The sequence below is a fragment of the Zea mays genome, chromosome 9 (assembly GCF_902167145.1).
Source record: "Zea mays cultivar B73 chromosome 9, Zm-B73-REFERENCE-NAM-5.0, whole genome shotgun sequence".
In the NCBI taxonomy this organism is placed as follows: domain Eukaryota; kingdom Viridiplantae; phylum Streptophyta; class Magnoliopsida; order Poales; family Poaceae; genus Zea; species Zea mays.
The window spans coordinates 110531826-110603914 of record NC_050104.1 but is presented as its reverse complement, the minus strand read 5'-3'; the positions used below and the strand labels follow the sequence as shown (position 1 = coordinate 110603914).

The 72089-nt window shown below is 46.5% G+C and overlaps 3 protein-coding genes and 1 long non-coding RNA gene across 6 annotated transcripts; all 4 read right to left on the bottom strand.

Annotated features, from left to right (window-relative positions):
• Positions 1-32419: 32419 nt before the first annotated feature.
• LOC100502267 (uncharacterized) lies at positions 32420-36038 on the bottom strand. Its single transcript, NR_160009.1, has 3 exons — positions 35109-36038; positions 33789-33947; positions 32420-32679 (listed from the first exon to the last, which is right to left on the bottom strand). It is a non-coding gene; the product is annotated as an uncharacterized lncRNA (long non-coding RNA).
• A 4538-nt stretch (positions 36039-40576) lies between these two features.
• Positions 40577-47886, bottom strand: LOC109942309 (proline-rich protein 36-like). 2 transcript variants are annotated; one of them, XM_020544212.3, is made up of 3 exons: positions 43264-47886; positions 41944-42118; positions 40610-40834 (listed from the first exon to the last, which is right to left on the bottom strand). In XM_020544212.3, exon 1 carries the CDS (start codon positions 44098-44100, stop codon positions 43321-43323), a length of 780 nt encoding a protein of 259 aa, XP_020399801.1. In that variant the 5' UTR covers positions 44101-47886; the 3' UTR covers positions 40610-40834; positions 41944-42118; positions 43264-43320. The 2 variants fall into 2 exon arrangements, with proteins under 2 accessions (XP_020399800.1, XP_020399801.1); XM_020544211.3 differs by having other exon boundaries at positions 40577-42102.
• An 845-nt stretch (positions 47887-48731) lies between these two features.
• Positions 48732-52537, bottom strand: LOC109942311 (proline-rich protein 36-like). 2 transcript variants are annotated; one of them, XM_020544215.3, is made up of 3 exons: positions 51419-52537; positions 50099-50257; positions 48732-48989 (listed from the first exon to the last, which is right to left on the bottom strand). In XM_020544215.3, the coding sequence occupies exon 1, from the start codon at positions 52253-52255 to the stop codon at positions 51476-51478; it is 780 nt and encodes a 259-aa protein (XP_020399804.1). In that variant the 5' UTR covers positions 52256-52537; the 3' UTR covers positions 48732-48989; positions 50099-50257; positions 51419-51475. The 2 variants fall into 2 exon arrangements, with proteins under 2 accessions (XP_020399804.1, XP_020399805.1); XM_020544216.3 differs by having other exon boundaries at positions 48765-48989; positions 50099-50273; positions 51419-52397.
• A 3351-nt stretch (positions 52538-55888) lies between these two features.
• On the bottom strand, positions 55889-59762 carry LOC103638848 (probable RNA-dependent RNA polymerase SHL2). The gene is made up of 2 exons (XM_008661647.3): positions 56768-59762; positions 55889-56671 (listed from the first exon to the last, which is right to left on the bottom strand). The coding sequence occupies exons 1-2, from the start codon at positions 59708-59710 to the stop codon at positions 55889-55891; spliced, it is 3726 nt and encodes a 1241-aa protein (XP_008659869.1). The 5' UTR covers positions 59711-59762.
• Positions 59763-72089: the final 12327 nt, after the last annotated feature.

Genomic DNA, 72089 nt, shown 5'->3' with positions numbered 1-72089 from the left:
TTGATTGGTCCTTTCAGTCTGGCCATCTGTCTGCGGGTGATAAGCTGAACTGAAATTCAGATGTGTGCCCAAGGCTTCATGCAACTGCTGCCAGAAATGAGAGGTGAACTGCGTTCCTCTGTCTGACACTATCTTCTTTGGCACACCATGAAGACAAACGATCCGAGACATATACAACTCTGCCAATACTGCACTGTTGTAGCTGGTCTTGACAGGTATGAAGTGGGCTGACTTGGTCAAACGGTCCACCACTACCCAAATAGAATCGTAGCCGGCTCGAGTGCGAGGCAATCCGACTATGAAATCCATACCAATTTCATCCCATTTCCACTGAGGGATCTGCAACGGTTGCAACAATCCAGCAGGTCTCTGGTGCTCTGCCTTAATTCTTCGACAACTATCACACATAGCCACATGCTCTGTGATCTCCCTTTTCATTCCGTACCACCAGAATTTCTTCTTTAGATCCTGATACATCTTCTCGCTGCCAGGGTGAATCGAATAAGCTGTCTCATGAGCTTCCTTAAGGATCAACTCCCGAATAGACTGGACATTGGGAACACACAAGCGGTCTTTGAACCATATCACGCCTTCAGCATCTTCTCGAAAATCTTTGCCTCTGCCATCTAGAATCAATCGCCGAATCTCACTGATCTTTTCATCATTCTTCTGCGCTTCTTTGATTTCGCGCTCCAAGGTAGGTTCCAATTCAACTGTGACTCCTCGCGAATTGTTCAGAAACTCGAGACTCAACCTGTCGAACTCCTTGGCCAACTCATAAGGCATCGGGCGAGCGACCATCAGATTGACTTGACTCTTTCTGCTCAAAGCATCTGCCACTACGTTTGCTTTGCCTGGATGGTAATGAATCTCCAACTCATAGTCTTTGATCAGCTCTAACCATCTTCGTTGCCTCATGTTCAGCTCTGTCTGAGTGAATATGTACTTCAGACTCTTGTGATCTGTGTAAACATCGCATTTCTGTCCATACAGATAGTGCCTCCATGTCTTCAGTGCGTGAACCACTGCTGCCAACTCTAGATCATGGATTGGGTAGTTCTTCTCATGAACCTTCAACTGTCGGGACGAGTAAGCCACAACTCTTCCCTCTTGCATCAATACGCATCCCAAACCTGTGTAACAAGCATCACAATACACCGAGAAGGGCTTGTGCACATCAGGCAAGACTAGGACAGGCGCTGTAGTCAACTTCTCTTTCAGCGCTTCAAAGGCCTCTTGACATTTCTGGGTCCATTTGAACTCAACCTTGTTGCCTAGCAACGCTGTCATTGGCTTCGCAATCTTCGAAAACCCTTCAATGAATCGCCGATAGTATCCGGCCATTCCAATGAAGCTCTTGATTCCTCGAGCATCCGTTGGCGCTTTCCAGTTCAGAATGTCTGCCACTTTCTTCGGATCCACAGCCAATCCTTCCTTGTTGATTATGTGACCCAAGAACAGGACTTCGCTGATCCAGAACTCACACTTGCTCAACTTTGCGTACAAATGGTGCTCTCGCAATCTCTGCAATACCATCCTCAAATGATCTGCATGCTCTTCTTCGCTTTGGGAATAAATCAGAATATCATCAATGAATACCACCACAAACTTATCAAGGTAATCCATGAATACACTGTTCATCAGATTCATGAAGAACGCTGGTGCATTGGTCAAACCAAAAGACATCACTGTGAACTCATACAAACCATACTTGGTAATGAATGCCGTCTTCGGAATGTCCGAAGGTCGGATCCTGAGCTGATGATAACCTGACCTCAGATCAATCTTGGAGAACACACTGGCTCCTCTCAACTGGTCGAACAGATCTTCTATTCTGGGCAAGGGATACTTGTTCTTGATCGTGACCTCATTCAAAGCTCGATAATCGATGCACATCCTCTTGGTGCCATCTTTCTTCTCCACAAATAGGACAGGGGCGGCCCAAGGCGAGGTGCTTGGCCGAATGTAACCTTTCTCTGACAGCTCATCAATCTGCTTCTTAAGCTCAACCAACTCTGGTCCGGATATTCTGTAGGCTCTCTTAAAGATAGGGGTGGTTCCAGGAAGAAGCTCTATAGCAAACTCAACTTTCCGCTCTGGTGGCATACCCGGTAAATCCTTTGGAAACACATCTGGGAATTCAGACACAACTTTGATACTCTCAACTGGATCTGCTTCACTGCTATCGACAGCCATCTGATAACAACTTCCTTTCTTCGACTCAGGTGGGACTAACTCGGTCACCACTTCCTTTCCTAGTGGGGACACCAACTTGATTGTCCTTTTATCACAACTGATAACTGCCTGATACTTATCTAACCAATTCATCCCTAGGATGACATCTATTCCCTGAGTACCCATTACTATAAGGTTGGCGGGAAACGCTATCCCCCTTATTTCCACACTTATATTTAAACAAATGCTATCAGCTCGAATTCTACCACCAGCTGAGTCAATTTGAATGGGGGTTGACATGGTAGTAGTTGGAAGATTATGTGCTTCTACCCATGATGCAGTAATGAAAGAATGCGTTGCTCCAGTATCAAATAACACTTCTGCAATATGGGAGTCGACTGGGAACATACCTACTATCATGCCGGGGGTCTCCTGAACTGCTTCAGCCTCCAAGTGATTCAATCTTCCATGATTATAGCGCTGTTGAGGGCGGTTGCCTGCTCCAGGCTGAGACACATTCTGCTTTGCTGGGGCATTGGGGCCTGACTGCTGCTGGGTTGCCTTCTTCAGACATTGCATCACCCAATGGCCCTGCTCTCCACAGTGGAAACATGCCCTGTTTCCAACCTGAGCTGGTGCTGCCTGACTGTTCTGCTGGTTTGCTGGGGCAGGAAGACGGGGTGCTTGCTGATTCTGCCTTTGAAACTGACCTCCTGACTGATTGTTCTGACGGTTCTGGTACTGATGCTGAGGATACTGCCTTTGGAACTGCTGATGCTGCTGACGCTGCTGAGGTTGATGCTGGTTCTGCCTGAACTGCTGAGGTTGATTGCCTGAAAAACGAGGGCGGCTGCTGCTTCCAGGCTGGGGTCCACTGATCTTGCGCTTATGATCTTCCATCTCCTTACGCTTCCTTTCTGTCATGATCGCTCTATCAATCAGGTGCTGGAATGTCGGGAAGGTGTGATTCATCAGTTGATACTGCAGGGGGTCGACCAAGCCTCTCAGAAAACGGTATTGTCGCTTGGCGTCAGTGTTGACATCCTCAGGAGCATAGCGAGACAATTGCAGAAACCTGTCTCGATACTCACTGACAGATGATGGCCCTTGCTTAAGGGCCAGGAACTCCTCCTTCTTCACTGTCATCAGACCTGCAGGCACGTGGTACTGACGAAAGCTACCTCTGAATTCTTCCCAGGTGATGGTGTCGGGGTTGGCATGGGTGGCGAGGTAAGACTCCCACCATGATTGGGCTGCTCCTCTCAACAGACGGGGACCATACAAGACTTTCTCCCTGTCATCACACTGAGCGGTATGCAACTCCCGCTCCACAGTGCGCAGCCAATCTTCAGCATCCATGGGGTCAGAAGAGTGAGCGAACGTTGGGGGATGACCTCTCATGAATTCAGCACGCTTGTCTCTGGGCATCTGAGGCATCTGAGGCTGGGGTGGTGCTTGCTGCTGTTGCTGCTGCTGCTGCTGCTGCTGAATGGCGGCCAGAGTCTAACCGATGGCCTGAACTGCCTGAGTCTGCATCAGAAACATCTGCTCGATCGACATCGGGGGCGGGGGTGGCAGCTGCTGCTGCTGGGGCGCCTCTTCTTGTTGACCGGCTTGCTCCTGCTGAGCACGCCTTCCTCCTCTGCGCCTGTTCTCTGACATCTGCAGAATGCAACCACACATCAGAACTGATCTGGCAGATCTTGCAGCATAAGAAAAGAGAATAGAATTCTTCAACAGCACTGAGCAGGTGAGCATCTTCACTGATCTCCAACACAGACCACACAGCTTCTCAGATCAAGAGGAAAGTGGAATAAAAGGTTTCCCAACTATATAACTAACTCCATTAACATAATATGTAAACCAAAATGCAGGGGATACCCACACTCTGATAACAGTCATTACAAAGATCCAAACCAAACATAGTTCATCATGACAAACATAGATGCACAGGATATAGCAAACTACCCTGTCTAACTAAGACTAACTAAGACCGAGATTAACGCTAAGACTGAAGCTTCTATGCATATATTTCGTATTAATTACAAGATCCAACTCTAACGATCTATGGTTCTAGAGTTATCTTGGTCTTGCAGTCGGGATTGCCATAAGGCTGGTGTCCACGCTGAGGTGAGCGGTACGGGTGCTGAGTCCCGACGGGAGCGGGGGAACCACCATCCAGATGACGACGTTCCGCGCGCTCAGCCCGCAGCAGGGCGATCTCAGCACGAGCCCTACTCAGCTCGTCTAATGCATGGTCCAGCTCCGTGTTTAGCACGGCGGCTAGGTTGACTGTGCTGCTCAACCTAGGATTGCCCTCACCGACAGGTGAGACAATCACGCCTCCTGTGCTGCCAGATGGACGGCGGGGGTAATACTTCAGGTCAAGACCGTCAGCTGCCCCACCGAAAACCGAGCAGTAGTGCGAAAGCGCACGCCGTGCAGCATCTTGCATGGCTGCCTCAGCTGAGTCCCGTTCAGAGATAGAATAGTGCTCTGAGCAGGCCTCTGCACCCTGGAGACTGTTCTCCGGGCAGCGCACCAAGCAAGTTGCCTCCCAGCGGTCCGGGTAGACCCCGCGACTATGCTGGTAGACCACACAGCGATACTCGACGGACCAAGTATGCCGGTCAAATGCCCGACGTAGCAGGGTGTCGAGCGCATCGTGGAAGTGACACCCGCGAGCAGCGTCGCGAGTGATGGGTCGAGCAACCCATCCTTCCGGCTCAGGGTTAGCAGAGAAGTCGGTGTCGTGGCTCGAGCTGTCGTCGCCATCTCCGTCGTCTGGGTCTCCTCCAGCAGCTACTCCAGAAGCTGGGGCGCCCAGTGGTGGTGCAGGGGGCGGCTCCAGAGGAAGCACAGGGGAGCAGCTCCTCACAGACTCTATCTCCTGGTGGAGCGAGAAAGAAGAGCCCTGCTGCTCCTGTCGTCGACGTTCCTGCTCCTCACGCAGGCGGTGGTGTAGTCTCTCCAAGTGGCTGGACTGTCCGGCCACGGGACGGCGAAGCGGACGCTCAGCAAGGCGGGAGGGTAAGAAGGGGATGACGGACTTTCGTGCAGTGTGTCTAAGTCGAGCCATCTACAAAAGACATCGCAAGCAAAAGGGTGAGAACAGAATTAATATGACCAGCAAGTAATAAGTAAATGAAGGATCAGAATGAAACACAATTTTTTAGCAAGGTATAATATACAGTAGAACATAGGTTTGGTCGGTAGGACCAACTTTTGAAGGGATATCAAAGTCAAGGCAGAGACAGAGGTCTATAGTCCTTAGAACGACCATTCTATTCTAGGTTAGCGGTCCTACAGTCAGCACGGCTTTGATACCACTTATGTCACACCCGGTTTTAGAAGGCAAACCGAATGCGAACCATGTACGTGCCAGGATCAGTTATTCACGTACACAGCAGTTACATAATATGGACATCATCACACAGTGCTCAAAATAGTATTAATAAGGGAAATAGTCGATTACATCATACGTCTGAGACGTCCATATAGTTCTTACAATAAACCAAAGTGCGGAAAAGAAACGTAGATAACGCGGCCTTCACAGGCAGCCGACTGGGGGTTGCCGCTAACCCACACCTAGAACTCGTCGTAGTCTTGGAACTCCTGGAAGTCTCCTTCCACAGCTTCATCTTCGCCTGAGCAGTGGTTGCAATGCTGACAACCTGGGGGGGGTTTGGTGTGTAGAGCAAGGGTGAGTACACATCAACATACTCAGCAAGTATCCTGTTTGGCTGTAGTGGACTAGCTTTATGTGGGGATAAGTCAAGCAGTTGCTTTTAGTTGGTCAGGTTATTACTTACTAATAGAAAGCCAGGTTTTAACATTAACCCAAGTTATTAGCCCAATGTATCCTTTCCAAACGGAAAGAATACCACTTACCAATACCATAATCGTAATCAGAACCATCAATCTCATTGTCACCTGTACCAAAGTATCTCTGATCAAGTATCACTAATCTCTGGAGCTCCCTTGGCCGCTCATAACCGCGAGCACGGCTGATATATCAGTTTCATAACACTCTGCAGAGGTTGTGCACTTTACCCACAAGCCGTGATTCCCTCTCTGGCCTGGGCTTGCAAGACCCTTATTCACTCCCGAGGTGAATGGCCAAGGATTCACTACGAAGCCTTTACAAAGATTCCCCGGGGCTGTAGCCACCCATTAGGTTTCCTAAATGTACCGCACTCCTCCCCAAGGGACAAATCAACCTTGGCAGAGCGAGCCGCATACACCGAGCCCCATTGACGGCACGACGGCGAAGCGAACTACACCCCGGATCCTCTAATTATTCAGCTAAGGGCACCCCATTCCACCCTCATGGTTGCACTGTTTTCCCGGGCGGTCATCCATTGAACAGGTCCTTACGGAGAGGCACTCGAGAAACCGCTCGAGTCCCCTTAAATGCCACAAGTATAATCATAAATAAGAACGGGAAAACAGCGTATCATAGATAACCACATCATGTTCATTGATTAAAGTTGAGCAATAGCATCAAACTAAGCAGTAATAATCCGACCCAAATAGGTAAACAAGGACATGGATAACAAAAAGCTAGTCAATCCTTAGGTATAAATGTGTGATGCGGGAGGTGAATTAAAGAATGATTAGGACAGAGATAGGTCAAAGGACACTTGCCTCCACCAACCGACTGCTGCTCAGGGGCTTCTCCTGCGAATTCCTCGGGCTCTTCGACCGGATCGTTCTCTATGCGAGCGCAAACATACATACATCCATCCACATATTTAATACAAAAGAACAGTACACCATACAAGGGAACAAATAAAGCGAATATGCATCAAGTATGACATGTGACATTGCATTTGTTATGGTTAGAAAGAAACGGGAAAAGGGTCTCGCAGGGGGGGGGTTAAAGTTTATGCACTAATGATTAGTTAAATTATGCACTCTAGTTTCAATAGGTTCCTAACAAAAGAATTCTGTTATATGCACTAGTGGGAACCTAATCATTTTGAGTTGATTAACATTGCACGGGATAAACAATTAACTAAATGAATCAACTAGCGCAACGAAATTCTAAATTAAACTTCTCATTTCCATAGCATGAACCATGATTAGTCTACCCAAAATAAGGTAATTATGATCACAGAAAGTAAATAAAAAAAATAAAAAAAATAAAAAAAACAGGGGGGGCGGTTGAACCGGCCCTAGGGCGGTTGAACCGGCCCTAGGCTGGGCGGCCGAGCTGGGGGCTGGCGCGGGCGCGGGCAGCCGAGCTGGGGGCCGGGGCGGCCGAGCTAGCCCGGTTGAACCGGCCGGCCAGGCGGGCGCGTGGGGGGGGGGGGTCGGGCTGGCAGGCGGCCGAGTCGGCCAGGCGCGCGGCCAGGCGCGCGGCCGGGGCGCGGGCCGGGGGGCGGCCGGGGTTGGCCAAGGGGCGGGCCGGGGCCGGCTGGGGCTGGCCGGGGGCCAGGGCGGTGCGGCAGCGGCCGGCTGGGGGCGCGGCCAGGGCGGCCAGCGGCCACGGCGCGGCCGGGCGCGGGCTGCCGAGGAGAGAGGAGGGGAGAGGGGAGAGGGAGGGAGGAGGGAGAGAGGGAGGAGGGGGGGCTCACCGGCGGGGAGCGGCGGCCGAGCGCTAGGGCAGGGCGGCGGTTGGGCAGAGGGGTAGGGGCGGCGGCGGCTTAGGGTGGGGGAGAGAAAATGAGAGAAAATGAGAGGGAGGGAGAGAGAATTGGGGAAAAAGGGGAGGTGGGGGGGCGGTTGGGTCTTTTTGGGCCCAAAAGGGGGCGCAAGGGCGGCTGGGCCGGCCGGGGTCGGCCCACGGCGCGGGAGAGAGAGAAAAAGAGGAGAGAGAAAAAGAGAGAGAAAAAGAAAGAAAAGATCTTCTCCTCATTTTCGAAATCCGATCTTTCTACATGAATGCATTTGCACTTTCAAACAATCAAAGAATGCATAGTTCGGCATGGTGCATCAAACAACATAAAACAGTTTTATGGTTTTCTTACACGGGAATTCCAAACCGAATCCCGCTAACTTTGGAAAAGGTCAAGGTCTAGCGAGGGCAAAAAGAAAAAGAAAAGGTAACGCCCGAATTTGGCGAGTAAAGAAAAGAAAAAATTCAACTGCAAAATTCGGGGCGTTACAGCCGTCAGCGGCCGTCCAAAAGTTGACGACCGTCAGTCTTTGCCGAGAGGCAACGGTTGACACTCGGCAAAGAGCTTCTTTGCCGAGTGCCAAATGGTAGGCACTCGGCAAAGGAGGCTTTGCCGAGTGTCATCCCTAAACACTCGGCAAAGTATATTTTTTTTTGTTTTGGCCACCAAACTTTTTGTGGTATGTTCCTAAACTATGTAGACCTACATGTATCATTTTGGGACAATTATAACAGTGTTTGCAATAGCTAGTAGATTTAGTTCATTTATTTGAATTTTTTCGGAAAATTCAAATTTGAACTGCAGGTCACTCGAAACTTGGAAAACAGTGCATGAAAAAATGATATTCATGCTACTTAGCACAAGTTATGACCGATTTCAGGAGCGGACCGGAAACTTAGAGCACCTTGCTCACTTAACATGGTCGTGAGCTTGCCATCCAGGTGTTTATAAATTGTATAATACACAAACAAAGTCAAAAAATCATGAAACCTGTCCACGTGTCATGATATCATATGTAGAGGCTATGATAAAAATTTGAAAAAATTTCGAGAAAGCTGTGATGCACTATGTGTACAAACCTAACAAATCCACATTGAAACTCCATGATTTCATGTGTAGTTCTCTTAGGTTTCTACACATAATGTCTCACAACTTTCTCGAAACTGTCTCAAATTTTTATCACAACATTTATATATGATATCATGACACGTGGACAAGTTTTATGATTTTCTGACTTTGTTTGTGTTTTATACAATTTTTAAACATGTGGATGGCAAGTTCACGGCCATGTTTAGTGAGCATGTTGCTCGAAGTTTCCGGTCCGCTCCTGGAATCGGTCGTAACTTGTGCTAAGTAGCATGAATATCATTTTTTCATGCACTGTTTTCCAAGTTTCGAGTGACCTCCAGTTCAAATCTTAATTTTCCGAAAAAATTCAAATAAACGAACTAAATCTACTAGCTATTGCAAACACTGTTATAATTGTCCCAAAATGATACATGTAGGTCTACATAGTTTAGAAACATACCACAAAAAGTTTGGTGCCCAAAACAAAAAAAAGTACAAATGTACTTTGCCGAGTGTCAGCTGGTTGACACTCGGCAAAGTATGCTTTGCCGAGTGCCCCTGGGTGGCACTCGGCAAAGAAGTGTAAATTAGTCTTTGTCGAGTGCCCCTGAGTGGCACTCGGCAAAGAAGGCGCCTTTGCCGAGTGTCGCCGATCTGGCACTCGGCAAAGCATATTTTAAAAATAAAAAAATCTTTGCTGAGTGCCGCATCGTGGGCACTCGGCAAAGAAGGTGAACTTAACCAAACCGACGGCTTCTCATTCTTCTCTCTCTCACTCACGCTCACTCGCTCACGCCGCCGCCCGCGCTCGCCGCCGACCCCGCGCCCGCCCTCGCCGCCGGCCACGTGCGCGCCCCCGGCCCTGCGCCCGCGCGTCCGCGCTCGCCGCGCTCGCCGCGCGCTTGCCGCGCGCGCCGTCGCCGTAACACGCCCGCCACCACGCGCCCGGCAAGCCGCCATCGGCCGCGCCCAAGCCGCCATCGGCCGCGCCCAAGCCGCCGCCCGCCCCACGCGCCCAGAACGCCGCCGCCGTTGCCCGCGCCCTCCACCGTCGGTATTATTGTCATATGTTATTTAATTTATTAAATTTATGTGTGTTTATTGTCATATTATGTGTTAAATTTATACTACATGTTTATTTAATTTATTGTGTGTATACTACGTGTTTATATTATGTTTTTATAATGAATTATGTGTGTTTATTGAATTTAGTATATGTGTTGTATTAAATTTATACTACATGATTATTGAATTTAGGGAGTTTATACTATGTGTATCAATTAGATATATTTGTGGATGTCAGCCATCGTGCTGCTAGTTTTATTTACAGGTTTTGTAAACATCCCCGTAGAGGGGAGGTGCTGCCGAATTTTTTGTTGATAGGCTTGAGTTATTTTTTGCATATGTCTTACATGTTATATTAAACTATAGTCGGTTATATATGTTATAGGATGGAGGACCGTGAGTGGATGTACACGGGCCGTAGAGGAAGGAACGATGTCACCACAGAATGGATTAGAAAGACCGATGATTTCGTGGAACGGGCATATGGCAAAGCTGCTAAAGGAGCGAGTCTAGTCCCATGCCCGTGCAGCAAATGTGACAACCGGAAAAGAAAACCAAAGAAGGCCATGGTAGAACATATTTGGAAGAATGGATTTACGCCGGGCTATACTCGGTGAATATTTCATGGTGAAGCGCATCGTACGAGAGAGGAGGTGTTGAGACAACGTGTCGAGGATTATGACGCGGATGCGGGGGTAGCGGATATGTTGAACGACTATCAGGAGGCACAGTACACGGGAGGATGTATGGATGACGAGCCAGAGCCGACTGCAAAGGCGTTCTACGACATGTTCGACGTGGCACAGAAGCCCCTTCACGGCCAGACAAAGGTTTCTCAACTGGATGCCATTGGGCGTGTAATGGCGTTCAAGTCGCAGTACAGCATGAGTAGAGACGCATTCGATGGCTTGTTGACGGTTATTGGGAGTCTGCTTCCGGATGATCACGTTCCGCCAAAGAGCATGTACGAGGCACAGAAACTACTTCGTGCACTCAAGATGACGTATGAGCATATTCATGCTTGTCCGAAGGGCTGCGTGCTATTTAGGAAAGAATACGCGGAGGCAAAGTACTGTCCCAAGTGTAATTCGTCTAGGTTTATGGAGGTAGACTCTGGTGATGGACAGAAGAGGCAGCTCGACATCCCCTTGACAATCCTACGACACCTTCCGTTCATACTGAGGATCCAGCGTCTTTACATGACAGAGGAATCCGCGAAACAGATGACATGACACAAAAATGGAAAACGATACAATCCTGACAAGATGGTGCACGCATCAGATGGTGAAGCATGAAAACACTTTGATGACATTCACCGTGAGAAAGCCGAAGAGGCTCGTAATGTACGTGTTGCGTTGGCCACAGATGGGTTCAATCCCTATGGAATGAGCGCTGCCCCGTACACATGTTGGCCCGTGTTTGTTATCCCAATCAATCTCCCCCCTGGTGTGTGCTTTCAAAGGCAGAATATATTCGTGTCGTTGATAATTCCCGGACACCCGGGGAACAAAATGGGCGTGTACATGGAGCCTTTGATCGATGAATTGGTACGTGCCTGGGAGGAAGGGGTATGGACGTATGACCGAGCTACGAAGACAAACTTCAGAATGCATGTTTGGTACCAGTACTCCATGCATGACTTACCGGTGTATGGGCTATTCTGTGCCTGGTGTGTTCACGGTAAGTTCCCATGCCCAGTTTGCAAGGAAGCTCTCAGGTTCATTTGGTTGAAAAAGGGTGGCAAATATTCGTCCTTCGATAAACATCGACAATTTTTTCCTGCTGACCATCCATTCCGCCTAGACATCAAGAACTTTACGAAAGGTGTCGTAGTGACAGACCGCCCACCTGCAACGATGACTGATGCCGAAATTCGTCAACAGATAGATGGGCTCGTGGCCAATACAGAAGGTGGTTTTGTGGGATATGGTGAGTAGCATATGTGGACACATAAGTCTGGCTTGACTCGTCTCCCCTATTATGACGACCTGCTCCTTCCACACAACATTGACGTGATGCACACTGAAAAGAATGTTGCCGAGGCACTGTGGGCAACAATTATGGACATTCCTGATAAGTCAAAGGATAATGAGAAGGCAAGAGTGGATCTGGCACCGTTATGTGATAGACCAAAACTAGAGATGAAGCCGCCAAGTGGCGGAAAGACGTGGAGAAGGCCTAAGGCCGATTTCGTCCTAAGCAGGGCCCAGAGGAAGGAAGTACTTCAGTGGATCAAGATGTTGATGTTCCCTGATGGGTATGCATCTAACCTGAGTAGGGGGGTGAACTTATCTACTATGCGAGTCTTAGGGATGAAGAGTCATGACTTCCGGGAACGGCGTTCGGCTGAGTGGGACGAGGCGCACACAGCTAGCCGGGAATGACGTTTGATGATGAAAGGCCCCTCCCACCACCAAGGCAGCCGGAGCCTGGGCCAATATGCCGAAGCATGGGTACGCCACCTTTTTTATTTAGATATATAGCACTAAGTTAGATATTATTTCTAACTATCTCATTGGTTTTCGTTGCAGTCGGCGTCACATGGTGGCAGGCCTTGCTCCACCTTCTCGGACTATGCTATGGCCCATAAGGGTAAGACGACGTCCGACGTCACCTACAACCCGGATGACGGGCCCGAGGCCTACACCAACCCCGCCGTCTACAGCCGCCTCCATGACTACACCGCCATGGCGCAGGAGATCCATGGCCCAGACTATGATCCGAGCACCGAGCCGATCGACCCCGATGTGCTCATGAGGGTCGGAGGAGGCAAGAGACATGGGCGGTACTGGATTGCCGACGAGGCAATCGACTCGTCCTCCACTCCCACTCTATCTCAGGTGAGAGCAAGGAGCACGGGCTTGAGTCCAGCCATACGACCTCGGCACGACAGCTCATAGCATCACATACAGCAACTCGAGGTTAGTGCTTCTGTAACTCGTCCTTCCTTGAGTTATATACCTACTCTTTGAGTTACTATAACGTTGTCTTGTAATATTACAGACCCAACTAGAAGAAGAGAGGAGGGAACGTCACAAGATGGAGGCGAGGATGATGGCGGAGCGGGAGGCGGAGCGCCGGGCAGATCATCAGAGGATGGCGGAGATGTTCCAGTACATGCAGAGCCTTGGCGCCGCACAAGGCATCGCTCCACCACCTCCATTGTTCCCTCCAGTTGACCCTGCTCTCTTCCACACTCCTGTGAGTATCAAAATTGTAGTTAGATGTTTGTAATGCATCTGGTATAACACATGCAATCTCTTCTCTGTGCAGGGCCAATCTGGAGCGGCATCCAACAACCCTCCGGAAGGGTTCAGCCCAACGCAGCCCCGGTCAAACCGCCCACCTCCATGAGTGTTGTGTTTTCATTGTTTTAGACTTCAGAACTTATGTATAATACTTATGTCTGTGTTTGATACTTATGTGAGACCTTACGACGTTTGAGACTTATTTTTGTGTTTGATACTTGTGTTGAACACTTATGTTTGTGATGGATATTTATGTTTGTGGTGACGGTTTTATGTTTGTGTTGGCTATTTATGTCTGTGATGATATCTGTGATGTATATATGTGATATATATGTGATATCTTCTGTTTGTGTGGATGGAATACAAAAAACAAATTAAAAAGGTATATACTGGTCACTTTGCCGAGTGTAACACTCGGCAAAGAGGCGCTTTGCCGAGTGTCAGGGTCATAACACTCGGCAAAGAGCACAGACCTGGGCACCAACTTAGGTTCTTTGCCGAGTGTTATGTCGCTGGCACTCGGCAAAGAGGTCGGCTTTGCCGAGTGCCGCACAAAACACTCGGCAAAGAGCCTGACATGGGGACCCTCTCTGGCGGGCTCTTTGCCGAGTGTCCCAAGTGGCACTCGGCAAAGATGGATTCTTTGTCGAGTGCTGCCTGGAAGACACTCGGCAAAGATAACTTCTTTGCCGAGTGTCACCAGGGACACTCGGCAAAGCCGCCGTCTCCGTCACCCGGCGCCGTAACGGCCGCTTTTCTTTGCCGAGTGCCCGAGAAAAAGCACTCGGCAAAGAAGGCTTTGCCGATGTACTGTTTGTCGAGCCTTCTTTGCCGAGTGTCACACTCGGCAAAGCCTTTGCCGAGTGTTTTTAAGGCTTCGCCGAGTGCTTCAGGCACTCGACAAAGCGATTGATTCCGGTAGTGCATTTCCCCATTTTTGGCACCCGGCAGGGGTACTCTTTTCGAATGATGAACCCATCCGGAGCCCTGATGGACTCATAATCATAAGTTTGCTTTCACTTTTGAATCAAAAGCCCATAACTAATGTTACACATCATTCTTTTGAAAAACAAATGATTTTTGAATTTCTAAGCATGACTAAGTAGTAATAATTCTTTTGATAAAATAGGGATTTAGGAATTTCCAAGAAATGGTAATGCATCAATTGTTTATCACACAACTCCTATCAACATAATGCATCATATCAGGTGATAAAGCATTTAAAACACAAAGAATGGGTAAATACATCGAGGTTTGCCTTATTACAGGAGGAGATCTGAGATCTTCTATCACGATACACAGTTAGATAAAATCCACCACTGAACCAATAGAACTGAAGCAGACTCTTTCTTCACAAATCACTTCTTCTTGATACTCGAAACTTTGAAAGGCAAGGGTGGAGAATGACGAGGCGAGGCAAAACTCGACGGTGTGGCACTTGACGAGGACAAAGATGGCGCAAGACGGCGATAGAGCGAGACGATGTGTGAACTCGTAGGGATTTTCTGCTGCACGCCTACTATCAACAGAGCGTCACAGTGAATTGCAAGACGGCACAGGGAGAAGTTTGCAGGGATCCACGACTGGACCCGGACCTGCTTGCCGGCGTGAGGGCAGATGACGACGGTCGGTGCGGGGCCACTGGACAACTTGGCGAGCGACCTTAGGCTAGGTCCAGCGCCAGGAGCTCTTGACTACAGTGCCGAGGTGAGGGCGAGCCATGAGGCGTGCACGACAAATTTCATTAGAGGTCGAGAGATAGATGGGAAGTTCACTGAGCCGAAGAACACGGCAACACGAAGAAGAAATGAGAAGGTTTGCAACACTTTGGTTTTTTTTTAAACTAGGAAGGAGAGCAGTGTATATGCGCGCAGCATCAACTATGGCTGAACAACATCAAATATCTACGTGGCCTGCACACAGAAGGCTGCTGCCCTCCCCTCACAAAGGCTGAGATCCAGAAGGTGCAGGGGGTGCATTCGGCACCAAGCTATCTGTGCCACGCCACCTACTACTTGTCCATCCAAGGATCGATAGCAGCTGATAAGAACGACGCACGATGGCAGGTAAGCACTGGAAAAAAATCGCCGACTAAGAATAACCATCGAGTCACTTGACTCAGATATTTGAGACGATCTGAGGTTTTCCTCATTTACCACCTTTCAACCATCTACCTACACTACAGCTCTAATTGACACAAGTAAAACACCACAGGCGTGGAGATCCTCTCTTCAGTCCAAAACTGAACCAGCTTTAGTCATCTGAACAATGTTCAGTTCACCACATGCCTGATAGATCGATTTAGAGCAAGGTTTTCTCCCAATCCAAAATAAGAACAGGGAGATCCTTTCTAAAATAAATTGTTCCCCAACAATAGATCTTCAAGCTTGATACAATTATCGACCATCAAAAGTTCAAGAGAAAGAGTTAGAAGGGTCCAAAAGTTGAAAGGAATTCAGCAAAACTGAATCACATTTCATATTCCCAAAACTGAACTCTGCACTAAACTGAAACCCCACCTTTAACCCCATTAATCCTTACGATTCCAAACAATAACATGCCAACCTTGATTAATAAAACTTGCTTACCAAACATACCTGTACAAGTTTTCTGCAACAGCCTTAGGTCAAAGATTCATGGATCAAGAGTTATAGTGCTCCAAAAATGGGTTGAGAACACATAAAATTCTGTTTCAGCTGACTGAAACCATATACCTGTCAGTGAAAGTTTTGATACATTTTACCCAATTTCTACACAGCAGCAAATCCAACTCTTCTCAAGGAACTTGTTCCCCTTTATATGATATTTTACTTTCCTAAAGGTACTTGAGTCCAAAACCCCATGAATTGGTCACAAAAGGGCTTCAAAGTTACACCAAAAATACTGAAATTCAGATTCATTTAGCTGCATTAAATCTGAAATCCAAAATCTGGTAGCTCACTTTGGACCACTTTTTATCCTAGTTCCATATGGTTTTGTGACTACAACACTTAATAAAAGTTGTTCTCCTATTGTTACTCTACATGTTTGCTACATCAACCTTTCTCAAAACACTCATGGATTAAAAACTACAGGGGTCCAAAAACAGGTAAACAAAACTGGTTTTGGGCTGACCAAATCTGAATTTTTGCAAATAACTCCGAATGTTTCCACACAACATGGAAATATTCAAATATGAAAAATTTTCACTTTTTCAAGCTCCACAACTTCGATATATGTAATTTTAGCAAAACATAGCTAGATCTTAAAATCCACTTTTGGGCTAGTTTAGAGTTGAAATTGGACTTGATCTGCTTCAAGCGTTTCATCAATTTGTTGCATCCTACTAAAAACAAGGTTAACCTTAAGCTCAAACCCAACTTTGGTGTATATAGATCATGTTCAAGTTTCTATTGGTTTAAAACTTGTTTGCTTGTACTAGATTTCAAACAAGGTCTCTAAACTTCTCTTGCTCTCTTCGAAACGACACAACCTCACCCTTTTGCAAATTTGTTACCCTAGTGAATGCATTCTAGGTGTATCAAGCAAGTTAATGCAAGTGCATATGATGAAATGTCAAATTTTTAGTTCTCGTAACACCAGGGGTGTTATAGAAAACGTATATTATCATTGGATGTTGCTCTACTTATGGCTGGTGTAAAAGAAAGGGGTGAACTGGAAGACATAATTCAAAATCCGTGTGCGTCAGGTGAACCGGAAGCTCTCGTCCTTTTCGAGTCTAATGGAACTCTGAAGAAGAGGAAGGGTTAGAGGAATTTATTAATTTTGAATGTTATCGGGATTTAATTAAGCATTGTCGCAAAGGATGTCAGTGCCTTTTTGGTTTCTCTGTTCTATTGCCCACACTGGTTAATTTATCTCATCAACCTTGTGAGAAGGCTTCTCTTTTGAAGAATAATGAACAACCACGAGGTGGGCAATTGAACCTGTCGGAGAGCAAATCTCCGGCCGGGTGGCGGAGTGCACCTGCCCTAAATCCTAAGATGAGGAGGGGAAGCGTTTTGCTTGTTAGATGGAAAAGTGGGAAGAACACAAGAACACACAAGGATTTAGAGTGGTTCGGGTCGTCGGAGCGTAACACCCTACTCCACTGTGTGATATATTGCTTGAGAGCTTGTATGAACTTGTGAGTGTCTGAGTGAGCCTAAGATTGTATGTCCTGACCTGAGCCTGTCCGATCCTGCCTGTGTGTAACGTCGCATGCCTCCCCTTTTATAGTTGAAGGGGGGCATGCACAATGGTGCTGGGCCCCAACATGTGGGCCTAGGGACATAAAGGATATAGCGCTTGGAGCCACCAATGTTTGCTGCTGGGGTAATCTTCTTGTGCCCTGGCGCCCGAGATCTCCATATCCTCGGCGTGCAGGGGAAGCTTCTTGTAGAATGGGTGATGGGTACTGTGCGCCGCTCGGCACGGGCGCATTGTCTGCCAACAGACTGGTCAGGCACGCCGTCTGCTGGGTGACCCTGACGCCGCCTGTCGGCGGATTGGATAGGATGCATTAAATGCCGAGAGGGCGCGTCGCCTGTCAGCGTGGTGGCAGGTGGCGCGTCCTCTCCACAATAAATGCAAAGACTGCACAGCCGCATGGGCCTTACGTCAGGCTCAGCCTGTTGGCTTACGTTATGGGCCACAAGCCACGTGGCCGTGGCGGGTTTCTGCCTGAGCGGGGAGCGTAGGGCAAGGCCTGGACACGTGTCGGCACCGGACCCTTGCTTGTGCCGGGGTCCTCTCCGTCCCGGGACCCTGCCAAGGCTCGAACCTCACTCAGGGGGACCCAGCATGTCTCCACGGGAGCTCCGGGCTCATACTTACAGGGGTCCGGTGTTCCGCTGCGGAGGTCCGGACCCAACGGTGCTTCCTGGGACGTATCATCCTTCCTCGCCACGTGGTTCCCTTAGGCCTACCCATGTGGTGGGGTCGAGTGCCGCTCTCCGTGTGACCAGGAGGAGTCGTACGGGTGCAGCGCCTTCATACTGTAGGAGAGGGTACCCCTAATTCAGGGTACCGACAGTGGCCCCCGGGCCTGCCTCAGAGGAGGATGTGAGTCTGCAGGTGGGGCCAAAGTCCGATTGGTGGTTGGCTTGCTGCACCTGTGCGCCTGTTGATGTAATTACTGCCGGCCCGCCTATGGTCATGTCGTCTGCCTCGCCTATTCCCACGACTGACTAGCCCGTGACCATCGTACTTAATGTCACTGTTGGGCCATGCGCGGGGCGCCTCGAGTCGCTGCACTGGTTCTAAAAAACTTAACTTTTCAGACTTCCGCTACAGCCCCGAGAAGACGTGGCATTAGCGCAAGCAGCGGCGTGGTTTTTCTGCACCCAGTAACCGGCGCGCTGGTTGCATGACATGTGGGCCTGGGCCCCCGTGTTGGAGAGCCGGTTGTAGCGAAGCTGAGGGGAGCGCAGTGGGGCGGTTGTACGCTTCTTGCGCGGCGGTTCGCCTTTTTGACCACTGGTTACAGCGAAGATGAAGGGGCGCTTAACGACGGGGCGGTTGCATGTCCCTTGTGTGGCGGTTCGCCTTCCTATCCGTCGGTTGCCCCGAAAATGGAGGGGCGCATAACTGCGGGGGAGTTGCACGCTCCTTCTTCGGGTCAGTCTGTATGACATGTGGGGCCTGGCCCCCGTGTCAAAAGGTGGGAACCTTGGTGTACGTCAGGGGAGACTTCGCCCATGACGCTTCGGGGGCGCGAGTGGGGAGATCTGCCTTTAAAAAGGGGTTGATCTCTCGGGTAGTAGCCATGCCTCGCTCCCCTTGCATCCATTGCGCCCTTCCACCTTCTGGGCCTCTAGATGGGCTACGCCGGTGTTCTCTAGAGGGATCCGCGTTAGGGCCGTCTCCTCCGGCGACCTCGTCGCCGAAGAGCTCACGCGCGCTAGGGCGGCCGCGCGTTCGCCGGTACGGCACTGGTGCGTAGGTGGCCGCTGTCGTCGGTGCTGAGGTGGTTGCCGCCGCTGGTGAGGCTCCCCACTGCAGGAGGTGGTTGCCTCCGCTGGCGAGACCGTCAGTGCCACCTGCCACCGGACCTCCGGCTCTTTGGCTTTAATGGCCTCGTTGTCGCCCCCCGTAGGAAGACGGGGGAGAGGACCCTTTTGCAGCGGCGTACATGCTGAGATGATCGCCGCTGCTTGGTGAGTTGTCGATGTAGAGGTGGCCGCCACCGTTGGTGCTGATGTGGTCGCCCCCGCTGGCGAGCCGCTCGGAGCCAGCTATCACGCGGCCCTTACTGGTGTGGAGGTAGTTCATACCTGCAGAGTAGAAATGGAACTAGGGTTCCACTTGAAAACAGATGTAATACTTTCGCTTTTTGTAAGGTACTCAAGAGTACTATTTGTTAAGCAGTATTAGCACTTATCTATTTTCAACTTGTTCCTGCTGTGTGCGATATTGTTGACTCCTCCTTGGTGCCTGGCCCCCCCCCCCCCCGCCTGGGATGCAGGCTTGATGTGTTGAGGTTGGATACCAGCGTTTCTGAAAAGGTTGTCAACAATCCTCGGGAGGTAAACTCGCCGGGATCTGGATCTGTACACAACTTTTAGCTAGGAAGCATTAGTAGTACACCTCATAGGGTTCTCCGTCCGACATTAGTCGTCCTTTGATACATGCTCGGGACTCGCAGGTTTTAGTCCGGGTGGCCAAGTTGCGTGTCCGGACCCCCTTGGGTCGCGGTTTTAGATACTATGACACTTGTCGCAGGGCGGTGGAGCGTGCAGGCCCACGGTACGGGACCAGGCTGAGCGGCTGCACGGGCTCCGGACCACCCTAGGAGACTAATGTCCATTCTCTAGCTCCGGTCCCGAGGTTGTCGGACCCGCAGGACTTATAACTCCAGATACTAAGTTCCCGTCACGGGGTGGCGGAGCATGCAGGCCCACAGTACGGGACCAGGCTGAGCGGCTACACGGGCTCTGGACCACCCCATGGAACGGGGTCCCGTTCTCTAGAGCCGACCCCAGGCTGTCAGACCTCCCTACTTTCGTATCAGGGGCCCTAAACTGCAAGCTTGGCTGCTCAATTCAGATGTCGTCATGTCAGACAGATGGAAACCGTATGGGTGGGTTAGCTAAAAAGTACTATCTGAAAGACTGCAAGGTAGGACCATGGAGCAGCAAGATGGAACTATCACAAGAGCACAACTTAGGGGGTAGTTTCTCTTTATAACACGTCGTGCATGTGTGCAGACCAATAGGCCGGGTTTACGGGGACAGACCCCACCTGGTTGTCGTACACGTATGCGTTACCTAGTTACAAAAAACAGATTTGACCCCTCAGACTTGCTTTATGGATAGAACTTACAGAGATGTTTCAGCATCGGGGTAAGGCACTCCTCCGGTCATAGCTAGATAGCTGCCCCTGGGTCAGTGTATTCCCGTTACCTTGAAGGGTCCTTCCCAGCTGGGGGAGAGTTACGGAGCCCTTCTTGGTTTGGTACTTGTCATAGGGCTAGGTCCCGACCCTGGGTCCCCACCTGCATTTGACACGGGAGCCCTTGTCTTTGGTTGTGGTCACTTCTACGTGTACATGTTGGCTGCCTGGATCTGCGGGGGATCCAGAAGGGTTTCCGAAGGAAGGCATCCTTCAGCTCCATAGACTGGGGAGCACGAGGACCCCTGGGGTCCGCCTAGTTGTCTTCACCGGAGTAGGAGCCTCCGGCGAAAACATCCTTCAGGTCCCCTTCGGGCGACTGATACCCGAGATCCCGCTCAGCCGCGGCCACCTTGCCATCATCCACCTTTTCTTTGCCAGGTCGGCGGCGAGGTGGGGAGCCGTCTTTGGAAAACTGCTCGTGCCGCTCACTGATGCGTTTCGCGAGGTCAATGATCTCGCGACACTCTGCGGCGCTATGGCGACCGTTGGGGTGCACTGGGCATGAGCCACTATTACCCCTTTGCGGCCGTAGGCGTTTGTTGCGGTCGCCCTGGCCCCCGGTCGCGGCTGCGACCACTAGAGCGGTGGACCGCGACTCCTGGTAGTCGCGCTCCTTCTTCTTTTTCTTCTTTCCGTCTCGGGGACGGCGCCCGAGCCACCCGACTGGGCAGCTTCAGTTTGTGGGGCCGAGTGCCATGCATGGCCCTCGGCGGCTCTGACGCATTTATCGGCCAGGGCGAAGAGTGTGAGGACAGTTTCCACGTCATATGTGGCCAACTTCTCTAGCATCTTCTCATCACGTACTCCCTGTCGGAAGGCTGTGATGATGGAAGCATCAGAAATATGAGGTATAGTACCTCGCACCTTGGTGAAGCGGGAGATGAACTTCCGGAGGGTCTTCCTGGGCTCTTGTCTCACCGCATGGAGGTGGGCCTCCACGCCGTGTTGTTGGTAAGCACTGGCGAAGTTCGCAACGAACCGTGCGCAGAGCTCCTCCTAGGAGTAGACTGACCCCGGGGTGAGGTTCATGAGCGAGGTCTGGGCAGGTCCAGACAAGGCCACATGAAAGTATGTTGCCATCACAGCGGTGTTTCCACCTGCTGCCGTGATGGCGGTAACGTACACCTGCAGGAACTCCGATGGGTTCGACGTTCCGTCGTATTTTTCCGGCAGGTGCGGCCAGAACTTGGATGGCCATGACGCCACACGGAGATGATCCGCAAGAGCGGCACAGCCCACCCCGGCCAAGGGGACACCCGTTTGAGACTGGGTGCCCATTGGCATTTGTGGTGCAACCGTAGCGAAGTCTTGATCGAGGTTGCGACCATCAATGTTTTGGCGGCGCTCGCGCGCCCTTTCCAAAGAGACCCGAGCATCCTCTCCCGCACGCCTGCGGTTGAGTTCTGCCCGGAGGTCGTTGGTCTACGCACCCCTTACTAAGGGCGAGCGCACAGATGCTGACGCCTCGTGTTGGCGCCGGGATGACCGCGTCCTCGACCTGGTCGAGGTAGAATGTGCCATACCGAGTAGTCAGTCGACGTTGTCCCGCCACTGCTTCATGGCCCCTAGTGAGGCCGTGGAGCTTGGAGGGTGTCGCAACAACTCCCTGGCTGCCGACAACGCCCATGGCGATGCCCTCGATGGAGTCCGAGATGCTTGCGCTGCCGTGCGGCATGCACAGCAGCAGTGCCTGGCACTGGGCGATTGGGAACCTGCGGTGTGGAGGAAGTAGCTTCTCCCTCCACCGCAAAATCCACCAAAGTCTCGGCGCGGTGCTCAATGATCTGCACCATCATGCTTGGACAAGGAAAACAAGCAAAAACCAAATGCCTAGGCCCCTACCTGGCGCGCCAAATGTCGGAGAGCAAATCTCCGACCTGGTGGCGGAGTGCACCCACCCTAAATCCTAAGATGAGGAGGGGCCTAAGCGTTTTGCTTGTTAGTTGGAAAAGTGGGAAGAACACAAGAACACACAAGGATTTAGAGTGGTTCGGGCCACCGGAGCGTAACACCCTACTCCACTGTGTGATATATTGCTTGAGAGCTTGTATGAACTTGTGAGTGTCTGAGTGAGCCTAAGATTGGATGTCCTGACCTGAGCCTGTCCGATCCTGCCTGTGTGTAACGTCGCATGCCTCCCCTTTTATAGTTGAAGGGGGGCATGCACAAAGGTGCTGGGCCCCGACATGTGGGCCTAGGGACATAAAGGATATAGCGCTTGGAGCCACCAATGTTTGCTGCTGGGGTAATCTTCTTGTGCCCTGGCGCCCGAGATCTCCATATCCTCGGCGTGCAGGGGAAGCTTCCGGTAGAAGGGGTGATGGGTACTGTGCGCCGCTCGGCATGGGCGCACTGTTTGCCAACAGACTGGTCAGGCGCGCCGTCTGCTGGGTGACCCTGACGCCGCCTGCCGGCGGATTGGACATGACACATTAAATGCCGAGAGGGCGCATCGCCTGTCAGCGTGGTGGCAGGCAGCGCGTCCTCTCTGCAATAAATGCGAAGACTGCATAGCCGCATAGGCCTTACGTCAGGCTCGGCCCGTTGGCTTACGTTATGGGCCACAAGCCACGCGACCGCGATGGGTTTCTGCCTGAGCGAGGAGCGTAGGGCAAGGCCTGGACACGTGTCGGCACCGGACCCTTGCTTGTGCCGGGGTCCTCTCCGTCCCGGGACCCTGCCAAGGCTCGAACCTCACTCAGGGGGAGCCGGCATGTCTCCACGGGAGCTCCAGGCTCATACTTACAGGGGTCCGGTGTTCCTCTACGGAGGTCCGGACCCAACGATGCTTCCTGGGACGTATCATCCTTCCTCGCCATGTGGTGCCCTTAGGCCTGCCCATGTGGTGGGGTCGGGTGCCGCTCTCCGTGTGACCAGAAGGAGTCGTACGGGTGCAGCGCCTTCATACTGTAGGAGAGGGTACCCCTGATTCAGGGTACCGACAGAACCCTTGTATAGCTGGTTAAAACAGTCATGTCACATGGGTAGGCTATAATATTAGGCATGCAGACAAAAATGGTTTCTCATTTAAGGATCTAGATAATGGTACCTTGTGCTCAAATGATGAAATCCAGGAACATGGTGTCATCCATTCTAATGATGATGTTAAGAAGAATGTGTGTGGCGAACAAGATTCAGATCAAGATTGTTCAATGGATATATTCAGTGACAGAAAGTTGAATATACAACATGGTGTGACAGACAGGGAATTCAGAAGGTTTGATAGATTTAAATAACTCCTTCATCCCTTCTTATTGTTTCCCCCTCTGAACACAATGCTTGCAACTGATTCAGTGCTTCGTATTGAAACTAGCCTTAAGTGACACTAGAATTGATGTCTAGATACAAAAAAGAATCTATTATTTGTTAATGTCATTACATGTAATATTATGTTAGAATGTGAGATTAACCTTCATTTCATTGCCTCTTTATTGGCCATATGACGTCTGTATAGAAGGTAGAATTATAGCAATGTGTTGCTCCTCTTTTTATGCGCAGGTCCAATACTCCAAATGGACTTCTATTTGGGATTGAGGGAGTACATACAAGGCACTTTAAATAATTTAATCTGGATGTTTACCTACACTAATAATCTACTCAGGTAGTAACCTACCATTGTGCCAAACCATTAAATCTTGTACATAAGTTAATTTCCTTCTGTTATGGTGTTACATAATATTTTTAGGTTAGACTATTTTGGGATTTCGACGTGCTGTGTGCTTTTTCTTACGAGCAAGACATGACCACTGAAGAACTTACATTATGTTATGAAAAAGGCAACAACTATGGTTCAGTTTAGTAATCCTCCAATTGTTAAACTACGAACAACTTAGCTTCCCCATGAATTATGTTGTGCCAAACTCAGCAAAGTATAATAGTGAATAAGAAACAGAGTGGTTGTTAATTCAGTACGAAGCATACTTACTATCCAGATCGGGCAGAAGAGGTTTTTTACATCGTTAAATATTTGGGTTGGACCAATTGATTTTCGTATTTGGTTAGGGACCTAGCATACTTCTCAAGAGTATATATGTGCTGCTTGCTCTAAAAATAAGCTGCTACATTTTTTGGATTCACTTGATTTTAGCATACACTAGAGTTCATGGTGCTGCGTGTTGCGTCAATAAATCCACATGCTTAAAATAAAATGATGGAGTGACTATTTCGATTCTACTACATCTAAGGTTGCTCGACTTATAATAACTATTGTTCAAGCACTCCATTCTAGCTGCTACATTTTTTGGACACACTACATGTAGGTATTTGAATAGCGAAGTCCAGTTCAGCCAACAGATTAGCTTATGCCTTAGAAATTAGAGTTCAAGCACACAGTCTAAACACCCAACAAATTAGGTTTATCCAAGAAACCAAGGACCCAAAATAAAGAAAATCCAGCATCGCAAACACATACCCCAAAACTATGACTGTCAAACCAGAACCATTCAATTGGCTAGCAGTAGTGCTTGTTTTAAATATAAATCGCCTTTTTAAAATCTAAGGTTGGTGTTTAATGTTTAATTTAACTGGCACCAAATCTACCTTTTTTATGTTAACTATGTTTATGCATGTTCCCATGAGTTTAAATGTTAGCAAGGGAAAATTTGTAGATGAATTTAGAAGTTATTTTAAGTTTATATGGACAATTTGTGTTCATGCCCTTACTTTGAAGTCTAATGGTGAATTTGTCCTCATTTTTTGACTTGGTGATTTGGCATCTGGTTTTCAAAATAAAGGTGGAGTATACCCTGGCTAGCGATACTGCTTGTTTTTTCATGATATTGACTTCTCCAAGGGGGCTGGATTGCCAAGCACCTTTCATTGGTTAAGTTGTAGTCTTGACATTAAAAGGATTGACCAACTTTTATAGTTGACACACAAACTCCTTTGAAGGCCTCAACTGTAGGAGGTTGAGTTAGATCTGGTTCTGTCGTTGGCACTGATGTTGTGATAATCATAGTGATGTTATTAAGCTTCTCTCTTCATTTGTGTAAGATTCCATGTCGGTTAATGAATTGTATTCCACAATTTTATAGTTTTGAATGGTTGTCATTTGATATCCTTATTCTCGTTCTAGGGATTTTACCAAATCTAGAGCTGCAAACTTAAGTTCTTTCAATCTGGTAAGCACTTTTACATCTGCAGCAGCATGAGTACATTGCTACTTAATAATCACATTTTCATGGTTTGTATATTGTAAATATTTGGGATGTGTTTCAATAATTATCCTATTTAAACAAAGTCTACTTATGTGACATATATAAATCGTAGTAACGCATTGGCACTTAACTATTCTCCAATATCCTTCTCTCTAGACATAAAAAGTCCATCGTTTGTGATGTCATATAACAAAGCTACCGAGAGGAAACCCAATGGTCTAATTGAGCTAAAGACCTACCCAAACATGTATATAGAAGCTATAGTGACATATGGGCACCTAACACTGTGATATATTATATTATATATAGAAACTGTAGTGAAGCATGGACACATAACTAAAGTAAAACATGTCAATCTTGCAAACATACAACTGAGACTTATCAAAATCGTTAAAAATGATTAGATTAGTGTATGATTGTCGATATATTTGTCTGTCATTCAAAATTTTATATTGACACTTTAAAAATAATTTGTGTGATATTGATAATGTTTGCCATACATGTTTTGCATATCATAGTGATGTTTGTCGTTTCGTATTTATGTTTCACACAATTTTTTACTCCCATGGCAATGCACGGGCATAGACCTAGTATATATATATATACTAGTCGGTTGCCCATGCGTTGTGACGGCTCGCAACAATCCCACGTAAACTGTCCACCAAAAAGATCTCAAGATTTTTTATTGATTGTCTACGCTCTCCGCATAATATTTTTTGATTTGACTAACTGATATTGTTGTTTACTCCATCCAATATGTCTTGGTAAAAACACGACCAATGAAGGGAGCGATTAGAAGAGAGTTCACAATGACTGACTGAACGAACAGAGATTATAGAATGACATAATTCCACCATATAGAGACCAAATAAGAGGAAATTTGTGAGCTCAAGATTCTAAAATAAGTCACATGAACTCAAACTTATAAAAAAGATAGATCAAAATATGGAGTGGTTGCTAAAGTCAGGCATCAATAAAAACTGGATGTGATCCATACAAATTATGGTACTTCGTAGCAATTACTAACGTTTAAAACCAACAAATAACATTTCCTTTTACTGTTAGCGTGACAAATCATTACTGCTCCATCCAATTCAGCAACCTCAAACACCATGGAGTCCATTGCGCCAATGTGGTCTCAGAAACGATCTAATGCATGCAAGAGCCAAGAACACAAGGGACGAGCACCCTGTGGTAGTGCCCACATGGATCTCCAAATCCTAACACATATTTTGCAGGATCCACGAGCCATCATCAGAAGAACACAAATCATGTGCAGACAATAAATAAAGTATTAAGACACCCAAATTATGTGACGAATGCAGCTAGCGGCAGTGGTGATGAATCGCGGCATTTGACGTATGAGGGCGGGCGAGGAGGGGCGTATTCTCGGATCGAGTCGCCGCAGCGGTGGGGTGGAGTTGTGGAAATGGTGGAGCAAAAAGTGGCAACTGGAAGTTGGAAAGGCAGTGAGAATATGGAGTGTGGGGATACCAGGGGAGACGTGGAGTTGACTAGGGGTGGCAGTTTTTTCATCTCAAGTCTCCGTGTGCGTCAAAGATCATGTTAGATCTCAAACGAAGAAACGTGTGTCAAAACTGCATTGGGTCAGGGCTTCTTTTTGTTTATTAGAAACCCAAGGCTTTATATATATATATATATATATATATATATATATATATTGTACATTACGAGCCCTGGGCTTCCAATAACTAGAGGAAGCCTGGCTCAACGGTGCCATCCGGTTTAACCGAACCAGGTTCGGGTTGCTATAAAAACACCCCACGCCGCCAAGGATTAGGTTTTAGTGGAGGTGGTTCCCTCGGGCATGCGATCGGTGGCGACAGTTCCCACGGCCATGCGAGCGGCGACGATCCTAGGGGCCAACGGCGGTGCCGCCCCGAGGCGGGCGACCGACGGCGACGCTCCCGAGGCAGGCGAGCAAGTGGTGACGGCGCTCCTAAAGCAGACGAGCGGTGGCGGTGCACCCCAGGCCCGGTGGCAACAGCGGTTGCACGAGGCACGTAGGCGTCGGCAGCGGCGGCACTGACGGTGGCCATGAGTGATGCGGGTCACTTCGGCAGTCGCGCGAGGCGTGGTCGTCTCTAGCGATGGCGACCACGCGACGCGTGGGTGGCTCTGGCGTCCTTCGACGACCAACTCCTCCGATCTGGTGGCTTCGGTGGCGTCCTTTGATCTAGCGGCCTCGGGATCGTCCTCCGGCGATGAACTATCTAATCCATATTTTGCCATCGATGGTTATCTTTTATTCCTGCTACTTACACTATTTAAGCATTCCAATAATGAATTTTACGACGATGAATACGATTTTACGTTGCCATAAAACTGTCCCTAATTCCCGTGGGGGCTGTTAGTTGAACCGATATTAGGTTTTTTATCAATTATGCTACACGATGTATGTATTTATGTGACTTTGTATATGAATTTATGCTCTGCGTGAACCATGTCATCCTATTTTTTGCATGCGTGCAGTGGAAATGAAAATATCAACCAAAATTTTTGCGCATGCAATGGAAACTCCAACGATGTGCCATAATTTTTGGATCTGCATAAAAATAGAAACCACATAGATGCGACTCCCATATTTTCAGAACTGCCATAAAAATAGGATTGTGAATACAACCCACCAGAGATATCAACCTCTCACATTGGCTTGGTATTTACGCTTATAACTGAGGGGTTTTATGCTTAAAACTAAAGATTTTTACGCTCTAACCTGGAGATGCCTCCACCAGTGAACCTCATGCTAGATTTTTTACGCAGTGTACAACATTGCATAAATACCTACACCGTGTAACATAATTTATATAAGTATATATCATAAATCGTTTCTAACGAGTTTAATTGTATGGCTGTTGAAGCGATCCTATATTTATGGAGAAAATAAAGCATTAGATGCAATTTTTTGTTTTCATGCATACCAATCCATTTTCTTTCATCGTCCATTTTTTACATCCTAATTTTGTGCGCATGCAACAGGTAACAGATTTTTATGCGGTGTACTGAATTGCAGAAATATCTACACAGTGTAGCATAATTAGTATCAGTATATATCATAAACTGAACCTCATGAGCCTAGCTATGTGGCTGTTAGACCGATCATATATTTATGGAGGAAAAAATATTAAATGCGATTTTTTGTTTTCATACATGCCAATCCATTTTCTTTCATCATACATTTTTGTCATCCTAATTTTATGCATACAACATGTAACAGATTTTTACGTAGTGTATCGAATTGCTTAAATATCCACACTGTGTATCATAATTAGTATAAGTATATATCATAAATTGGTCCTAACGAGCCTAGCAGCATGCCTGTTGCAGCGATCCTATATTTGTGAAGAAAATCAAGCATTTAAAATAGAAATAGTCACGCATCTCTTTCTTAAATTTACGTGCATACAGAGAAACGTGTTTGACTCATGTATGTCTTCCTATTTTTTGCATGCACAGACGTGGGGTGGGGGCTGTAACACCCTGAATTTGGGGGTAGAATTTTTTCTTCTTTTCTCTCACCAAATTCGGGTGTTACTCTCTTTTCTCTTCCTGTTTCGCTCTTTCTTCCCAATTTCAAACCAGTATAGTGACAGGTGTCCGTGTCATGTATAAACCAAAACCTAAGTGTCATGGGTGTTGCATCATGCCGAAGCGCATTTCTTTGTTTGATGTCGCGTGTTCATCTCGTTCCGTCTCGGATTTCGATTCGCGATTGTAGCCCGTTTGAGGGTCGTGCGTGTCGTGGGTTTCGATCCGCGAAGTGGCCCGGCCCAACCCAACCCAGCCCGGCCCGGCCCGTGCGCCCCTGGCGCCCCTGCCCACCTCCCCATGCGCTCCCCTCCTCCTCTCCCTCTCTCATTTGGATTTCCCGCGCAGCAACCTCCCTCTCCCTCTTCCACCTCTCTCTCCCCGTGGTGCCCTAGGGTTTGGAGTCGAGATCGCCGGAATTTGGATCCCCGGAGGTGAGTTTCCCCTCCCCTCCCTCTCCCTCTCTCTCTCTCTCCTTCCCCTCCCCTTCTTCTTCCCCTGCGCGCCCTCCCCTAACCCCGTCGCGCGCGCCCCTGCGGGCCCCGGCCCGACCGCGCCCTCCCCGTCCCGCGCCCCAGCGAGCCGCCCCCGCGCCCGCGCCCGCCCCCGGCGAGCCGTCCCCGCGCCCGCGGCCCCCTGTCCGCGCCCGGCGCTAGCGGCTCGACCCCTGCCCGCCGCGCCCTCGCCTCGCCGAGCCCGTCCCATCGCGAGCCCCCGCTCCCCGGCCATGCCCCGGCGGCTGCGCCCTCGTCACGCGCCCCGGCGGCCGTGCCCGGCCCCGCGCCCCGCCCTCGGCCGCGCCCCTGCCCCGGCGACTCGCGTCCCGCGTGCCTCACGGTTCGCGTGCCTTCGGCACGCGTAACGTGCTTTCGCGCGTGCGACCGTAGTCGCACTGCGCCTAATCTCGTTTTAATCTACTTTAAATTGTTTAGTCGACGTGCTGCGTCGCGCGCTTCGTTGCACGACGATTCTTTTAATTTATAAACATTAGTGTGCTGTGTCGCGCGCTTCGTCGCGCGACGATCCATTTTGATTTCAGGTTGTTTATTGTGTGACGTCGCGCGTCCAGTCGCGCGACATTTCACTTTAAGCTCAGCTCTGTTGATGTATGTCGTCGTGCGCTTCGTCGCGCGATGCTTAACGTCTCTTTATAATTAATGCAAGTGTCTCGTTGTGCGCTCTGTCACGTGGCGAGTCGTTTACCTCTTAATTTGATCCAAATGTCGTGTCGGACGTCTCGACGTGCGACCACTCCCTTTCATTCATCTTCGATCGCTTATAATGATTAAATGTGGAACTTGATTTTACTTTATGCTAAAACGTAGTATCCAAATTAATGTCCTTCTGTTAAGCGAGTGGTTTAATCTATAATCATGTAACGTGATCGTTTCTCGACTGTCTTTTTTTCTCTTTCTTAACCTTAATTGCGAGCTCGCGTGGAACGTCTGTTTATTTACCGCATTCTACTGTATGGTGTACTGTTCTTTTGTATTAAATGTGTGGATGTATGTATGTTTGCGCTCGCATAGAGAACGATCCGGTTGAAGAGCCCGAAGAACTCGCAGGAGAAGCCCCTGAGCAGCAGTTGGTTGGTGGAGGCAAGTGTCCCTTGACCTATCTCTGTCCTATACATTCTTTAATTCACCTCCCGCATTTCACAGTTATGCCTAAGGATTGACTAGCTTTTGTTATCACTGTCCTTGTTTACCTATTTGGGTTGGATCATTATTGCTTAGTCTTATGCTATTGCTCAACTCTAATCAATGAACATGATGAGAATGATCAATGATACGATGTTTCCCCTTCCTTTATTATGATGTTATACTTGTGTCCTTCAAGGGGGCTCGAGTGGTTTCTCGAGTGCCTCTCCATAAGGACCTGTTCGTTGGATGACCGCCCGAGAAAACAGTGCAACCATGACGGTGGAATGGGGTGCCCTTAGCTGAATAATTAGAGGAGCCGGGGTGTAGTTTGCTTAGCCGTCGTGCCGTCAATGGGGATCGGTGTATGTGGCTCGCTCTGCCAAGCTTGGGTTCGCCCCCCTTGGGGAGGAGTGCGGTGCATTTAGGAAACCTAACGGGCGGCTACAGCCCCGGGGAATCTTTGTAAAGGCTATGTAGTGATACCCTGCTGGGCCACCTAGGTAGTGGTCAATGGGGAGTAGCTCTCTCCGGGCAGAAAGTGAATCACGGCTTGTGGGTAAAGTGCACAACCTCTGCAGAGTGTTTGAAAACTGATATATCAGCCGTGCTCGCGGTTATGAGCGGCCAAGGGAGCTCCAGTGATTAGTGGTACTTGATCAGAGATGTTCGGAGTTGCAGGTGGCAATGAGAGTGATGGTTTTTGGTATTGACTCTGGTAATGGTAAGTGGTACTCTTTCCATTTGGAAAGGAGTACGCTTGGGTTAATAACGTGGGTTAATTCTAAAACTTGGCTTTCTCTACTAGTAATAATAATCTGACCAACTAAAAGCAACTGCTTGACTTATCCCCACATAAAGCTAGTCCACTACAGCCAAACAAGATACTTGCTGAGTATGTTGATGTGTACTCACCCTTGCTCTACACACCAAACCCCCCCCATCCCCAGGTTGTCAGCATTGCAACCCCTGCTCAGGAGAAGATGAAGCTGTGGAAGGAGACCATCAGGAGTTCCAAGATTATGATGAGTTCTAGGTGTGGGTTAGCGGCAACCCCCAGTCGGCTGCCTGTGAAGGCCGTGTTTATCTACGTTTCTTTTCCACACTTTGATTTATTGTAAAGACTATGCGGATGTCTCAGACATATGATGTAATTGACTATTATTTCCCTTTTAATACTATTTGAGCACTGTGTGATGATGTCCATGTTATGTAACTGCTGTGTACGTGAATTGCTGATCCTGGCACGTACATGGTTCGCATTCGGTTTGCCTTCTAAAACCGGGTGTGACAGGGGCGCACGTGACAGCCTGGCTTAGGGAGTGGGTGGCGCGCTGGGCTATGTCGCAGAACCTCCCAAGTTATCAGGCCCACATGCACTTGTCCTTGTCTCAAAGACCTCAGACAGCTATGCGTGTGCACCAAACAACTTAACAGGATCTGTCCGAGTGCCCCGAGGACCCCGGATAAACGACTTATCGCCAAGATCGCATGATTAAGTAAATACAAATCACACACCAACATTTGCAGCGGAAATAAATTCTTTATTACAAAATGATTACATGTTACAATAATTTTACATTATACAATTATCGGAGTGATTACAAGAGAAAATGATTCAAAAGAATTACAAATTAAAATGTATAAAATATTTATAGGTTTTCAAATACATGCTAGCTTAAGTGACAATCCTCAATAAAGAAGCTAAAGATGGGATATACTTATATAAGAAGGCCGAACCCACCGGCACTTAGCACCATCCACAACAGAACAAACTTATAACCTGAAAAACAACAGGGAATAAAGCCCTGAGTACGCAATTACTCAGCAAGACTTACCCGACTAAAGAAAAGACTCTCAAGGGTATGCTGGTTTAAAAAGGATTCAAGGTAAGGCTCATCAAGTTTCAAAGACTCATTTTTGCAGAAAAGCTTACTAGTAGTGGATCCTTATGCCAAAACTTTTACTTCACAAATTAAGTACTTTTCCTGAATCTAGATTTGCCTAATCTAGAGCATTCACTTGTCCTATACTAGCTTCATTTTAGCAGCTTTAGTTTCACTTGTTATCTACGATGCAGGGCAGTGATCCAGTCTTCATATCCGAGAAGTAACGGCGATCCGAATCGATTAATACTCAGCTGAGGATCTCCAACCACACGACATATGTAGCACTTAACCCTTGCATATGTCAACTCGCCACCGGTTTTCTCAAGACCAGAACGGGTTCACGCGACCCGAGAGCACAGCACTCCACCGTCCAGCCATTGGCCTGGTTGGTACACGTTACTCTCGCCATGGTGCCCGCCATGTTTCCGAGAGTACAGCACCCCACCTTCCAGTCTCTTGCCACGGAGGGTACAAGCTACTCTCGCCATCTCTCCACTCCCAGTGCGTGCGAGCTGTTCTGGTATTGGTCCGACCGAGGCTAAGCTTACCCATGACGAGGCATGTGGCCAGTTAAAGGGTCCTAGATCAGCAAGCCTACTTTCGGTACGGTCCTTAATCGACACAGACGGGCGACCTTTCCTGCTCAACGTCTGGTCTCATCTTATTATTTAACACCCAAATCATGTACCTGACAGAGGTACCATACTTGAATGATGAATTCATCACTGCAGATGATGCTCTCACCATTACAAGTCCTTTTTCATAAAACAAACCCATACCAGTGTTACACAGCATTCTTTTAAAAAGAATCAAGTTTTAGTTCTCTAGGCAGGGCTAAGCCTCATTGGTTCTCTTTATAAAACAGGTAGCAAGGAGGATAATCAAATTCCAAGGAATGGTAATGCATCAATTGTTTATTCACACAACTCCTATCACCTAATGCAGCAGGTAAGTGATAAAAGTTTTTAAAACAGAAGGAGGTGGCAAATGCACCGGGGCTTGCCTGGGATAACACTATGTTAGTGTTGTTAAATGACGATCACTTGGTGAGTATCTCCCATCCTGGCACTTGGTTGATTCATCCACTTTAGCTTCATCCATCAGCATCGTCTTGTGATTAATCCAGCTCTTGTCCTTCACATCACGTGATTAATTAACGTACCTAGATGATATGCATACTGCATATGAGTGAATAGGAGCATAAATAGCGCAAGATAGATAAGTTATACTAAGGAGGATACAGACTTAAAGCAAGACATCACAATTCTTATGTGTAACAACTAGATATATTTAACTCTACATCAGACATGACGTTCTAGTCAATTGGACCTAATCCAATCATCAAGTAGCATTAGCAATATTCAAATCCTGATGTACCGCAATATTTAAAAACAATTACTATATGTTGACATATCACTACGTATCACAATTACATTTTTTTCATTTAAACGGATGAACTCAAGCATCAAAAAGGCTACACATAAATCCAACCTCATGAACTAGAATATCCTACCGAATGATTAACACCACTCTTAGTACTAAGAAACAACTCATTATTAAGAAGCATAGAATTTTATAGTATAGTATTTATCTTAATTTAAAGGTTTAAAACACTTATATGCATAAACACTAGATGCTTCTGATTTTATACAATCATGAACTTTGAGGTAATCAGACCTAACCCAAACATTAGGTAACAATAACTAAACACATTAAACATGGGACACATGTTCACTTTAGGTTAGCTACTTCAAGACTTCACCACAACGCATCACACCACTCGGGATCTAACAAGCAGAGTATTATTATATGATATAGGGTTTTACAAAACTATTTCCGTAACAACCCAAGATTTAAAGCGCTTATACGCACTATCCATTGATAGTTCTTAGGTTTTTACCAAAACGGACTTATCGATGTTATTCGCTTCCTAATTATTTTGGGTAACAACAATTATTTATTTATGACATTTAATTTATTAATAAACCTAGATAATACATCCGCTACTATGGCAACGCATCACTTTCACCATACCAATAAGAACTCTCACTAATAACACTGATAGTACTATCAACAAACGCTAAACTTACTTTTCGCATTACTAGTTAGCATAATCATATTGCATATAAATCTACTAATATTCTTCGCATAAATCTATATCTAAAATCTAGATTTCAACACCTAACGCGACCACTTCACAATCACCTCACTGCATGAAACGATGTGTTAGAACCACACTAATATAGTCACAAGATCATCACGACTAACACACCTAGCCAAGCCATTCATCAAACCAGCTAACAAAAATAATAAATTAGCTCACCAAAGCTAAATCCGGATTGAAACCATTAAATCGACGACGCTGTCCGGCTTGCGTATATCACCGATTTGACGAGCGTGGCACTGGTGCTTCCCTTTCGTCTTTCGGCGTGATCGCAAGGTGCAACAAGGCTGCTGAAACGATGACGATGCTGGGATGCAGATGTTGATGTCTCAGATGTGGACACGACCAAAACCCGCACGAGGACAAGGGAAGCCAGAACGACAATGGCGCGGCGACCTCGACACTAAGCACCCGAGCACGACGATGTCGCGGCGCAACAGGAAATAGTGACGCCATGATGGCCAGGGAGGCGTGGCTGGCGGTGCAAGGCGCGGTCGAGAACGGACAGAGGGAGCCGGGAGAAAGAACTGCGGCGCTGCGAGCAGAGCGCAGGGCGCACGCAGCAAGGAGAGAAGGGGAGGAAGAGAAGCAGGGGGGCGCGGCGAGAGGAGCATGCGCGCGCCAACAGGCTGGGCGACGGCACGAGCAGAGAGGAGCTGGGGAGGGAGATCCGCGAGAGATAGATGGGCGCGCAGCGGCTAGCACGCAGAGAGCCATGGGAGAGGGATCCGAGCTGGAGCTGGAAGAAGCTCCGGCCATGGGGAATACAAGGGGCTGGGGCGAGCTCGGGGAGGAAGACCGTGGCGCACAGGAAAACCGGACGCCGAGCAAGAACACGGCAGGGAGGAGCTCGGCCGGGCGCCATGGGGCGAGCTCGGGGAAGCTCCACGGCGGGGTTCGCGGCGCAGGACGCAGGCGCGCGCGCGCAGAGGGAGATGCGCACGGCTGGCGAGCGCAGGGAGCATGGCCAGGGCGCGGCCGAGCAGTGAGTTCCATGGCAGCGGCATGGTGGAGGGAGCTGGGAGGAAACGCCGGGGAAGATGAGGTTGGCGAGCGCTGGGGCTGGCAGCCAGGCACCGGATGCGAGAGGTAGAGGGATCGAGAATGGATGCGATGGTGACCGAAGGAAAAGGATAAGCCCCCAGAAACGTGAGCAATTTTGGTGCAGTTTCTTCGGGAACGAGCCACGGCGACGGCTTTGGATAAGACCAGAGAATACGTGAGGAAAATGGTGCCCTGTGTACTCCATAAAAATCTGAGAGGCAACAGCTGATTTGTTTAGAGATAAGGGAGATGGAATAGCGGTGGAATATTTCCACCCCAGATAAACACACGTACTTCAAATAAGAAATGTTGCAAATTAACATGTGGATGATAAAACTTGTAATTCCTTTTCTTTATCCTTGTAACAAAAGAATAAATAAATATCTATCTAGTCTCGGCTAGAGATTTGGGGCGACTCTGTCGGAGCTAGATTAAGAACTTTCGGCCTGCGATAATTTAGATAGCATTGATTTAGGAAATACTCTGGAATTAAGATGAATTTTACTCGTTATCTATATCTGAGGATTTGGATCTGGTCAGGTCTAAATGGACTGGATATCGAATACAATATTGGAACAATGTTTGGTTAATTTTGAAATTCGAGAAATTTTATCCGTTATCTCAACATAGTTAATTTTACTACCTTACAGAGTGTGCTGAAAGATAAATTGGATCATAATCTCGCGCAAGATTTCTCTTAGACACTGCGCGATTCAAATTATTTTGCCCTGAAAAATTTAGTCGTCGAGTTCAAACTAATTTGCCCGGGATAAAATCGTAAGAATAGATCGAGCTTCCGAATTTGTATTTGCGCGACCGATGTATTTTAAATAATCACCGGACACACCAATTTTTGGAACGACTATGTTCCGAACAACACGAAAATTTCGGAAGAGCCCGGATAGATAAAAATGACGTCGAACTCGCGACAGACAAAACAGATGCGATATAAAAATCGCGATAAGCGAAGATGATTAGATCTTAATGTCCATTTTATTTACTGATATCACGTGCTTAAATCCATACTCGTTGTCGAGCGGAATATAAACACCTGGGGTGTTACAGCCCTCCCCCCTTAAAAGAATCTCGTCCCGAGATTCGTAGCAAAAGACTTTTAAGAGTAGAGAAGCATGTAACCCATGTCCATTTTAGCGATAATTATGAGACATTTCCAAACAAGGGCGAGTGTCTCAGAATGTGGTTTCTCTAGCGGACATAACATGTATCAACTTAAGCCAATTTAGAAATGTCCATTAGTAGAGACACTGTCTGCCAGAGGAGCACATAAGGTTCCATGTGTGCAGTTTGCCTTTTCTGATGACACTGTACTATATGAGTCTGTTGAGCGAGCGGTAGATATGCAACTTTACCCAAACAGAGTCAAATGCAACCTCTTGGGTAAAACATACAGAAAGAGGTTTACCAACAAGTGGTTACAGTAAGTTCATGGCACACGAGACGGGTGTGGATGTCGAATATTGTCACGGTTAACATATGGCTAACCAGAGAATTCAAGTCCACGAACGATGATAGAGATTCGAGAAAATATCAATGAAGAGAGCCATTAATGTTGACTTCGCGACCAACCCATTTCACCAAATACTTAGCACGGCTCGACTTGATCACACATGCTGGAAAAGCACACGTGAGGCGATTGAGGCGTGACTAGAATGATGATTAAGGGTTACTGGCCGACTTACTCTCAATTCTTATAAACACTTCCTTACGGGGGGATGTACAAAAGTGAGTTTAGACAACTCGACAAAACGATCTCTAAACTCGGCCTTTGTTCACAATGTAGTTACAAGTTAGTAAAACCAACTTGTTGAACTAACTATGACATTGAGTAGGTCCTCTTATTATCCATCGACAATCCAATTGTCGGGAGTTCACTCTTGTACAAGAGATCATGCATTTGGGTAGAAATTCATTTGGTCAGGTTGTTCAGCCGTTTCTTCATGCGAGGTGAACTGACTTGGTTAGGGAATACATGGATTAAATGAAAGAGCGAATGAACAAACTCCTGCATTTAGCAGCAAGAGAAGTCAATCTCCATTTTGAGAACTAATCAATTGTCTCCCAACACTAAAAAGATCCAAGGCTTCACCTTTACTCAAAGGATGTCAAGGGAACTTGTATGAGTAGTCACTACCAAGATCAAAAGAAATAAGACCACACATGAAAGTGGTATGCCCTTTTGATCCGACGGAGATGATAGATGTTGCTCGATCATTTGACAAACAACATAGAAATTGTTTCAAGGAAAAGATCTACAGGAGTTAACACATCAGGGTAGTTCCATAATGGATCATGACCAGAGACCTTGATACCAGCATCCGACGAGTAGCACAGTCCTGTGTGCGCATTCACAGGAGGCTCTTAGTTTCGCTGCGGCACCATAAGTCATTAATCGTGACACCATTACCAAACAACACCAATAATGAATCTCACATGGAGGAACAATTTGTGCAGAGATAACATATTGATATAATCTCATAATGGATTATGACTGCTAACGATGATACCACGCGTGCCAAGTAGCGCAACCATGTGTTGATCACCCACCGGAGGCCCTTGGTTTCGTCGTGGCACCATCGCCTTTGGTTATAACACCATTACCAGATGCAACCAATAAGAAATCTCATGCCCCACCAATAGATTGAGCAAGGGTGACAATATGCAAAGAGACTACCTGTCAAAACGGTTACAAGTAGAGAGCCAAATAGGTCCTGGCCCGATGAAAGGAATACGAGATTGCCAAAACCTAAAATGGTTGATGAGGGAGTACGATGGGAGACTATTTATTTCAACCCCAAGCATATTTCTATGCCCATCGTAGCAATTTCAAGGTCAAGGATGAGCGCCTGATTAGATACACAGGAAAAACGATCGGAAGATTAAATTAATATGCCTTCGAGAGATATGAGGAAACCAAAGGCATTAAATTCAAGAAAATTTATTGGGCAATCCTTTCCTTGGTTAGATTGAGAAAACGACAATGTGATCCTCAAGCAGAGGCAAACTAGAATAGGGATACCAGTTTGCACCAACCGAACAAGTCGAAGCTTACGAGGAAAACATGACCATAAGAGAGCTACAAGTGGATTGTCAAGATCATAGACTTGAGATCCTTATCTTAAGCACCGGTACATTTATTTTCTACGAGAAGATTACCTAAACACCTATTTAGATAAGCTTGATCCTAAAGTAACGATAGAAATTCAGACTCGTCCACTTTTGGAAACTGGGGAAAAAAACTTCGGGGAATTAACATCGATTCGGGTCATGGCTCCTGGGTGAGGACATGGCCAGATTTTTAGTTTACCCAAACATACCATAACAAACACAAGTTGGACTAGCGGTCAAATTAAGAAGAACCACAAACCACATAAAGACATGTCTAAAGGACACAACAAACAAAGCTAGAAATTGCTTATAGAATAGTAATGCTTCACACATTTTCCAATTATTTATTATCGGAATAAAGATGAGGGAAGCACGTTCGTTCACAATCACCAATTATTAGAATAAAGGTGAGAGAAGCATATTTGTGCACAAACGACAAACACAATGCAACAATCAGGATGCATGTTCGTCCTATTCGGCCTCACCAATTTCGCCAACATAATGTGGCAATAGCGTTCTATATCGGTGGCACATCTACGTCTCTCTCGGTATATTGCTAGTCGTCAGCTACACATACGAGTTCGAAGTTAGTGTACCTGCAGAAAATTCCATCACAGCCCAATTCCCAATGATGCAATTCACACATGACAGTTTATCACAGTTTATACTCCATATATTTTTATATGGAGGCCAGCTCCTCATTAAGCGTCGAGCCACGCATAGGCGTCGTTGCCACACTTTAACCATAGGGCAGCTCATTATGGTAACTCACCTTCTTACCTGAGCGTAGGTGCGTCGTTGCAAATACATTACACTTCTCAGTATTCCCATGTCTGTATACCCATACACATCCATGGGGTACTGAATCCCGAAAAAGTAATTACTCCACATCACAGCCTTCATATATACATATGTAAAACATGTATATAATCAAGCGCTTTTTATGCTCTTCCCTAGACCGACGTTTGTTCGGTCATGCTCTCACATCTCACGTTACCTGAGCGTCGATCCATTCAAAACTGAATGGCCTCAAGAATAACAATACACATGTATGCAATACCCTTCCCTGGTTGTGGGTTAGTATTCTCAACTAAGCCACCTAGTAGTCCTTAACTTAGGGCTTAATAGAGGATGTCGCTAGCATTATAGTTTTTTTAAATCTGTTTTTCAAAATCAAACAATGTGTTTAGTTGAAAATAGGTTTTTGAAACCAAAACTTTGTTTTAAAAATACGTATGTGACCGTATTATACTTAATACAGCTCCGATACCAGCTGTCGCAGAACCTCCCAAGTTATCAGGCCCACATGCACTTGTCCTTGTCTCAAAGACCTCAGACAGCTATGCGTGTGCACCAAACAACTTAACAGGATCTGTCTGAGTGCCCCGAGGACCCCGGATAAACGACTTATCGCCAAGATCGCATGATTAAGTAAATACAAATCACACACCAACATTTGCAGCGGAAATAAATTCTTTATTACAAAATGATTACATGTTACAATAATTTTACATTATACAATTATCGGAGTGATTACAAGAGAAAATGATTCAAAAGAATTACAAATTAAAATGTATAAAATATTTATAGGTTTTCAAATACATGCTAGCTTAAGTGACAATCCTCAATAAAGAAGCTAAAGATGGGATATACTTATATAAGAAGGCCGAGCCCACCGGCACTTAGCACCATCCACAACAGAACAAACTTATAACCTGAAAAACAACAGGGAATAAAGCCCTGAGTACGCAATTACTCAGCAAGACTTACCCGACTAAAGAAAAGACTCTCAAGGGTATGCTGGTTTAAAAAGGATTCAAGGTAAGGCTCATCAAGTTTCAAAGACTCATTTTTGCAGAAAAGCTTACTAGTAGTGGATCCTTATGCCAAAACTTTTACTTCACAAATTAAGTACTTTTCCTGAATCTAGATTTGCCTAATCTAGAGCATTCACTTGTCCTATACTAGCTTCATTTTAGCAGCTTTAGTTTCACTTGTTATCTACGATGCAGGGCAGTGATCCAGTCTTCATATCCGAGAAGTAACGGCGATCCGAATCGATTAATACTCAGCTGAGGATCTCCAACCACACGACATATGTAGCACTTAACCCTTGCATATGTCAACTCGCCACCGGTTTTCTCAAGACCAGAACGGGTTCACGCGACCCGAGAGCACAGCACTCCACCGTCCAGCCATTGGCCTGGTTGGTACACGTTACTCTCGCCATGGTGCCCGCCATGTTTCCGAGAGTACAGCACCCCACCTTCCAGTCTCTTGCCACGGAGGGTACAAGCTACTCTCGCCATCTCTCCACTCCCAGTGCGTGCGAGCTGTTCTGGTATTGGTCCGACCGAGGCTAAGCTTACCCATGACGAGGCATGTGGCCAGTTAAAGGGTCCTAGATCAGCAAGCCTACTTTCGGTACGGTCCTTAATCGACACAGACGGGCGACCTTTCCTGCTCAACGTCTGGTCTCATCTTATTATTTAACACCCAAATCATGTACCTGACAGAGGTACCATACTTGAATGATGAATTCATCACTGCAGATGATGCTCTCACCATTACAAGTCCTTTTTCATAAAACAAACCCATACCAGTGTTACACAGCATTCTTTTAAAAAGAATCAAGTTTTAGTTCTCTAGGCAGGGCTAAGCCTCATTGGTTCTCTTTATAAAACAGGTAGCAAGGAGGATAATCAAATTCCAAGGAATGGTAATGCATCAATTGTTTATTCACACAACTCCTATCACCTAATGCAGCAGGTAAGTGATAAAAGTTTTTAAAACAGAAGGAGGTGGCAAATGCACCGGGGCTTGCCTGGGATAACACTATGTTAGTGTTGTTAAATGACGATCACTTGGTGAGTATCTCCCATCCTGGCACTTGGTTGATTCATCCACTTTAGCTTCATCCATCAGCATCGTCTTGTGATTAATCCAGCTCTTGTCCTTCACATCACGTGATTAATTAACGTACCTAGATGATATGCATACTGCATATGAGTGAATAGGAGCATAAATAGCGCAAGATAGATAAGTTATACTAAGGAGGATACAGACTTAAAGCAAGACATCACAATTCTTATGTGTAACAACTAGATATATTTAACTCTACATCAGACATGACGTTCTAGTCAATTGGACCTAATCCAATCATCAAGTAGCATTAGCAATATTCAAATCCTGATGTACCGCAATATTTAAAAACAATTACTATATGTTGACATATCACTACGTATCACAATTACATTTTTTTCATTTAAACGGATGAACTCAAGCATCAAAAAGGCTACACATAAATCCAACCTCATGAACTAGAATATCCTACCGAATGATTAACACCACTCTTAGTACTAAGAAACAACTCATTATTAAGAAGCATAGAATTTTATAGTATAGTATTTATCTTAATTTAAAGGTTTAAAACACTTATATGCATAAACACTAGATGCTTCTGATTTTATACAATCATGAACTTTGAGGTAATCAGACCTAACCCAAACATTAGGTAACAATAACTAAACACATTAAACATGGGACACATGTTCACTTTAGGTTAGCTACTTCAAGACTTCACCACAACGCATCACACCACTCGGGATCTAACAAGCAGAGTATTATTATATGATATAGGGTTTTACAAAACTATTTCCGTAACAACCCAAGATTTAAAGCGCTTATACGCACTATCCATTGATAGTTCTTAGGTTTTTACCAAAACGGACTTATCGATGTTATTCGCTTCCTAATTATTTTGGGTAACAACAATTATTTATTTATGACATTTAATTTATTAATAAACCTAGATAATACATCCGCTACTATGGCAACGCATCACTTTCACCATACCAATAAGAACTCTCACTAATAACACTGATAGTACTATCAACAAACGCTAAACTTACTTTTCGCATTACTAGTTAGCATAATCATATTGCATATAAATCTACTAATATTCTTCGCATAAATCTATATCTAAAATCTAGATTTCAACACCTAACGCGACCACTTCACAATCACCTCACTGCATGAAACGATGTGTTAGAACCACACTAATATAGTCACAAGATCATCACGACTAACACACCTAGCCAAGCCATTCATCAAACCAGCTAACAAAAATAATAAATTAGCTCACCAAAGCTAAATCCGGATTGAAACCATTAAATCGACGACGCTGTCCGGCTTGCGTATATCACCGATTTGACGAGCGTGGCACTGGTGCTTCCCTTTCGTCTTTCGGCGTGATCGCAAGGTGCAACAAGGCTGCTGAAACGATGACGATGCTGGGATGCAGATGTTGATGTCTCAGATGTGGACACGACCAAAACCCGCACGAGGACAAGGGAAGCCAGAACGACAATGGCGCGGCGACCTCGACACTAAGCACCCGAGCACGACGATGTCGCGGCGCAACAGGAAATAGTGACGCCATGATGGCCAGGGAGGCGTGGCTGGCGGTGCAAGGCGCGGTCGAGAACGGACAGAGGGAGCCGGGAGAAAGAACTGCGGCGCTGCGAGCAGAGCGCAGGGCGCACGCAGCAAGGAGAGAAGGGGAGGAAGAGAAGCAGGGGGGCGCGGCGAGAGGAGCATGCGCGCGCCAACAGGCTGGGCGACGGCACGAGCAGAGAGGAGCTGGGGAGGGAGATCCGCGAGAGATAGATGGGCGCGCAGCGGCTAGCACGCAGAGAGCCATGGGAGAGGGATCCGAGCTGGAGCTGGAAGAAGCTCCGGCCATGGGGAATACAAGGGGCTGGGGCGAGCTCGGGGAGGAAGACCGTGGCGCACAGGAAAACCGGACGCCGAGCAAGAACACGGCAGGGAGGAGCTCGGCCGGGCGCCATGGGGCGAGCTCGGGGAAGCTCCACGGCGGGGTTCGCGGCGCAGGACGCAGGCGCGCGCGCGCAGAGGGAGATGCGCACGGCTGGCGAGCGCAGGGAGCATGGCCAGGGCGCGGCCGAGCAGTGAGTTCCATGGCAGCGGCATGGTGGAGGGAGCTGGGAGGAAACGCCGGGGAAGATGAGGTTGGCGAGCGCTGGGGCTGGCAGCCAGGCACCGGATGCGAGAGGTAGAGGGATCGAGAATGGATGCGATGGTGACCGAAGGAAAAGGATAAGCCCCCAGAAACGTGAGCAATTTTGGTGCAGTTTCTTCGGGAACGAGCCACGGCGACGGCTTTGGATAAGACCAGAGAATACGTGAGGAAAATGGTGCCCTGTGTACTCCATAAAAATCTGAGAGGCAACAGCTGATTTGTTTAGAGATAAGGGAGATGGAATAGCGGTGGAATATTTCCACCCCAGATAAACACACGTACTTCAAATAAGAAATGTTGCAAATTAACATGTGGATGATAAAACTTGTAATTCCTTTTCTTTATCCTTGTAACAAAAGAATAAATAAATATCTATCTAGTCTCGGCTAGAGATTTGGGGCGACTCTGTCGGAGCTAGATTAAGAACTTTCGGCCTGCGATAATTTAGATAGCATTGATTTAGGAAATACTCTGGAATTAAGATGAATTTTACTCGTTATCTATATCTGAGGATTTGGATCTGGTCAGGTCTAAATGGACTGGATATCGAATACAATATTGGAACAATGTTTGGTTAATTTTGAAATTCGAGAAATTTTATCCGTTATCTCAACATAGTTAATTTTACTACCTTACAGAGTGTGCTGAAAGATAAATTGGATCATAATCTCGCGCAAGATTTCTCTTAGACACTGCGCGATTCAAATTATTTTGCCCTGAAAAATTTAGTCGTCGAGTTCAAACTAATTTGCCCGGGATAAAATCGTAAGAATAGATCGAGCTTCCGAATTTGTATTTGCGCGACCGATGTATTTTAAATAATCACCGGACACACCAATTTTTGGAACGACTATGTTCCGAACAACACGAAAATTTCGGAAGAGCCCGGATAGATAAAAATGACGTCGAACTCGCGACAGACAAAACAGATGCGATATAAAAATCGCGATAAGCGAAGATGATTAGATCTTAATGTCCATTTTATTTACTGATATCACGTGCTTAAATCCATACTCGTTGTCGAGCGGAATATAAACACCTGGGGTGTTACAGCCCTCCCCCCTTAAAAGAATCTCGTCCCGAGATTCGTAGCAAAAGACTTTTAAGAGTAGAGAAGCATGTAACCCATGTCCATTTTAGCGATAATTATGAGACATTTCCAAACAAGGGCGAGTGTCTCAGAATGTGGTTTCTCTAGCGGACATAACATGTATCAACTTAAGCCAATTTAGAAATGTCCATTAGTAGAGACACTGTCTGCCAGAGGAGCACATAAGGTTCCATGTGTGCAGTTTGCCTTTTCTGATGACACTGTACTATATGAGTCTGTTGAGCGAGCGGTAGATATGCAACTTTACCCAAACAGAGTCAAATGCAACCTCTTGGGTAAAACATACAGAAAGAGGTTTACCAACAAGTGGTTACAGTAAGTTCATGGCACACGAGACGGGTGTGGATGTCGAATATTGTCACGGTTAACATATGGCTAACCAGAGAATTCAAGTCCACGAACGATGATAGAGATTCGAGAAAATATCAATGAAGAGAGCCATTAATGTTGACTTCGCGACCAACCCATTTCACCAAATACTTAGCACGGCTCGACTTGATCACACATGCTGGAAAAGCACACGTGAGGCGATTGAGGCGTGACTAGAATGATGATTAAGGGTTACTGGCCGACTTACTCTCAATTCTTATAAACACTTCCTTACGGGGGGATGTACAAAAGTGAGTTTAGACAACTCGACAAAACGATCTCTAAACTCGGCCTTTGTTCACAATGTAGTTACAAGTTAGTAAAACCAACTTGTTGAACTAACTATGACATTGAGTAGGTCCTCTTATTATCCATCGACAATCCAATTGTCGGGAGTTCACTCTTGTACAAGAGATCATGCATTTGGGTAGAAATTCATTTGGTCAGGTTGTTCAGCCGTTTCTTCATGCGAGGTGAACTGACTTGGTTAGGGAATACATGGATTAAATGAAAGAGCGAATGAACAAACTCCTGCATTTAGCAGCAAGAGAAGTCAATCTCCATTTTGAGAACTAATCAATTGTCTCCCAACACTAAAAAGATCCAAGGCTTCACCTTTACTCAAAGGATGTCAAGGGAACTTGTATGAGTAGTCACTACCAAGATCAAAAGAAATAAGACCACACATGAAAGTGGTATGCCCTTTTGATCCGACGGAGATGATAGATGTTGCTCGATCATTTGACAAACAACATAGAAATTGTTTCAAGGAAAAGATCTACAGGAGTTAACACATCAGGGTAGTTCCATAATGGATCATGACCAGAGACCTTGATACCAGCATCCGACGAGTAGCACAGTCCTGTGTGCGCATTCACAGGAGGCTCTTAGTTTCGCTGCGGCACCATAAGTCATTAATCGTGACACCATTACCAAACAACACCAATAATGAATCTCACATGGAGGAACAATTTGTGCAGAGATAACATATTGATATAATCTCATAATGGATTATGACTGCTAACGATGATACCACGCGTGCCAAGTAGCGCAACCATGTGTTGATCACCCACCGGAGGCCCTTGGTTTCGTCGTGGCACCATCGCCTTTGGTTATAACACCATTACCAGATGCAACCAATAAGAAATCTCATGCCCCACCAATAGATTGAGCAAGGGTGACAATATGCAAAGAGACTACCTGTCAAAACGGTTACAAGTAGAGAGCCAAATAGGTCCTGGCCCGATGAAAGGAATACGAGATTGCCAAAACCTAAAATGGTTGATGAGGGAGTACGATGGGAGACTATTTATTTCAACCCCAAGCATATTTCTATGCCCATCGTAGCAATTTCAAGGTCAAGGATGAGCGCCTGATTAGATACACAGGAAAAACGATCGGAAGATTAAATTAATATGCCTTCGAGAGATATGAGGAAACCAAAGGCATTAAATTCAAGAAAATTTATTGGGCAATCCTTTCCTTGGTTAGATTGAGAAAACGACAATGTGATCCTCAAGCAGAGGCAAACTAGAATAGGGATACCAGTTTGCACCAACCGAACAAGTCGAAGCTTACGAGGAAAACATGACCATAAGAGAGCTACAAGTGGATTGTCAAGATCATAGACTTGAGATCCTTATCTTAAGCACCGGTACATTTATTTTCTACGAGAAGATTACCTAAACACCTATTTAGATAAGCTTGATCCTAAAGTAACGATAGAAATTCAGACTCGTCCACTTTTGGAAACTGGGGAAAAAAACTTCGGGGAATTAACATCGATTCGGGTCATGGCTCCTGGGTGAGGACATGGCCAGATTTTTAGTTTACCCAAACATACCATAACAAACACAAGTTGGACTAGCGGTCAAATTAAGAAGAACCACAAACCACATAAAGACATGTCTAAAGGACACAACAAACAAAGCTAGAAATTGCTTATAGAATAGTAATGCTTCACACATTTTCCAATTATTTATTATCGGAATAAAGATGAGGGAAGCACGTTCGTTCACAATCACCAATTATTAGAATAAAGGTGAGAGAAGCATATTTGTGCACAAACGACAAACACAATGCAACAATCAGGATGCATGTTCGTCCTATTCGGCCTCACCAATTTCGCCAACATAATGTGGCAATAGCGTTCTATATCGGTGGCACATCTACGTCTCTCTCGGTATATTGCTAGTCGTCAGCTACACATACGAGTTCGAAGTTAGTGTACCTGCAGAAAATTCCATCACAGCCCAATTCCCAATGATGCAATTCACACATGACAGTTTATCACAGTTTATACTCCATATATTTTTATATGGAGGCCAGCTCCTCATTAAGCGTCGAGCCACGCATAGGCGTCGTTGCCACACTTTAACCATAGGGCAGCTCATTATGGTAACTCACCTTCTTACCTGAGCGTAGGTGCGTCGTTGCAAATACATTACACTTCTCAGTATTCCCATGTCTGTATACCCATACACATCCATGGGGTACTGAATCCCGAAAAAGTAATTACTCCACATCACAGCCTTCATATATACATATGTAAAACATGTATATAATCAAGCGCTTTTTATGCTCTTCCCTAGACCGACGTTTGTTCGGTCATGCTCTCACATCTCACGTTACCTGAGCGTCGATCCATTCAAAACTGAATGGCCTCAAGAATAACAATACACATGTATGCAATACCCTTCCCTGGTTGTGGGTTAGTATTCTCAACTAAGCCACCTAGTAGTCCTTAACTTAGGGCTTAATAGAGGATGTCGCTAGCATTATAGTTTTTTTAAATCTGTTTTTCAAAATCAAACAATGTGTTTAGTTGAAAATAGGTTTTTGAAACCAAAACTTTGTTTTAAAAATACGTATGTGACCGTATTATACTTAATACAGCTCCGATACCAGCTGTCGCAGAACCTCCCAAGTTATCAGGCCCACATGCACTTGTCCTTGTCTCAAAGACCTCAGACAGCTATGCGTGTGCACCAAACAACTTAACAGGATCTGTCCGAGTGCCCCGAGGACCCCGGATAAACGACTTATCGCCAAGATCGCATGATTAAGTAAATACAAATCACACACCAACATTTGCAGCGGAAATAAATTCTTTATTACAAAATGATTACATGTTACAATAATTTTACATTATACAATTATCGGAGTGATTACAAGAGAAAATGATTCAAAAGAATTACAAATTAAAATGTATAAAATATTTATAGGTTTTCAAATACATGCTAGCTTAAGTGACAATCCTCAATAAAGAAGCTAAAGATGGGATATACTTATATAAGAAGGCCGAGCCCACCGGCACTTAGCACCATCCACAACAGAACAAACTTATAACCTGAAAAACAACAGGGAATAAAGCCCTGAGTACGCAATTACTCAGCAAGACTTACCCGACTAAAGAAAAGACTCTCAAGGGTATGCTGGTTTAAAAAGGATTCAAGGTAAGGCTCATCAAGTTTCAAAGACTCATTTTTGCAGAAAAGCTTACTAGTAGTGGATCCTTATGCCAAAACTTTTACTTCACAAATTAAGTACTTTTCCTGAATCTAGATTTGCCTAATCTAGAGCATTCACTTGTCCTATACTAGCTTCATTTTAGCAGCTTTAGTTTCACTTGTTATCTACGATGCAGGGCAGTGATCCAGTCTTCATATCCGAGAAGTAACGGCGATCCGAATCGATTAATACTCAGCTGAGGATCTCCAACCACACGACATATGTAGCACTTAACCCTTGCATATGTCAACTCGCCACCGGTTTTCTCAAGACCAGAACGGGTTCACGCGACCCGAGAGCACAGCACTCCACCGTCCAGCCATTGGCCTGGTTGGTACACGTTACTCTCGCCATGGTGCCCGCCATGTTTCCGAGAGTACAGCACCCCACCTTCCAGTCTCTTGCCACGGAGGGTACAAGCTACTCTCGCCATCTCTCCACTCCCAGTGCGTGCGAGCTGTTCTGGTATTGGTCCGACCGAGGCTAAGCTTACCCATGACGAGGCATGTGGCCAGTTAAAGGGTCCTAGATCAGCAAGCCTACTTTCGGTACGGTCCTTAATCGACACAGACGGGCGACCTTTCCTGCTCAACGTCTGGTCTCATCTTATTATTTAACACCCAAATCATGTACCTGACAGAGGTACCATACTTGAATGATGAATTCATCACTGCAGATGATGCTCTCACCATTACAAGTCCTTTTTCATAAAACAAACCCATACCAGTGTTACACAGCATTCTTTTAAAAAGAATCAAGTTTTAGTTCTCTAGGCAGGGCTAAGCCTCATTGGTTCTCTTTATAAAACAGGTAGCAAGGAGGATAATCAAATTCCAAGGAATGGTAATGCATCAATTGTTTATTCACACAACTCCTATCACCTAATGCAGCAGGTAAGTGATAAAAGTTTTTAAAACAGAAGGAGGTGGCAAATGCACCGGGGCTTGCCTGGGATAACACTATGTTAGTGTTGTTAAATGACGATCACTTGGTGAGTATCTCCCATCCTGGCACTTGGTTGATTCATCCACTTTAGCTTCATCCATCAGCATCGTCTTGTGATTAATCCAGCTCTTGTCCTTCACATCACGTGATTAATTAACGTACCTAGATGATATGCATACTGCATATGAGTGAATAGGAGCATAAATAGCGCAAGATAGATAAGTTATACTAAGGAGGATACAGACTTAAAGCAAGACATCACAATTCTTATGTGTAACAACTAGATATATTTAACTCTACATCAGACATGACGTTCTAGTCAATTGGACCTAATCCAATCATCAAGTAACATTAGCAATATTCAAATCCTGATGTACCGCAATATTTAAAAACAATTACTATATGTTGACATATCACTACGTATCACAATTACATTTTTTTCATTTAAACGGATGAACTCAAGCATCAAAAAGGCTACACATAAATCCAACCTCATGAACTAGAATATCCTACCGAATGATTAACACCACTCTTAGTACTAAGAAACAACTCATTATTAAGAAGCATAGAATTTTATAGTATAGTATTTATCTTAATTTAAAGGTTTAAAACACTTATATGCATAAACACTAGATGCTTCTGATTTTATACAATCATGAACTTTGAGGTAATCAGACCTAACCCAAACATTAGGTAACAATAACTAAACACATTAAACATGGGACACATGTTCACTTTAGGTTAGCTACTTCAAGACTTCACCACAACGCATCACACCACTCGGGATCTAACAAGCAGAGTATTATTATATGATATAGGGTTTTACAAAACTATTTCCGTAACAACCCAAGATTTAAAGCGCTTATACGCACTATCCATTGATAGTTCTTAGGTTTTTACCAAAACGGACTTATCGATGTTATTCGCTTCCTAATTATTTTGGGTAACAACAATTATTTATTTATGACATTTAATTTATTAATAAACCTAGATAATACATCCGCTACTATGGCAACGCATCACTTTCACCATACCAATAAGAACTCTCACTAATAACACTGATAGTACTATCAACAAACGCTAAACTTACTTTTCGCATTACTAGTTAGCATAATCATATTGCATATAAATCTACTAATATTCTTCGCATAAATCTATATCTAAAATCTAGATTTCAACACCTAACGCGACCACTTCACAATCACCTCACTGCATGAAACGATGTGTTAGAACCACACTAATATAGTCACAAGATCATCACGACTAACACACCTAGCCAAGCCATTCATCAAACCAGCTAACAAAAATAATAAATTAGCTCACCAAAGCTAAATCCGGATTGAAACCATTAAATCGACGACGCTGTCCGGCTTGCGTATATCACCGATTTGACGAGCGTGGCACTGGTGCTTCCCTTTCGTCTTTCGGCGTGATCGCAAGGTGCAACAAGGCTGCTGAAACGATGACGATGCTGGGATGCAGATGTTGATGTCTCAGATGTGGACACGACCAAAACCCGCACGAGGACAAGGGAAGCCAGAACGACAATGGCGCGGCGACCTCGACACTAAGCACCCGAGCACGACGATGTCGCGGCGCAACAGGAAATAGTGACGCCATGATGGCCAGGGAGGCGTGGCTGGCGGTGCAAGGCGCGGTCGAGAACGGACAGAGGGAGCCGGGAGAAAGAACTGCGGCGCTGCGAGCAGAGCGCAGGGCGCACGCAGCAAGGAGAGAAGGGGAGGAAGAGAAGCAGGGGGGCGCGGCGAGAGGAGCATGCGCGCGCCAACAGGCTGGGCGACGGCACGAGCAGAGAGGAGCTGGGGAGGGAGATCCGCGAGAGATAGATGGGCGCGCAGCGGCTAGCACGCAGAGAGCCATGGGAGAGGGATCCGAGCTGGAGCTGGAAGAAGCTCCGGCCATGGGGAATACAAGGGGCTGGGGCGAGCTCGGGGAGGAAGACCGTGGCGCACAGGAAAACCGGACGCCGAGCAAGAACACGGCAGGGAGGAGCTCGGCCGGGCGCCATGGGGCGAGCTCGGGGAAGCTCCACGGCGGGGTTCGCGGCGCAGGACGCAGGCGCGCGCGCGCAGAGGGAGATGCGCACGGCTGGCGAGCGCAGGGAGCATGGCCAGGGCGCGGCCGAGCAGTGAGTTCCATGGCAGCGGCATGGTGGAGGGAGCTGGGAGGAAACGCCGGGGAAGATGAGGTTGGCGAGCGCTGGGGCTGGCAGCCAGACACCGGATGCGAGAGGTAGAGGGATCGAGAATGGATGCGATGGTGACCGAAGGAAAAGGATAAGCCCCCAGAAACGTGAGCAATTTTGGTGCAGTTTCTTCGGGAACGAGCCACGGCGACGGCTTTGGATAAGACCAGAGAATACGTGAGGAAAATGGTGCCCTGTGTACTCCATAAAAATCTGAGAGGCAACAGCTGATTTGTTTAGAGATAAGGGAGATGGAATAGCGGTGGAATATTTCCACCCCAGATAAACACACGTACTTCAAATAAGAAATGTTGCAAATTAACATGTGGATGATAAAACTTGTAATTCCTTTTCTTTATCCTTGTAACAAAAGAATAAATAAATATCTATCTAGTCTCGGCTAGAGATTTGGGGCGACTCTGTCGGAGCTAGATTAAGAACTTTCGGCCTGCGATAATTTAGATAGCATTGATTTAGGAAATACTCTGGAATTAAGATGAATTTTACTCATTATCTATATCTGAGGATTTGGATCTGGTCAGGTCTAAATGGACTGGATATCGAATACAATATTGGAACAATGTTTGGTTAATTTTGAAATTCGAGAAATTTTATCCGTTATCTCAACATAGTTAATTTTACTACCTTACAGAGTGTGCTGAAAGATAAATTGGATCATAATCTCGCGCAAGATTTCTCTTAGACACTGCGCGATTCAAATTATTTTGCCCTGAAAAATTTAGTCGTCGAGTTCAAACTAATTTGCCCGGGATAAAATCGTAAGAATAGATCGAGCTTCCGAATTTGTATTTGCGCGACCGATGTATTTTAAATAATCACCGGACACACCAATTTTTGGAACGACTATGTTCCGAACAACACGAAAATTTCGGAAGAGCCCGGATAGATAAAAATGACGTCGAACTCGCGACAGACAAAACAGATGCGATATAAAAATCGCGATAAGCGAAGATGATTAGATCTTAATGTCCATTTTATTTACTGATATCACGTGCTTAAATCCATACTCGTTGTCGAGCGGAATATAAACACCTGGGGTGTTACAGGCTAGACCAGGTCACAGGGGGTGATCGGCCTAGGCTTTCTCTAACTATTTGAATATATATATATATATATATATATATATATATATATATATATGTGTGTGTGTGTGTGTGTGTGTGTGTGTGTGTGTGTGTGTGTGTGTGTGTGTGTGTGTGTGTGTTTGGATCTGTGGAACTAACCAGCTAGTGAAATAATGTCGTGTGGCCCTAACCAAGATGGTGTTGCAAGTTAACACAAATCTTTTATCCTGGTTCGGACAAGGAGAGGCCCTACTTCCAGTAAAGGGTGGATGAAACTTATATTACTCGCACCTAAGTGCTTGCAATAGGAAGTAATAGGAAGTACAAGCGAAGCGGGGGAGGGAAGGATCCCATGTCCCTATGTTTGATTGAGGCAAGTGACAATACCGTGAGGAAGAGAAAACGTGTGAAGTGTTCCCTTCTTCCGGAAGCCGTAAGCTATCCTATTTATAGGCCTAGGGGGAGCTTCCTGGAGGATGAGAATAGGCCAGGCACTGTGAGATGTCTTTGTATCCCTATAGATGGTATGACCTGAGGTATGGTCTTGTACTTGTTGTTGACTTGCACCTGCTTAGTTTCTGCTGAGAGCCAAGGTCGAGGCCGAGGGCTCGGTCACCTACCGAGCACCCCTGGCGAGAGATTGCCCATACCGTAATAGTTGACACGGTGCTAAGTATGGGGAAAATCTTCTTAAGTGTTGTGTGATTGCTTCAGCTCTGCAGTATTCGATGACATTGGGGCGTCCTCCGTTGTGGATATCGAGGTCAGAGCTGGGCTCAGGTGAGGTGGAAGTCTGCCCGAGGTCACGACCGAAACCGTCTTGAGATTCAAAGACATGCACCACGGTTGAAGAAATGGCCTCCTGTGGGATTCGCGGGGGAGCAGGTAGCCGAGACCGGGCGACGCAGAGTTTTGTGTGGAGGGCAAGTTATGCTTCGGGCGAGACAAAGTTTGCGTCCGAGGGCTAGTATGTGTTCCTGACGTATTACATGTCACTAATAGTTTGTTGAAGCCTTGTCATGTGGACCAGATTTTGTCATAAAATCATGCGTACCTGTGATGTGGAGTTGATGTGGTAAATGGTTATGACGTTTATCAATATGACATGGCACTTTTCAATGCCAAATTTTATTGTCGTTGTTAATAAAATAACCCATCCTAGTGGTGAGCCAAATTTGTGGCCTCATTAAATCTAATTTATAATTTTCTATGAATACCATTTCATATTATCAAAATATATAGCCCATTTTTTGAGCAATCTCATTCAACTGTACAGATGTTCACATGATATATTTCATAAAATTTACCCATTCAATGACCAAAATTATAGCAGACATAAGTTCCAATTTATAGGTCATAATACATCTTGCAAAAAGCGACAATGTTCAACAAAAACTTGGCAGTACGATTAGCTAATTGTCATGACATTGAAAGAGTGTTCGTCACAAATATGTCGTCTTTCATGTTTATGACGATTTCAAATTGGTCTTAATGACAAACATTTCATTTTCGTCACTGAAGTCAATCAATCCCTACAAAACGTCATAAATAGAAGAGACATGATATTTTGATCTATTGTCACAAAGTATTCGTTATAGAAGGCTATATGTGTTATAGTGACTGTATTGTACTATAATTACTCCAATGGACGCAGGGGCGGATCTAGAATGCTAACCGCCTGAGCTACGACCCAAGGGTGACCAACTATAGCGTAGATAGAGGCTGTTGGATGTCTGGATCGGATGAGACCAGTATTCTGGTTGCACGCCAGCGTCACATCGAATCAGGGCGCAGAACTTGCCATATATTTATGCATTCAAACCTCGCATGTGTATCTATCTTTCTTTGGTATTGTTGTCAAGCAGGCTTGCGGCCACCTGCCAAGCCGGGGTGCCAAGCTAGCTACATTTTACCATGTTTCCTTGCTATATATAGCATATAGTATAATGTTGCTTATGTATTTGCATATTAGAATTCTATTAGAAAGTATCAGTTGCTAAGTCAAATTTAATTAAAAAATGTCTTCATTTTATTTTTATATCGTAATTGTATCACAATCTGGCCCCGACTAGTATAATCCTGGTTCCACCACTGGTTGAACGAAATATTTTGAGGACGTAGCAGGTAACTGAATGCATGATTGTATCTGTAGTTAGACAGGACAAAACATTTGAGCTCTTAGCCATATGTTTTATCGTGTCATTTGTCTCTCTTGCTTCCAAGTGCATGGGTTCACTGTTTCTGACCCAAGAGCAGCTTCGAGGAAGAGGAACAATAGAGTATAGCAAGGATTAGGGTTGCGGAGAGAGCAACATAAGGTCTCATGACATAACAGCGGAAGATGTCAGCTCACATGTAGGCTTGTGAACACACGTGCACCATACAAATTCTAATAATTACTCTAGATAAATCATACATTCCGAAAATCAAAATGGTAGTGGTCGTGCTTTAAATATATAGTAGTATGTATCAAGCCAATGCATTGCTGCTTGCCAGGTTCTCCTAGTCTACGTGGCGCTTCATCTTTATTTGTGCCAAGTAATCAACTGCGATCCATGCAAAGCTAAGTCTCGTAGGTGCATCCTCATCACCAGGCTCCCTTGATCGGATGATTTCAGGGTGATACGTTACTTGGTACCACGCGGACGCCTTCATCTCATACGCCAGGTTTTTGTTGTCAGTAGAGGCATCAATGCTCTCAAAGATGCTCCGGAACTCTTGGTGGAGATTGGAGTACGCATAGTTGATCCTCTCTTTTAATTGATGATGATACTTCTTGCTGCATCCAGCAAGTGACCATATCTCCCCTGTCACGAGCTCAGCCTCACTGCACACATCGTATTGATCGAGCAGGGCATTCAGTCGGGCTTCGTACAGGCACCTGCATCGCCAAGCATCCTGAAGAAAGTCTGAGGCGCCAAGGACTTCTAGGTCGGCGTCGTATCGAATCTCATCTGAAATGCATGCATCTCGTGACAGAAAATCGCCGTCATTTTCCCCTAGGACTGACCGGTAGAGCCTCCCAAGGATCTTTTCGGATCTGTAAGAGATGGCGTCCTCCTTCCCCATGAAGTCGGGGTACTCTTTTGGCGAAAGGGCTGGTGGCATTCTTACAATTTCCCCGGTCTTGGCGGAGTCCACGGCGATAGATGCGAGCCGAGCCAACTCGATGCACTTGGGATCCATCGCTCCGTCGTCGCTCCGATCAGCATGAGCAGCATGGGCGTTGCATATTCGACCAAGGTTGTCGTATACCATGCTCTCCAAGTAGAAATCAATGGTATCCTGTTACAACACGAGCACGCGAGAAATCCATTAACTTGATGTATTATGGCAGCAAGATAAACCAAAGGAAGAAGCAAAGTGGTATTGTGTACTTACTTGTTGGTGTACGTCGCGTGGAAGTTGCTTTGTTTTAGCCGGGGAGTAGTCCATCGGGGTGCAGCTCTTCCTCCCGGGAGGTACAAGGCTCTCGTCCCACGTCACGAAGTAGACGTCGCCGTCGAGGTCGCTCCCGGAAGCTTCGTCGGCGTGTGGCCTCTCACCTTTCTTGGGGAAGACGAAGCAGTCGACAAGGTGATACAGATCAGGGACATCCACAGCTTCAAGGATACGGACGTCCCCTGGATGAAGGCATGGGTTCTTCGCCATCACAACCGTACCAGTAATCACCTGTGCATCGGCATCGCCCTTATACTCCGAGGGAAATATCGGAGAACGGTTCACGCAGCGGCTGCCGACTGATGGCGTCGAGACCCGGAGAAAGCACTGCCCCTGCTCAAGGATCCCAAACTCGTCGAGACAGCCCATCAGCCACCTTCCCTTGGGCACAAAGATCCACGTTTTGTTGAGAAGGCCCTGCATCTGCGAGGTGCAGATGGCCAGTAGCATCGCTCTCAGGTGTGGCTCAGTCGCAGGAGCGAAGCCAGCGCCCAGCATCAGCCCTGCGGTGCTTCCTTGCTCAGGGCAAGAGTTGATCACGACCTCGTACGCCACATCGCTGTCTGACAAAACCCGCCTGAGCTTGCCTAGCATCGCTTCCTGCAGCTGCCAGAAGGCGTCGTCGGGAACGCCCAGGGTGGTGAGCAGCGTTATGATCTGGCGGTTCAAGAACGCTGGCTGGAACTTGGTCCAGGACACCACTTCCAGCACGGTGTGCGTGGACTCGAACTTCCTCATGCTGGGCCGAAGCGACATCCTCCGCGTCCCACGGTCTTCTTGTCCCGGCCCCGGCGGCCAGACAGCCACGACGCCCTTGAACCCCGCGTACCTGATCTGGTACGCGGAAGGGGCGAACCTGTCCGCCAGCGGCAGCATCTCGGCGACCTCCAGCGCGAGGTCCTCCGTGATCACCCCGATCCCGTCGGAGAAGTTGTACCCGTTGCGCGTAACGTCCTCGAGGTCCTCGTCCACCTCGCCGGGCTGCATCGTCACCGTCGCGTAGGAAGACGTGAAGCACAGCCCCATCCGAGCGGCGTGCTTCGCGGGGTTCCTGATCGGGAACTGCCCCATCCACTCCTTTATGCCTGCCACCGTTGTCGCTCCGTCCTCCGCGAAGAACCAGGCCGACTTCTGCTTCAGCTGGCTGGCTGAGAACGCGAGGAACGAGTACCTCCTGCCACACATGATGAGCCCCTCCGTCAGGGCCGTCTGGACACGCCTGTAGACGCTTGTCATCTGCCGGGACGTGCTGGGCGTCGACGTCGAGGGCACCGCACGGAGGGTCAGCGCGTTAGGGTTCAGCGGCAGCATACCCTCGTCCGTAAAAGTAACCCTTAAGAAGCGATCTGACAGCTCGTGGTAATGTCGGATGACGCGGTTGGAGCGCTCCACTTGAGGCGGTATACAGTATTCCCTAGTTGGAGTGACGATCAGCCTTCGGACCTCAGCATCGCAATCACTAGCCTTTCTTCTTCTGCTGCTGCTGCTGCTGCGACAGACAAGATCGAGATTCTTGGCAGCCCTGTCCTGCGCGTTCTTCAACCTCCAGCATGGATTATCACAGACTCCAAGCTTTGCACCGAACAGTTCCGTCAGCGCAGCAACGTTCACATCTTCGCGTGTCCTCATCAGCAAACCGAAGAACTCCGGTGTCATCTGGTGCGGATTGACTACCCCGTTGTGCATCAGCACGTTGACCAAGTATAGCTCCGGGAACCGTAGCCCTGCGTCGTCGTCGTGCTCGTGCCGCGGGGAGAAGAACGCGTCCCGCATCGGCTGCACCAAGCCTGCCTCCTCGAGCACGGTGAAGCCCCGACACCGTCTGTCGCGTACGTGGACGGGGACCCCCTGCCTCTGCATGCACTCCAGCGCGACCCTCATCGTCGGCCAGAACTGCACCGCGAAGGAGACCCTGTACGCCAAGCACCGGCCGATGGCGCCGCTCTGGGTCACGTCGGTGGTCCGTATCCACGGGTCGTCGTCGGCGTCGACGAGTTGGAAGGGCACGCGGCCGTGGACGTCGTCGCCCGACGTGCGGTAGTACACGAGGGGCGCGGCGGAGAGCCGGAGGACCAGCGAGTCGTCGGCCTGGAACGCCAGGGCCTCGGTGACGTGGGCGAGCGCGAATTCGAGCTTCACGTCGCAGCACAGCAGCGCCGCGGGCCGGCGCCTGTCGGGGCACGTGAAGGCGGTGTAGCGGGCGAACAGCAGCCGGCAGCTGCCGCCAGACGGGTCCACCACGAAGTCGAGCGCCGAGGCGCTGTCGTCGGTCCCGCGCCACGCGACGAGGAAGGTGTCCGGCGCCACGACGTCGCCGATCTCGATGCGCGAGTCGGGGAAGAGCATCGGTTTGGCGGCGTCGGTGACACCATCCCGCCGGCGCGCCGCATGGCCATGTACCAGGTGTCTGCTCTGCGCGAGGATGCGCGTCGTGAAGAAGTCGCCAGCGCGGTCCGCGGCATTGCGGTGCTCGAAGTGGACGAAGGCATGAGGGGCCACGCGACCGTCCCGCGGCGGCTCGTCCTGGTCCTGGTGGAATACGGCGGCGGCGGCGGTGTGGACTGAGAGCTGGAAGTCCGGGTAGGACTCGGGCGGTGTGACGGAAGTCTTGATCCTGCAGCGCCAGACGGTGCCTGCCACGCGCTCCAACTCGTCGGCGAGGCCACGCGCCGAGAGGCCGGCGTCGAAGCCGGTCAGGATCGCCCGCGTCGCTGGCCCCGTCGGCCACTCCTCGGCGAAGTTGTGTCCCGGCGGACGGAGTCCGGCAGTCCGCCGACGTTCGTGATGGGGATGCTGTTGGTTGGACTTGGATGGCTTGATAGCGCGAAGGCGATGAGCAAGACGGCGAGTCGACTCGGGGCTGCGAGTACGGCTGCGCGCCATCGCTACTCTCGTCTCCTCGAATACCTCTCTTCTGCAGGGAGAAAACTGCTTGGCGATATTTATACTAGATACGGTGCAGATCGATCACCAGACTCGGAGTTGATCTGAGGATGCAGATCGATCACCAGACTCGGAGTTGTACGAAAGCCCTTCCTATTTTAGAGCTTGTACGGATAGGGATCTCTCCATCCCTCTAATATCCATGTAATTGAACAAGACAATTAGATCTAGTTTAGAAGCAAGGGAAGCTAAATCTAGGGAAAGAAATCTGTCACAAATAACTAAATATCTTACTCAAATATCACTTCTAGATATTTATTACCCCGGAAATAAAGGGGAACCCAAGCAGATTTATGTTTCCAAACTAGCCTATAAAGTTTTGTTCGATTGCGTCCGGATCGAAGGGGATTAAATCTCTCGCTAGTCAAAATTGAATAAAAGAGGTAGGGGTGTAATTGGATCGGATACGGACGAATAATGTTTTTGCAATATTTGTTTTCGTATTTTCTATACGGATTTGAATATTATCGAGTTGTGTTGAATAAGATTAGAATGGATGTCGACTTATTAAATATCCAACTATGAATATACGAATATAAATTGAATATGAATCAGATACTGAATACCGGGCTCGAATACGGATCGGGTCTTCGCCCTCTTAGGTCTTGTTTCGGTTGTGTGGGGATTACAGGGGATTGAGAGGATTTAAATCTCTTTCCTATTTAAAATTGAATAGGAAGGGATTTAATCGTCTCTAATCCCCTCAATCCACCCTAATCGAGCAAGCCCTTAAGCAGATCGAATTCGAATATAGACATATAATATTCATACCATTTACACCCTCTAAGAAAGGGATGTAATCTCCTAAATCCCTTCGATCCATACGCAAGACGCAACAGGTCATCAAAAGTAACGCGACACTTGCCCTTTAGGGGAGGCATGAAGTCATCGTCGTTCTTTGGATTTGAAGAGTCATCCAATGATTTGCGTCCCCGGCCAGCAGATCTCTTGATACCTTTGCGAATATATACAGACACTGACAGGCCAGTATTATGTTCATGCTAAGTGGAATTACAATGTTACAGCTGCTGTGATGATCCATCGGTAGCATCTATTGATGTGTTTTGGTTTGTAACATCTCAAGCGGTCCGTGGTATATCCACACTAAAAATCTCCTGGCTTGATTCAATTGTGATAAGTTTAGGATTGATGGTGGTCGGTCAACAGACTTCATATGTGAATGTGAGTGTTATGATATACCAGAATGATCATGGTAAATTTAAACATAATGATATGATAAAGGGATTAACCAAAAAAGTTGTGTGTTATTGAGTGCACACATACATATTATATTTATCATAGATTTTAGCACCTATAGTCATACAAAATATCCTTTATAGCAATTATAATAAATAGGTTGATAATATTAACATCATGAAACTCATTAAACTAAAAAAATTAACATAGTTGTATACATTAAAAGCAAAGGTATGCCTAGGTCACGAAAATGCATAAAACGTCAGAAAAAACTATATATGTTGTGAAAAGGTGTAGCTATATAAAAAATGATTGTAACCATATAATATTGTCATTATACAATATTTTCTCATATGTACTCATAAAATTTAACTTACTAACACCAAAAACAAAGAAAACAATGACTATGTTTAGGAAAAAATGTGTGTCATCATATAATAGTGTCATTTTTTCATAAATGTTATATCTATAAGCATAACTAAATGCACAAATAACTGGTATAAATTTAACATCGGTAAACATAAATTTTACATATGTAAATCATACATTTACCTTTTGTTCCAGAGCTGACGTTTGAGGGGGTGTTGAGCAAAAGGGGTGGAAAAAATGAGCAGAGAACTGAACTATCCTCTCATTGTCGCCTTGTCCTCTCTAGGGATGGCAACGGGTACATACTCGTCGGGTAGTACCATTCCATACTCGTACCCATAAAAAAATTCTACCCGTCGAGTTACCCATATATACTCGCGGGTATAAAATTTTACCCATACCCGTACCCGCACGGGTATTTTTACCCGTCGGGTAATCCGTACCCGCTAGGAAAGTCTTAAATTCTAATATACCAATCACTCAAAATATTAAATAAACATATAAAAACAACTTCAACTTCACATATAACAAATCATACGATTACATAACTTGGTATCTAGACAAATGATAGCTAGAGAAGGGTTTTATTTTAACTAAGATGGTCTCTATTAGATGGTTATAGTTGTATTGATGCGGGTATATTTTACCCATGGGTAGACGGGTATGGGTAGTTCCAACCCGTACTCATACCCGTCTACCCAACGGGTAGAGGTTTTTACCCATTAACATACCTGCGGGTAGAGAAATCATTCCGTACCTGCCTTCATATCGGGTAAAACCCGTTGGGTATTCGGGTTTCGGGTACCCATTGCCATCTCTAGTCCTCTCCCACCGAGAATGAAGCTAGCGGCGACAGTGACGAATGCAGCTAGTAGCGGCAGTGATGAATCTTGACATTCGACGTCTGAGGACGGTGACGAATGGTGGTGGGCAGGGAGGGGGCGTATTCTCGGATCAAGTCGCCGTAGCGGTGGGGCAGAGTTGTGGCAATGACAGAGCAAAAAGTGGCAACTGGAAGTTAAAACGGCAACGAGAATATAGGGTGTGGGGATACCGGGGGGAGATGTGGCAGTTTTTTTCCATCTCAAGTCATCGCGTCAAAGATCATGTTAGATCTCAAACGAAGCCACATGTGTCAAAACTGTAATCGGTAAGGGCTTCTTTTCATTTATTAGAAGCCCAAGGCTTTAAATATATAAACTATATATATATACTAGTCAGTTGCTCGTGCGTTGCGACGGCTCACAACAATCCCACGTAAACTATCCACCAAAAAAATCTCAAGATTTTTTATTGATTGTCTCCACTCTCCGTATAATATTTTTTTTTGATTTGACTAACTCATATTGTTGTTTACTCCATCCAATATGTCTTGATACAACACGACCAATGAAGGGAGCGATTAGAAGAGAGTTCACAACGACTGACTGAACGAACAGAGATTATTGAATGACATAATTCCACCATATAGAGACCAAATAAGAGGAAATTTGTGAGCTCAAGTTTCTAAAATAAGTCACATGACCTCAAACTTATAAAAAAGTTAGATCAAAATATAGAGTGGTTGCTAAAGTCAGGCATCAATAAAAACCGGATGTGATCCATACAATTTATGGTACTTCGTAGCAATTACTAACGTTTAAAACCAACAAATAACATTTCCTTTTAATGTTAGCGTGACGGATCATTGCTGCTCCATCCAATTCAGCAACCACAAACACCATGGTGTCCATTGCACCAATGTGGTCTCAGAAACGACCAGATGCATGCAAGAGCCAAGAACACAAGGGACGAGCACCATGTGGTAGTGCCCGCATGGATCTCCAAATCCTAACACAAATCATGTGCAGACAATAAATAAAGCATTAAGACACCCAAATTATGTTTAGTCCATAGCATAACAAAAAACTAACACCCAAAACAACAGAGGAATAACATAATAATTTTTGCAATGACAGAAGGATGGGTGACAGGTACATAGAAGTGGTAGAAGCATACCGAGTTGACACCGTGGTAAGGGAAAGACCATTTAAACAGGCGATGTCGAGCCATCCAACGGGTACCATAGGCAGCAAATCAGGGACCCCATCCCTCACCCCCCACTTCCAAGGTTTCATAGAGCAGGAAGGGAAGGAAAGAGGCGGGAGTGAGAGCACCTAGAGGGGGGGTGAATAGGTGATCCTATAAAACTTTAAACTTAAGCCACAACACTTGGTTAGACGTTAGCACAGTAATCGCCAAGTGGCTAGAGAGAAGTCTTAGCAAAACACAATAACCACAAGAGAACAATCACAGAGATGACACAGTGGTTTATCCCGTGGTTCGGCCAAGACCAACGCTTGCCTACTCCACGTTGTGGCGTCCCAACGGACGAGAGTTGCACTCAACTCCTCTCAAGTGATCCAATGATCAACTTGAATACCACGGTGTTTTGCTTTTCTTTTCTTATCCCGTTCGCGAGGAATCTCCACAGCTTGGAGCCTCTCGCCCTTACACTTTTGATGTTCACAAAGAATCATGGAGTCAGGGAGGGATGAGCAACTCACACAAGACACAAAGATCACAGCAAATACGCACACACAGGACCCAGACTTGAGCACAAAAGACTAGCACACTAGAACGGGGCTCAAATCACTAGAATGTCGAACAAGTGCGCAAGAGTGGAGTGTGAGTGATCAAGAATGCTTAAAGGATGCTTGGTTTGCTCCTCCATGCGCCTAGGGGTCCCTTTTATAGCCCCAAGGCAGCTAGGAGCCGTTGAGAGCAATCTGGGAAGGCAATCCTTGCCTTCTGTCGCGTGGCGCACCGGACAGTCCGGTGCACACCGGACACTGTCCGGTGCCCGATTTCTTTCCTTAACTGGCACAGCCGACCGTTGGCAGCCAGAGAGCCGTTGGCGCACCGGACATGTCCGGTGCACACCGGACAGTCCGGTGCCTCCTTCTAGCCGTTGGCTCGGCCATGTGTCCCGCGCAGATCGCGCGGCCGACCGTTGGCTCGGCCGACCGTTGGCTCACCGGACAGTCCGGTGCACACCGGACAGTCCGGTGAATTATAGCCGTACGTCGCCGGTAAATTTCCGAGAGCGGCCACTTCGCTCGAGCCAGCCTGGCGCACCGGACACTGTCCGGTGCACCACCGGACAGTCCGGTGCTCCCAGACTTAGCAGAGTCTTGGCTGCTCGAGCCAAGACAATTCCAATTCGATTTTTCCTGTTTCCAGCACTTAGACACAATACATTAGTCTCTAAAACAATGTACTAAGTCTGAGAAACATACCTTTATCCTTGATTTGTACTTTGCCCACCATTTTACACTTAGGCACTTGTGTTGGACACTAAATCACTAAAATACTTAGAAATGGCCCAAAGGCACATTTCCCTTTCAATCTCCCCCTTTTTGGTGATTTATGCCAACACAACATAAAGCAAGTAGACAAAGTATAAAATCAATTCAACTAAGTACTCAAAGTTGTTTTGAATCAAATTTGACATATATGGATCACTCTATGCCACCACTTGGTTTGTTTTTGCAAATCAAACTCAAATTCCTATCTCTAAGTCAAATCCACTTGTAGAGACATAAAGAGAGGTTTTCCAAAGAAATTTGATCACGGATTTAAAAAAACTCCCCCTTTTTCCCATAATCAACACTTCTCCCCACAAGAGGCCAACTTTTGACATAAGAGACAATAAAAGAGTTTTGACACCCAATGACACCCAAAAGCTCTAATCTACTATTTTCAAAATTTCTCAAGTGGTAGCTGATCCATCTATTGCTTTGGCCTTTATTTTCTCCCCCTTTGGCAACAAGCACCAAAACAGGATCAATCTTGGCCCTTTAACCCCATTGCCTCACCAAAATCTTCAAATAAGAGTACAAAGGCAATAAGAGTATAAAGATGAACTTGGAAAAGTTACTCTTTTCATCGGAGTGCAGTGGAAGTCTTTTATGGTCCAAGTCCACCTTTTCCCTTTCAAACCTCCTTTGAGACTAAAACAAGCAGACTCAAGCACATGGTTAGTCTCAAAGGGTCAAGTTGTAACATATCTCCCCCTAAACATGTGCATCACTGTGCAACGGACTTGTGAGGTCCAGGAAGTGTTTGTACAACTTGAGCACCATTATTAAGCAACAAAATGCATAAGGAACATGATCAAAGGCATAAACACATGTATGCTATAAATCAATCCAGGTTCCGCGAATCTAAGACATTTAGCTCACTACGCAACCTGCAAAAGGTCTTCTCATCTAGAGGCTTGGTAAAGATATCGGCTAGCTGGTTCTCGGAGCTAACATGGAACACTTCGATATCTCCCTTTTGCTGGTGGTCTCTCAAAAAGTGATGCCGGATGTCTATGTGCTTTGTGCGGCTGTGTTCAACAGGATTTTCTGCCATGCGGATAGCACTCTCATTATCACATAGGAGTGGGACTTTGCTCAGATTGTAGCCAAAGTCCCTGAGGGTTTGCCTCATCCAAAGTAGTTGTGCGCAACACTTTCCTGCGGCAACATACTCGGCCTCAGCGGTGGATAGGGCAACAGAGGTTTGTTTCTTAGAATTCCATGACACCAGGGACCTTCCTAAGAATTGGCACGTCCCCGATGTACTCTTCCTATCGACCTTACATCCAGCATAGTCAGAATCTGAATACCCAATCAAGTCAAAGGTAGACCCCTTTGGATACCAGAGCCCGAAGCAAGGCGTAGCAACTAAATATCTAAGGATTCGCTTCACTGCCACTAGGTGACACTCCTTAGGATCGGATTGAAATCTAGCACACATGCATACACTAAGCATAATATCCGATCTACTTGCACATAAATAAAGTAAAGACCCTATCATAGACCGATATGCCTTTTGATCAACTGACTTACCTCCTTTGTTGAGGTCGGTGTGTCTGTCGGTCCCCATCGGAGTCTTTGCGGGCTTTGCGTCCTTCATCCCAAACCGCTTTAGCAAGTCTTGCGTGTACTTCGTTTGAGAGATGAAGGTGCCATCCTTGAGTTGCTTCACTTGGAACCCAAGGAAGTAGTTCAACTCGCCCATCATCGACATCTCGAATTTCTGCGTCATCACCCTGCTAAACTCTTCACAAGACTTCTTATTAGTAGAACCAAATATTATGTCATCGACATAAATTTGGCACACAAAAAGATCACCGTCACAAGTCTTAGTGAAAAGAGTTGGATCGGCTTTCCCAACCTTGAAAGCATTAGCAATTAGAAAGTCTCTAAGGCATTCATACCATGCTCTTGGGGCTTGCTTAAGTCCATAGAGCGCCTTAGAGAGCTTACACACATGGTCGGGGTACCGTTCATCCTCGAAGCCAGGGGGTTGCTCCACGTACACCTCCTCCTTGATCGGCCCATTGAGGAAAGCGCTCTTCACATCCATTTGGTACAACCTGAAAGAATGGTGAGCGGCATATGCTAGCAAAATACGAATGGACTCTAGCCTAGCCACAGGAGCAAAGGTTTCCTCAAAGTCCAAACCTGCGACTTGGGCATAACCTTTTGCCACAAGTCGAGCCTTGTTCCTCGTCACCACCCCGTGCTCGTCCTGTTTGTTGCGGAACACCCACTTGGTTCCCACAACGTTTTGCTTGGGACGAGGCACAAGTGTCCAAACTTCATTATGCTTGAAGTTGTTGAGCTCCTCTTGCATGGCCAACACCCAGTCCGGATCTAGCAAGGCCTCTTCTACCCTGAAAGGCTCAATAGAAGAGACAAAGGAGTAATGCTCACAAAAATTAACTAATCGAGATCGAGTAGTTACTCCCTTGCTAATATCACCCAGAATTTGGTCGACGGGATGATCCCTTTGAATCATCGCTCGAACTTGGGTTGGAGGTGCCGGTTGCGCTTCTTCCTCCATCACATGATCATCTTGTGCTCCCCTTGATCACACGCCTCCTTTTGATGAACCTGTTCATCGTCTTGAGTTGGGGGATGCACCATAGTTGAGGAAGAAGGTTGATCTTGCTCCTTTTGTTCCTGTGGTCGTACATCACCAATCGCCATGGTTCGTATAGCGGCCGTCGGAACATCTTCTTCATCTACATCATCAAGATCAACAACTTGCTCTCTTGGAGAGCCATTAGTCTCATCAAATACAACGTCGCTAGAGACTTCAACCAAACCCGATGATTTGTTGAAGACCCTATACGCCTTTGTATTTGAATCATAACCTAATAAAAACCCTTCTACAGCTTTGGGAGCAAATTTGGAATTCCTACCCTTCTTCACTAGAATGTAGCATTTACTCCCAAATACACGAAAGTACGATACATTGGGTTTGTTACCAGTTAGCAGCTCGTATGAGGTCTTCTTGAGGAGGCGGTGAAGATAGACCCTGTTGATGGCGTGGCAAGCCGTGTTCACAGCTTCCGACCAAAAACGCTCGGGGGTCTTGAATTCTCCAAGCATCGTCCTCGCCATATCGATTAGCGTCCTGTTCTTCCTCTCTACCACACCATTTTGCTGTGGTGTGTAGGGAGCGGAGAACTCGTGTTTGATCCCTTCCTCCTCAAGGTACTCCTCCACTTGAAGGTTCTTGAACTCGGACCCGTTGTCACTCCTTATCTTCTTCACCTTGAGCTCAAACTCGTTTTGATCTCTCCTTAGGAAGCGCTTGAGGGTTCCTTGGGTCTCAGACTTATCCTGCAAAAAGAATACTCAAGTGAAGCGGGAAAAGTCATCCACAATAACTAAACCATACTTACTTCCCCCTATGCTTAGATAAGCGACAGGTCCGAAGAGGTCCATATGTAGCAGCTCCAGAGGCCTTGATGTGGTCATCACATTCTTGCTGTGATGTGCTCCTCCCACCTGTTTACCTGCTTGGCATGCTGCACAAGGTCTATCTTTTTCGAATTGCACGTTAGTTAAACCTATCACATGTTCTCCCTTTAAAAGCTTGTGAAGGTTCTTCATCCCTACATGTGCTAAGCGGCGATGCCACAGCCAGCCCATGCTAGTCTTAGCTATTAAGCATGCATCTAGACCGGCCTCTTCTTTTTCAAAATCAACTAAGTAAAGTTTGTCGTCTAATACACCCTTAAAAGCTAGTGAACCATCACTTCTTCTAAAGACAGACACATCTACATTTGTAAATAGACAATTATATCCCATATTGCATAATTGACTAACAGATAGCAAGTTATATCCAAGAGACTCAACTAAAAACACATTAGAGATAGAGTGCTCATTTGAAATTGCAATTTTACCTAATCCTTTTACCTTGCCTTGATTCCCATCACCGAATATTATTGAATCTTGGGAATCCTTGTTTTTGACGTAGGAGGTGAACATTTTCTTCTCCCCCGTCATATGGTTTGTGCATCCGCTGTCGATAATCCAGCTTGAACCCCCGGATGCATAAACCTGCAAGGCAAATTTAGGCTTGGGACTTAGGTACCCAACTCTTGTTGGGTCCTACAAGGTTAGTCACAATTGTCTTAGGGACCCAAATGCAAGTTTTATCACCCTTGCATTTTGCCCCTAATTTCCTAGCAACTATTTTCCTATCCTTTCTACAAATAGCAAAAGAAGCATTTAAAGCATGATAAATTGTAGAGGGACCATTCATAACTTTTCTAGGAACATGAACAATATTCTTCCTAGGCACATGATGAATATTTTTTCTAGGCATACCTCTACCATGCATATAGGAAGAACTAGAAGCATACATAGCATAAGAGTCATAGGTATGTGAATCAAAAGTATTGCAACTCCTATGAGACTGTCTTCTATCATTGTACATAAAGGCATGGTTCTTTTTAATACTACTTGCCATAGGAGCCTTCCCTTTCTCCTTGGCGGAGATGGGAGCCTTATGGTTTGTTAAGTTCTTGGCTTCCCTTTTGAAGCCAAGCCCATCCTTAATTGAGAGGTGTCTACCAACCGTGTAGGCATCCCTAGCAAATTTTAGTTTATCAAACTCACTTTTGCTAGCCTTAAGTTGGGCATTAAGACTAGCCATTTCATCATTTAACTTTGCAATAGAAGCTATGTGTTCACTACAAGCATCAATATCTAAATCTTTACATCTATTGCAAATAACAATGTTTTCTACACAAGATGTTGATTTACTAACTATTTCTAACTTAGCATTCAAATCATCATTAATGCTCCTTAAGTTAGAAATTGTCTCATGGCAAGAAGATAATTCACAAGAAAGCATTTCATTTCTTTTAACTTCTAGAGCATGAGATTTTTGTGCTTCTACAAATTTGTCATGTTCTTCATACAACAAATCCTCTTGCTTTTCTAAAAGCCTATTCTTATCATTCAAGGCATCAATTAATTCATTAATTTTATCTACCTTGGTTCTATCTAGGCCCTTAAATAAGCATGAGTAATCTATTTCATCCTCATCACTAGATTCTTCCTCACTTGAAGAAGCATAAGTAGAGTTTCGAGTACATACCTTCTTCTCCCTTGCCATAAGGCATGTGTGACGCTCATTGGGGAAGAGGGATGACTTGTTGAAGGCGGTAGCGGCGAGTCCTTCATTGTCGGAGTCGGAAGAGGAGCAATCCAAATCCCACTCCTTACCTAGATGCGCCTCGCCCTTTGCCTTCTTATAGTTCTTCTTCTTCTCCCTCTTGTTCCCTTGATCCTGATCACTATCATTGTCGGGACAGTTAGCAATAAAATGACCAATCTTACCACATTTGAAGCATGAGCGCTTCCCCTTTGTCTTGGTCTTGCTTGGCTGCCCCTTGCGACTTTTTAGCGTCGTCTTGAATCTCTTGATGATAAGAGCCATCTCTTCATCATTAAGTCCAGCAGCCTCGATTTGTGCCACCTTGCTAGGTAGCGTCTCCTTGCTTCTTGTTGCCTTGAGAGCAAGCAGTTGAGGCTCATTGATTGGACCATTCAATGCGTCATCCACGTATCTTGCATCCTTGATCATCATTCGCCCGCTCACAAACTTTCCAAGTATCTCCTCGGGCGTCATCTTGGTGTACCTAGGATTCTCACGAATATTGTTTACAAGATGAGGATCAAGGACAGTAAAAGACCTTAGCATTAGGCGGACGACGTCGTGGTCCGTCCATCGCGTGCTTCCATAGCTTCTTATCTTGTTGACAAGGGTCTTGAGCCGGTTGTAAGTTTGGGTTGACTCTTCTCCCCTTATCATAGCGAATCTCCCGAGTTCGCCCTCCACCAATTCCATCTTGGTGAGCATTGTGACGTCATTCCCCTCATGAGAGATCTTGAGGGTGTCCCAAATTTGCTTGGCGTTATCCAAGCCGCTCACTTTGTGATATTCATCCCTGCACAATGAAGCTAGAAGAACAGTAGTAGCTTGTGCATTCTTATGAATTTGCTCATTAATGAACATGGGACTATCCGTACTATCAAAGTGCATTCCACTCTCGACAATCTCCCATATACTAGGATGAAGAGAGAACAAGTGACTACGCATTTTGTGACTCCAAAATCCGTAGTCCTCTCCATCAAAATGAGGAGGTTTACCAAGTGGAATAGATAATAAATGAGCATTTGTACTTTGAGGAATACGAGAGTAATCAAAAGAAAAGTTCGAATTGACCGTTTTCTTTTTCTCGTAGTCATCGTCGTCGTCCTTTTGGGAAGAGGAAGATTCGTCGCTGTCGTAGTAGACGATCTCCTTGATGCGCCTTGTCTTCTTCTTCTTCCCGTCCTTGCGCTTGTGGCTCGAGCCCGAGTCAGTAGGCTTGTCATCCTTCGGCTTGTTGAAGATAGACTCCTTCTCGTTGTTGTTGATCACCATCCCCTTTCCCTTAGGATCCATCTCTTCGGGCGATTAGTCCCTTCTTGAAGAGAACGGCTCCGATACCAATTGAGAGCACCTAGAGGGGGGGTGAATAGGTGATCCTATAAAACTTTAAACTTAAGCCACAACACTTGGTTAGACGTTAGCACAGTAATCGCCAAGTGGCTAGAGAGAAGTCTTAGCAAAACACAATAACCACAAGAGAACAATCACAGAGATGACACAGTGGTTTATCCCGTGGTTCGGCCAAGACCAACGCTTGCCTACTCCACGTTGTGGCGTCCCAACGGACGAGAGTTGCACTCAACTCCTCTCAAGTGATCCAATGATCAACTTGAATACCACGGTGTTTTGCTTTTCTTTTCTTATCCCGTTCGCGAGGAATCTCCACAGCTTGGAGCCTCTCGCCCTTACACTTTTGATGTTCACAAAGAATCACGGAGTCAGGGAGGGATGAGCAACTCACACAAGACACAAAGATCACAGCAAATACGCACACACAAGACCCAGACTTGAGCACAAAAGACTAGCACACTAGAACGGGGCTCAAATCACTAGAATGTCGAACACGTGCGCAAGAGTGGAGTGTGAGTGATCAAGAATGCTTAAAGGATGCTTGGTTTGCTCCTCCATGCGCCTAGGGTCCCTTTTATAGCCCCAAGGCAGCTAGGAGCCGTTGAGAGCAATCTGGGAAGGCAATCCTTGCCTTCTGTCGCGTGGCGCACCGGACAGTCCGGTGCACACCGGACACTGTCCGGTGCCCGATTTCTTTCCTTAACTGGCACAGCCGACCGTTGGCAGCCAGAGAGCCGTTGGCGCACCAGACATGTCCGGTGCACATTGGACAGTCCGGTGCCTCCTTCTAGCCGTTGGCTCGGCCATGTGTCCCGCGCAGATCGCGCGGCCGACCGTTGGCTCGGCCGACCGTTGGCTCACCGGACAGTCCGGTGCACACCGGACAGTCCGGTGAATTATAGCCGTACGTCGC

Bases quoted from the DNA above. Each gene is read 5' to 3' on its own strand.
- LOC109942309 (XM_020544211.3), bottom strand. From the start codon at position 44,100: ATGGAACTCACTGCTCGGCCGCGCCCTGGCCATGCTCCCTGCGCTCGC.
- LOC109942311 (XM_020544215.3), bottom strand. From the start codon at position 52,255: ATGGAACTCACTGCTCGGCCGCGCCCTGGCCATGCTCCCTGCGCTCGC.
- LOC103638848 (XM_008661647.3), bottom strand. From the start codon at position 59,710: ATGGCGCGCAGCCGTACTCGCAGCCCCGAGTCGACTCGCCGTCTTGCT. The intron at 56,672-56,767 runs GTAAGTACACAA...GTGTTGTAACAG, and splicing joins CACGCGACGTACACCAACAA to GATACCATTGATTTCTACTT.